The 72,089-nt window shown below is 40.4% G+C and overlaps 2 protein-coding genes across 4 annotated transcripts in view; one reads left to right on the forward strand and one right to left on the reverse strand.

The window, feature by feature from the left end:
• Positions 1-15,256: 15,256 nt before the first annotated feature.
• Positions 15,257-40,429, reverse strand: lrig3 (leucine-rich repeats and immunoglobulin-like domains 3). The gene is made up of 19 exons (XM_014995384.2): positions 39,409-40,429; positions 32,490-32,561; positions 32,306-32,380; positions 27,334-27,468; positions 26,918-27,061; positions 26,684-26,827; positions 26,445-26,588; positions 24,517-24,660; positions 22,857-22,937; positions 22,697-22,768; positions 22,110-22,181; positions 20,421-20,584; positions 19,953-20,288; positions 19,590-19,871; positions 19,026-19,502; positions 18,795-18,953; positions 18,555-18,695; positions 15,931-16,185; positions 15,257-15,855 (listed from the first exon to the last, which is right to left on the reverse strand). The coding sequence occupies exons 1-19, from the start codon at positions 39,603-39,605 to the stop codon at positions 15,629-15,631; spliced, it is 3,321 nt and encodes a 1,106-aa protein (XP_014850870.2). The 5' UTR covers positions 39,606-40,429; the 3' UTR covers positions 15,257-15,628.
• Positions 40,430-63,733: 23,304 nt separating this feature from the next.
• Positions 63,734-72,089, forward strand: part of zgc:165507 (monocarboxylate transporter 2) — a 20,316-nt gene continuing 11,960 nt past the window's right edge. The window contains exon 1 of one of the 3 annotated variants that reach the window (XM_014995382.2): positions 63,734-63,888. The gene's annotated coding sequence lies outside the window, so the exon portion shown is untranslated. Of the gene's footprint in view, positions 63,889-71,994 lie in introns of those variants that run through there. The other 2 variants (XM_088003579.1, XM_088003578.1) reach the window with 2 other exon arrangements.

Below are 72,089 nucleotides of genomic sequence, written 5' to 3' on the forward strand. Positions count from 1 at the left end.
TCTGTGAAAGAACATCTGGGACTGAAAGTCACTGCTGGGAAAAAAGGAGAGGTGGAGGGAGGGGACTCTGTGTGTGTGTGTGTGTGTGTGTGCGTGCGTGTGTGTGTGTGTGTGTGCGTGTGTGTGTGTGTGTGTGCGTTTGTTTGTAATACCTTGTGGGGACGATTTTCCTGACATATACTACGTTGTGGGGACCAATTGCTCCTTGTGGGGACCGGAGCCTGGTCCCCACAAGGGGAAACCCTGTTTTTGGGTCAGGGGTCAGAGTTAGGGCTAAGGTATGAATTGAGTTTTGGTTAGGGTTAGGGTTAGGTATGTGATGGTTAGGGTTAGGAAAAGGGTAAAGGTAAGGTTTAGGCTGTAGAAAGGAATGGAAGTCAATGGAAAGTCCCCACAAAGATAGCAAAACAAACATGTGTGTGTGTGTGTGTGTGTGTGTGTGTGTGTGTGTGTGTGTGTGTGTGTGTGTGTGTGTGTGTGTGTGTGTGTGTGTATGTGTGTGTGTGTGTGTGTGTGTGTGTGTGAAACACTAATGGCCAAAAATGGAATGAAACACTTTCTAGTTCTGTGCGTGTCCACTCTGTGTGGTCACATGCTAATGAAAAACAAAATCCACATTCAAAGCAATGCTTATTTAATAAACAGAAATTAATTTGCACAGTTAATCTTTTTTTTTTTTCCAAGTTTTTTTCTGAAGCTTCCTCTGCTGCACAGTTCAATGCATTTTCAATAAAGTCAAAATTACATTTTCATTATATGGAAACATGTAAGTTCTCATATCAAAAGGAACAACTGAAACATCCAGTACTGATCTGTTTATGAATATGAATTTATTCCTATGGTTGAGACATTTTGCCATGTAGAACATGAACACTGTACAAACATATCCAACACAATTTGAAACTATGCAACAGAATACAGCAGGATACATTACAAAGCAATACAGTGTGATAAACAGTGCTGTCAAAGCTCATCCTGAAAGTAATTTTCTATTCCTAATTTAAATAAAACTATAATTTGTAACTGATATCATTTTCAGCAAATATATATTTCACTACAATACAACATAATAATAATTTATTTAGTATTTATTCTAAAGGGAAATTAGGTGTCATAATTCATATCATCCAAGTTTCTTGAGAGAGTCAGAGTGGAAGGTGATGCTCCAGTAGCAGTCAAGTTAATCTGAACAGGCCTCTGACTAAAGACTGTTGTTGTTGTTAGCATGTCATGAACATCATGACATGCTAACAGTTCAGTTTCTGGGCACCAGTGACGATGTTCCATAGTAAGCTGTTGGTTTTTGGGAAACATTGCTAATCCACCTCATTTGTTTTTGCCTCTCCTCTTTAACTCTGTCTTTTTGAAGCCCAGTGACGGAGTGGAAGTTTTCTGGAGCAAAAGTGTGAAAGTGCACATGCTAACAGTAAAAAAGCTAAGAAAAGGCTGATATCGTTGTGCTGCGTTGAGCTACTTAACCTTTTCAGTTTAACGCATCGTCTGAAGCAGAATAAATCTGCTGCTACATGGGCGACTGGTTCGTCAGAGAGATGGAGACACACTTTGTGTTTAATGTAGATATACTGAACGGAAGCATTTCGACTACCTGCTAAAATCACAGCACCATCTAGAGGTCTGGCATGAAACCTTCAGCAGATTCTAGGTGTCTTGGCAGTGCCGTCTAAATGTAGAACTTTACCCCAGTCAACATTTGAAAATACCAGCAGTTTCCAGACTGGTTTTGTGTGATCATAACTTAGCAGAAATGATTAACTCCTGGAGGGGTCTGCCTCACGGTGGCTTCATTACTGAGCATAGACCTCAGAAATACCTAAAAAACCCAGAAATCACAATTAGCAAACACTTTGCGGAACCGCACATCAGCTGAGCTCATTATAGGAACTACTGCTCAGTGACACTCTGGTAAAAACGTTGCTAAAGGGTTAATAGAGGAGCCATGTTGTGATGACTTTCTGAAGGTGGAGTTTCAGAAAGAGCAGGAGTTTTTAAAGAGATAACAAGGCATTAAATTCCAAAGTAACATTTCTTTTAAGTCATATTTGATATATGCATTTTTATAATGACTGAGGTTAACATAGTTACTTGATTGTGCTATAAACTGGCACTATATGCCTACGTAAGTGCAGCATAGAATACGAGAAGTAATCATTTGTTGAAACACATGCAGTCCCACATCTTTAAAAACACACAGTCCGTCTCCACCAGTAATGAGTATTTGTTCTGATTTGGCTTAGGAATCCTGGATTTGCAGCAACATCTGGCTGATTTTAAGAGTCATGGTCAGTTAGCCGCAGGTGGTGGTAGGGCGTGTATGAGTTTTATGGAGCATGGAAGTTTAAAAGGGTCAGCAAAAGCAAACACAGCCTGTCAAGTCCAAGACCTCCACCGGTTCCAGCATCGTCATCTGAGATCTTCTCAAGAACAGGATGACTAGAATATTATCATGTTTTTCATTGACATGAAAACAATAAGATGATGATGAGATTGTCTTTTTGTTGGTGAAGAGGTTTGGAAACTATGGCACAAATCCTGTCGGTTTGAAGCCGGAAAACTCAGCACCGAAGCCTGGATCTTAGAAATAATTAAATCCACGTTCAAGGAAAGTCATTCGCTGCTGCAATTTGTCCACCTGCGTGTTTGAGCAGAGGGGTTGGTAACAATTACTGGTCCAGGAAAGAAAACATTACACAGTCATTACAGTAATGATAGTCATTCAGGCCGGGATAGAAGTTAGTCTCTGCAGGCTTTCTCTCCCTTTTCTCTTTCTTTCTTATCCTCCATCCCACCTGAATCTCCGGCAGTCAGCCTCTTCTTTCTCTCACTTTTCATTTCAGTTCAAGTTTAAATTTTTTCAGACTTTGCAACCGTAGCACACATCCTATAAGCCACACGTAGTAGTTTTAAGGTGAACTTTTATACATTTTGTCACATCGTAACCTCAAACTTTAGTTTGTTTCATTGTGATTTTATGGGACAGACCAAAGTTGGCCTGGTAAAAACCAGCTCCTTGTTCAGTCCTGACCGTCTGGACACTCAGTTGCTGAGAAATGATTGGTTGTTGGAGGTTTGGATTTCATGTTTGCCAAAAATAAAATGTCCTAAACATTCCTCTTGCTCAATATTTGGAAGCATGGCCAAAACAGACTGAACGACTTCGTTTACTTCCTCAGCTGCTACAATTCTAACTCAGCTCATAAAATCGAAATCGTTCTCAGCTCCTTCTGTCCTCTGATCAGCCCAGTTGAAATGTTACAGAAGAAATGGAGCTCAATGGGAGCACAAAAGCTTTGTATCAAAAATCATTAGCTTTTTCAAAATTACTGTGTTTCCATTAAGTAAATCAATTTTCGGAATTTCAATTGCCGCAATTTTATGGACAACGGAAGTGCAGCTAGTGTAAATGAGACTAAATACACGTTTTATACATTTCATAGTTATTTTTTTATTTCTCTTCATAATATGCACAACAATCCCACGACTGCCCAAATAAAAGACAGTAAAGTTTGTGGTCGTGATGTGACAAAACGTGAAGGATTTCAAGGCGAGGCACTGTAAATGTCCCTTCTCCCCCACCGTTGACAGCGGTGGCGAACAGCCGCCTTCCTCCTGGCAGGCAACATTTTTAACAGCCTTATTTATGCGTCAGAAAGCGAGCCCGCAGCGCCAAGACATTTTTCCAAGATGCTGAGTCGCCGCACGGCGTCTGTTTCCATCCAGTCTGGAAAACATTCCTGAAGTTTTGTTATGAAAATGGGTGAAGATATGCCCGTCCTCGCTCTGTGGGAAAGATGGCTCCGTTTTCCATCTGGAGCTAACTTAGCCAGCGTGGGAGGCTGTGTGAACATTTTCAGTGCAACACTGCAGATGATAAAAAAGCTTATGAAAAAAACCCAACAACAACGACTGCAGTCACTGCTCTGGGTGGGCCTGCTAGCTTATGACACATTGTGCCTGTGACGGATCCTTTTTTTTTGTATTTCTCAGCAGTTTTCTGTACAGTTGCACTGAAATATAAGTCACCTTTAATGTCTTACTTCTATTTCCGCCATTTATTTGAACAGTTTTCATGTTGGGTAAAACATTTTGACCTATAAGCTAGCAGATGTAAAACTGAGACTTTAAACTGGGGTCCTATAGAAGAACTTCCATTACTTTCTTACAGTTTTTTTGTTGCTTTTCTTAGCTTTCAAAAACCAAATGCACTTTTTGAACCTGATGTATTGCTTTCTAACAAATCTGAAAGTTTTGAAAAGTTTTTATTTGGTGGACATAAAGGAGTGGGTTTGGGTTGAGGAAACTTTTTCATTTTTAACCCTTTTAAGAGACATGGTCATTTGGACCCGCTCATAAAAGCATGCGCTTTTATGAGATTTTCCTTTTTTGTGTGGTTTCGGGAACTGACGGTCTGACAGGACAACCTGTGACATTTGCCGCACTGAATTTGACATTAGTCAAGTCAAACTCAGTCATATAGCACATCTAATAAACAACCATGGTTGACCACGGTGCTTTACATAAGAAATATTCAATAACTAAACAACAAAGAGCAACCAAACGACTGTAGGCAGAGCAGTAAATTGAGAATTTTTGCCCTGTTCGGCTGAACTGGACTCTTCCATCCTTTGGTTCTGACTTTAAGGTTATTGAAACTGAGCAGAGACAAACAGAAGTAGCTGTTTGGTCTGATAGCAGCGATAACCAGTAAGCTTCAAACTGAGCATTGTGTCGGCCCAACACGGATCCGTCCACCCGGCTTTACTGTCTGTCTGGACAGATTGGTGCTTTTCAAGTTTGAGTTTGTCTGGGGGAAATGTGGGAAATCCCCCTCCCTTCGTCTTGCTGAATCGCTCCCATGACTGATGTCATAATTTCTCTCTAAAACCTTAACCAAACAATAAATATTCAAAAGCTCAGTTGCTCTAAAAAGCAGGGCTGTTTGCACAATAGCGCTTGCCAGAACATGCATGGAGTGCTTGCTGGGTGTGATAATATTGGCGGGTTGTATTCGAAATGAAGAAGTCCACCAAACCTTCTTTATTTTTTTTTAAACCTTCTTTTTGTTGGGGGAGGGACAACAGAGGAGGTCACAATCATTTTAATTTGTGTTCTTGTTGTGTTTGTGCTAAAAACACTGGATGCACAAACCATGACACACCAAGCGAGATCCGTAAATCCAGTCAAACTTTCCATATTGTACTCATTAATGACTAGTGTTGGCATTCCAGATACAAGACCTCTAGCAAATACTCTCCAAGCTTTATTTTCACTGCAGGAACAAGACGAACCTTTTGTTTTAAGGGTTTTGGGTTATGGTTGGGGCAGTGAGGCTTGGCGTTGCGCCAAATGGTTTCTAAAGCACCATTTGGTGATACTTGGTCTCAGTAAATAGAAAGGAGGTTCACCTTAAAGAAACAATCACACCCTGTTATCAGATTAGCTTTTGGCAGAAACAAAAGAGGGAAGGGGGGGCGACTTCTTCTCTCTTGAAGAGTGACACTCAGTTAGTTAGCCTTGGGTCTCTCCTTTCTGTTTCTCTCCACCACCCCCCATCCTCATTCCTTCCTTTGCTTGCATTTGTTTGAGCTGTTGACAGCAGGCTTCTCCTGAAATTAAACTCCCATCAGTATTTGTTTTGCTGGTTGTCAGCGCAAAGCCTTTCCCATCATTTTCCATCAAGACATCGCTGCAGTCAAACGGGTCTCTTTGGAAACCGGCTTTGGGTGGCACCCAAAAGGCGTGGAGGTCTTTAACTTAAGCCATTGCTTCAAATTCGGCTAATAATATCATTTTAAAAGGCAACGTTGTCTATATGAGGTCAGTATTTAGATTAGAAAGGCAAGTTTGTGTGCACAAGTGGAGGTCATGCCCAAGATGTTAAAGGTCAGGGAGAGAGTGACCCTGACCTCACGGTAGGTAGTAAAGCCAACCGTAACAAAGATTTACTGGCTTTGTTGTGGGAAAACAGAAACATTTTTAACAAACCCAATGCTATCATATAATCATTGTCACAGCCTTTAATCTTTTTTTTTTTTCTGTTTGTGATTAATGTTCGCTTTGTAAGAATCAATGTATTTCAAGTCATGGCTGAACTCCGGCGTCAGCTGGCTGCGCAGAAGATGTAGGAACCTTTTCCACATCCCTCTCCTTCACTGCATTAAAATAATTGTATCTTTCACCATCGCCCTGCAGTCATTTGTGCTGCAACTTGGCAATCAAACAGACATTCATCTCTTAAGACAGCGGGGAAAATGCAAACCAGTCAGAGTTGGAGTAAGAGCCCACATGAAGAGATTTAGCAAGATTTCTATTAACAGGCTGACGTGTTACAACATGACACCGTGTTATGTGGAAACAGCTTTGCTGCTGAATTGGGTTTTCATGGCCGCTGCCCCCCATCCCCAATGTTCCTACTGTGGCTGGAGTGTAAAGTTTTACATATCAAAACATGACCAGGCACAATAAAGGCACTATGACAAGTCACCTTAAAACATCGTCCACCTCTGGACTTCAGGTGATATGAGTTAACAATGAAAAGTGATGGAAAACCCTTTGGGTTGAGGAATAAATTAGGACACTCCCACACTGATTTCCATCAGGTGCACGTGAGAACATTGTTACCTCCTACATTGTTTGATTAGTTTGAACCTCATTTATTCAGACTGATGCACTCCTGACTGTGGATGTGGCGAGATGAGATCAAAAGTAGATCTAAATGAAACGAGTGCCAGCATGCCCAGAACTGGCCACTGGAACTCTGAAGTTCACCCTTGCAGCAGACCGCAAGATGCTAAAGAAGCCTCCAAAAATCCTAAAAAATACTGCCGCTGATGATTAATTCAACACAACAAGGTAAAGGCCACAATATACTCAGATGTACTTTATTCCGCAGAGGTCCGTCTGGTGGCCGACACAGGACACCAAGACCACCATCACACCCCCCACTGTAGGCTGGATCCAGAGTCATGTTAGCCTAGCAGCTAAGCTCCTGCTTCTGGGAACTTCTGGATGAGTTGTTGACCCGTTCTTAGATTAATCTTGGTTGGTCATCCATTCCTAGGAAGTTAACTACTGTTCCCTCTTTTCACAATTACTAACTTATTTTTCTCAAAGGCTGTACAAATGGCTTTGCAAAACTTTCCAAGTGAATAAGTGTGAAAGACTTTGTTAAATTTGCAAATGTGTGTGTCTTTCAGTAGCGCTCATCTTCCACTCATGCTGCAACAAATGCTGCAATCGAAGCCTTTTTACCCTCAGTCTGTCCATCATTCTAACATAATACCAGGTTAGTTTGGAATGAGTTTTTTCCCTTAATAAATGAAATCACCATTGAGTTATTTAAGTCATTTTCTACTAACTCAAACATATAACTCCTAGATAATTACATATGCAGACATTGATCATGTGATTCTTATTTTCATTCTGCTTTTTTATGTGTTGTTTGTATTGTGGTGAACTTTTGTGTTACTTAGTTTTTTGGAAGAAGTCTGTTGATTTGTGTTGCACTGAAATATTTTGTATTTATATAGATTATACCCTGAGAGACTACAGATGATACCTAGCTTTACGGCTAACGCTGGGATGTTATGCGATGTTCTTTTGAAATAAATGAAACAACTGTTTGAAACCCGTGTGTTGTATTGACTCAAACTATATCTGTCTGATGTTTAAGTTTGGAATATGTAAGAAATCTGTGAGGTAAAACATTTTCTACCATACTCTGCTAATTCTTGGTCATGTCTAAAATTGACCAGGACCATAAAATAAAGATAAAAATAAAAATAAAGGTTTCTTGGCAGGAGCATTCTAAACAGAGCAGGGATGACTCAAGGCGTTTTGACAGAGCTGGAGTTTAATGTTGCCTACAGATATGATCTCTCCTCATCGCTCCAGGCAGAGCGTGATTCACGGCTCAGTCTCCCTCTCAGCTATTATCGCTGTGCCTTTTTCATGCACCAGGGTGTAGACTGTGCCGCCTATGCACACAGACAGACGGACTAATTTAACTCTTTAGATTTGTTTGGAATTAGTCACAGTGGGACAACAGAGAGTTTAAGACATTGTTGTGCAGAAAAACCCCAGACTGGGCGGGATTTTTCCTTCTTTCTTTCTTTCTTCCTTTCTTTCCTTCTTTGCCATTTTATGAGCCGTCAGGTTTCCACCTGTGCTGACACGGCTGAGATTTTACAATAGTCCTGAAAGAGTTACAGGCAGAAATTCCAAGGCTTTTTTTTCTTCCCCCTTTCTCTTTTACCCATTTTTCCCCTTTTTTTCCTCCCTCTTTTACTGGAAGGGTGGAGTGGGGGGCCTGCCGTTATTGTGGAACATTTGTCAGGCAGCCAGTTGCAGAGGCAGAGCCAACGCTTGATTTATGGCAACATCTGCAAGATGCAAAGCTCTTGTGTATGCTTTTAATCATACAAAGAGTCGTGCCTGGATGGGAGACTGAAAAGAGCCGGTCTGATGGGGGTTTCATGGAATCCATGCTGGGAATCACAAAGATGGCTGCTCATGTGAGCGTGTTATACGGCCGTGGGATCTCTCCAGGCTCGGCGTTTACACATGATTCCTTTCATCTACGATCCGATACGGTCCAAAATCTGAAGGTAATTTCTTGAATCTGGTATCGGCGGATCTTAGGGTTCCAGAATCCAGTCCGCCCGCAGATTTCCTCTGTTTCAGCACAGAGAAAATGGTTCCTATGAGCTGTTTCTAACTGTGGTGACAACAAACATCTGCCTGCATGTCAGCACATCTGGCAACAATGAAAGCAAATTAGCTACAAAATTCGGAGTGTCTGGTGGTGAGATAAGACCGGGGCATGGTAAATGTGTTCGACTCGTTCCCTCAAAGCAGACGTGACCCGAGGAGCTGACCCCAAGATCTGGGGGTTTGACCGCAAAACGTGAACAGAGCGGAGATCAGGGGAAGGGAGATCAGACTCCTGATCTGAGACCAGGGCTCCGGTGGTCTCTCGCCAGTCACCGGTGGTCTGCGAGAATAGTTGACTTCCTGTCTCATTTCGCTGGACACGAAATCAAAGCGGGGGAAATGATCCCGCCTCCGAGCCCAGCAGTGCAAAAGCTTGTCACAGGGCACAGACTCGACGAGAAAACATCTTTTAGAAGTGGAAACCCTGGGTGCCACAGTCACTTGTCAGGCCACAAATTGTTTTATAGTTGCAGCAATTTCAGAGACTTTCCTAAACGGAGTAAATAAACCATTGTACAGGGGAATTACAGCCGCCCGCCTAATTGTAACATGCAGAGTTCAGTGAAGTGTAAAACCTCGCCTTTGTGTAGGGGATGACACACTTATTGTGAATCGGTTTGTCTGTCCAAGAAGAAAACTTACCATTCAGATGAGTTTTTCTTTTAATTTTTGATTGAGGATCAGGTAAAAAATAATAAAACTCATCAGTAACTGTAGGTTACTATAAGGAGAACAAACAGCTGTAAGCCAGATTTTCTGCTTAGGACCAGTTGACAACTTAAAAATCCAATTCAGCACTCTTCAGTGTGAATGTTGTAACTGAGTGAAAAACAGTCAAAGTAAGCTATTTACAGTGTCTACAGCTGCATTTCCATTACAAATGTCTGCAATTCTTTGTCTACATTCTGTTAATGTCGTAATTGTGGTGTTTCCATTCAATAAAAAAATTTAATGAAAATTGCATGTGAATAAGCTTGTTTACGCAAAAAATAATAAAAAAATCATGGCAGCGGTGGATGTAAACAGATACATGAGCTATATTCAGAATTTAGTCATGGTGCTAGCACTCATCATATATCAGCCAATCAGAGGAGACATTGGTGTTTTATTCAGGTGGTGGAGCCACAAGCTCCGCCTACCTGGGAATGGCTACATATGCTGCGTTTTTCGGAAATTGTAGTTGCCGATGTTACAGAAGAGCTTTGGATTCAACACGTTAAAATGATACGCAACTTTTAATGTAACCCTCCTACCACTGCCTGCCATCTTTTTCATTGTTTCCACCTGTTGTAACACCTGGCTGTTGATCACGGGACTTGTGCGATGCGAAAAAAGTGTTTCCTTGGCAGTTTCGCAAAATATGGAAACTTTGATACAGCTGGAAAAATAAACGTAAATTTGTTGACCATAAACTTAAGCAAGTTTATGGTCATCATTTCAATTTGCACACATGGAAATGCACTGAGCTCTTCAGAAGCACTGAAGTGGAAGCAATACCTTAAAAATGATCTGAATTTTATACAACACATTCAGACACACCTGCAGTTCATGCATGATGTACTGAGGTTTCAACAAAATGCCTGAGCAGGAGTTTAAACCCTGGACATTCTTGCTGAGATGCAACAGTGTTACCCACTGCGTCTGTGCCTTCCATGTCTGGAGATAGACTGGGTTCCTGTAATTACTTTTTGTACTGGGTTTCTCCAGTTGAGCTCTATTTATCCAGTTGAATTGCCGCCGGGCCAATCAGCGAACAGAAAGAGGAGTTGTGAACGTTAACATCAGTTCTCTGCGCTGTTTTAGGATTGCGGTCTGGTTGTAGTTTGGCAATAGCTGCAGAGGATGTGAGCGAAGCCGTTCAGTCCGTGTTGGCCAAATATTGAATGTTAAAGACATTTGATTGCTATCAAAGATGTCGTTTGGCTCAGTTCTTCTCGCTTTGCAGTGGGAGATGGTTGTTTACAACGGACACAATGTCCAGTAAACTTCATTCATGGTCAACAGAGCATTACATACGTCATGGCCAAACATTAGCGATGGGGTAAAATCAGATCCACTCATTTCAAGCTTCAACAGACTCCACACCCTCAACAGGGGTCCAGACCCTCTGGACGAAGTAACGCGTCAAACATGGGGTTGGCTTTTACCTAAACAATCACTTTATAAATGAAAGAAACCCTTTCTACAAATGCCATCTTGCTGTGAAATTCATCAGTTCATTAACATGCTACTGCTCAAGAAAATTATGTCTCATTGGATATTTTTTCAAACTTGTCCCTTTCCACATGACTAAAACTAGATCTCACAGGATTCTATCAACCTTCAAACATTTTCGTGTCCATTTCTGTGATTTTTCTCATTGTTTGAGTAATCTAAAATGTGATTTTATTTAGATTCCCTTTCGTTTTCATCGGGGGGAAGGATTTGGGGGGTAGGGGGGATTCTTGGTGAAAGCAATGAGGAAAATATTTCATCCACAAAAAACCCACAACTCTTTAGAACCTGAAGTCGCCCACCAGAGCAGCCCTTTGTACCGTTTCAACTTCACGTTATGTTCTCAGTGTTTAGACTATTTAACTGCTTGAAAACAAATCCAAAGAACATGATCAAAAGGAATTGTTCTGCACTGGTAATGTATGCAGAATAGCTTTCTTCAACTCCCAAACCTTACTCTCCTGCTCTGACATCTGTTTACGCACATCTCCTTCTTCATCATCCCTTCTTGACCTCACACAAAGGTTTTGAAAATTCATCTCAAAACAACGTGTCACTCATGTAAATACCACCACATTGTCTGGAACTGGGGGTATAATTAGAATCCCCTGCGTTTATCATTTATCACTCCAGAATCCCTCCTGGTTGTTGGGAGTTTGCGTTCTTCTGGCGCTGAGATAAGACGAAAACGGACCGGACCTTTGGTTGTTGCCTCAGCCACTGCACGGCAGCTGTTCCCCAGGTGTTTGGATGTGTGTGGCTGAACCATCTTGTCTTAATCGTGGCCTCCTCGAAGAACTGGCAGGACTTCCAACAACCCACACTCTCCCCCCGCCCCCCTTCCCACCCCGAATTCATTCCTTTTAAACAGACCAAAGGCATACAAAGCACTCAGCCAACTCCACACTGAGAAGGTGTACTTAAGCATTACTCAGCCAAAGGGATGGGTGAAAAATAATACATCATATAAAAGCAAATCTTGGGAGCATATCCATATACAAACTCGATGAGAACATGCATGGAAAGTTTTCTCTGCTGTTTGCGATTTCCACTCTAGGAATCGGTTAGTTTCTCTTAAAACCGAAGCGACTCGAGCTGGAGCAGAGGATCTGATTAAAACCCCACTCCTCTCAGGAGCTGCTGGCACCACCATCGTGAATCTGCCGTTTCATAAACAGCTCCACTGTGGCGGCCGCCGAGCCGCAAGACAAGTTCCAAGTGCAAGTTTCAACAGCTTGCCCCATGCACAAGCACACCTTTTTTCCCCTCATGTTTAAGAGGAGAGGCCTGAAACAACAATCCATCAGGCGAGAAGGGCTGGGGGGAGGGGGAGTGAGTCACCCAGCAAACACACACAGCCCAGCTTGGGCTAAGGTACATTGTGCCACACTGTTTCAACAGCAATTTGTGGCATTAATGTAAATTATATATAATCATTTTAAGCTGGGTTTAATCACAGCCGGCTTTATTAATAAATTTATAAATAACGCTGGTCTAACAGCTAATATTTGTAATTGCCGGTTGGTGTCTTCCAAATAAATTAGATTCAATTACTGTTTTGCTTCTGGGATGACGGCCATGCTGAGCTGCATATTGCTGTATTGGACTCAAAAAACAATATTCTTTTTTTTGCTCACTGAAAGTAGCAGGCATCAGAAAATACAAAATGAACACAACCAATACTTACAAAATGCTGAACATCTTTTACTGACTCCACCCCCCCCCCATAATTTAAATTTATTTGTTTCAAGACTTTTTCGATTTCTACTGTTAGCATTACATTCAAGACAGTTTCACATAACTGTGTTTTTCCCTTACAGATTTCCTAGGTTTTCTTAATTTCACAGAATTAAGAATTCTGTGAATTAATTGTAAAAATCAGCCGATTAGAATCAAAAGTCAGTTTTTTAAAGGGTTTAAAAGAAACTTTCCAAACTAGGAAAAGTGATTAACCCCGTTATTTTTTTAAATATATAATTTTATATATTTAAATTTGCTTTTTCAGGGACAAGACGTAAAACAGCAGCTGTGTTTCCATTCAATTATCGTGTAAATTTTGAGTAAAATAATAAAAAAGAAAGTAAAAAAATTGTGTTTCCATCTACTGATTTGGCCACATAAAACGTAATTTCGTAAGATGATGACGCTGTATGGCTTATAATAAACCGGAAGTGGAGGTTGCTAACTAGCATGGACCACATGCTAAGGAAATGGAGGGAGTCGTCCCCTCCAAACCAGAGGTCTGGACTTTTACATTTTTTCAAGTTTCGTGCAGCTGGTAAGGCACAGATTGAGCAGTGGATTGTTCAGTTTACTACGTCGGAACTTTTCGGCAAATCTGTTTCAATCTGCTTTTAAGCGCATTTATTCTTTTTGGGAAATGCCACAAACCACCTCAAGAGGGCGTAAAACTTTTTAAAACTTTCGGAGCCTTCACTACGTCAGGTACGTCGGCATGTAAAAATACACAGAAACATCTAGAATTAGAATAACACCTCAAGATAAGCAAGACGTTGACCTGTACAAAGACTATAATGAAAAAAGTTATTTAAAATGGAAAAAAGGAAAAATTAAATAAAACAAAGTAACAGTAAATAAGTAATAAGTGTTAGCTGCTGTACCAGTTTTAGTGTTAACATGTTTGTCTCTGTTTGAGCCATTTCTTCTTTACATGAGATGTAAAAGTTTTAAGGCTAGTCAATTGTTTGATTACTGGTGGCAAAATGTTCCACATATGTTCTCCTTTAAATGAGAAACATGGTGATCTAAATTATGTTCCACATCCTACTGAGTTGTAGTCTTTGTTTCCAGCTCTCCTTGTTCTGACTCCTGCTGTGGGGTGTTAAAACCATCTAATAATCTCTAGGGCAAGGTTATTGATACATTTAAAAGTCAATTTTATAAGACAAATTAAGAAAACTATCGCAACCTAAGAGATTTTCTGGATCCTCCTCCACTGGCTTTTGATCTAAAACAACCTCTAAGGAAATGCCCTTTTACAGCATTTAGCTTTACCATGATCCAATGTTTCATCAAAACTTGTACTTATTTGCACAAAATGTTCTTTGAGTTATTTTTGTCTTTTGTTGTTTTAAATTCAAATCTGAATGCTGCTTTTGTTTTTGTTTCCCATAAGAAGTGCTGTTGGCTCAGTAATAAGGGACATAAACACTGATGAAGGTATTGCTGACAATAACTTTAAATACTCATTTTTTTCTTTCTCATAGAAAGTATAGTTTGCAGAATACTCCTGTTATTATATGTGTCTATTATATGTGTCTCTTTAACTTTTCATGGTATTGTTTTTTTTTTGTTTTTTTAAAAGACACCTTCTCTTATCTGCCTATGGGCAGTGGGCTAGAGCTATGTCCCTTTCAGCTATGTCCTTTTCCGGAAGGAAGTCACTTAAGAAGCTGCTCCACTATTCCTTTGTTTTTCTTCTTTTGAGCAAAAGTTTGTTTTTGGTGCAGAATGGACCTACCTTCATATGGGTTAGCAACAGAAGCTACTCAGTGGCAAAAACAATCGTTGTTCAGCTAACTGGTGATAAATTTGTACTTACCAATGATATCTACACTAAAGAGCTAGCAAGCTAGCAGGAGAATATTAGCATCCAGTTAGCCTCAGCCGCCTCAAGTCGTAGGACACAATGTCTGAGTGTAACTCAACCTTTTACCTGACAGAAAAGCTTTGCGAGAAAAAAACATATGAGATTAAATAGTTCTTCCCTCAACACAATTTAAGGCCGGTCATGCATGTAAACTCCATTTAGTTTTTTATGAATTTAAGACTTAAAAAAAAAAATAAAAATAGGTCTTCTTTGGCTCAGACAGCCTTTATTTGAGAGGAGTTACACAGGAAAATGGGTAATGAAAGAGGAGGAAGACATGTGGCAAAGGTCATCAGACTGGGAATCAAACCTACAACTTTGAATTTAAGACTTTTTAAGGATGTGCAGATGTTTGAATGGTGAATGCTGCGAGTTTTTGGGGACGTCCCCGTTGCCTGTATTAGATCACTTGTCAGCAGCTTGCATCAAATAATCAACTGAATTTCCACTGTATTGCAATATAATTAGGAATACAGTGAACTGGAACCATATATATTCAAACCTATATCTGAATATATGACTGGATTATATTGGATAAATCTGAACCGAATTTAGATGAAAATGGATGCCATATACAGTATTTGAATATGAATGTCACTCTGGTGGTGTGTTGTGCTCTGAGAGAACAGTGATGAATCTGTTTCATATTCAGATCTATAACAGATCATCTTTTTGGAGGATTTGAAAAACCATAAGTGAGCATAGCAGCACACGTTTTATTGTTTACACATGTGCAAAACACTGCTTTATTCAAAGCGGACATAAATGGAAAGCCACAGCTGCAAAGTATTTGTACAAAAAAAGTAGGCAAAAATAATCAAATCTGTTTATAAACAATTTACAAAATATAATAAACTTTATATAAAAATGTATATATTCATCTATGTTATTTAACAGAATCTTTTTTTTCCAGCAAAATAACCGGTGCTATTTTGCGTGAAGCTGTCCTTTACATTCACTTGTTGCACATTACAGACATCCTTTATTGCCAAAGTGTCCATTCAGTGAGGTAGAAATGTTCATGTTTTTCTGTTCCTTTTGGTTGTTCTCATGAAAAACCGGAAGTTGGATCAGCTAGGAGCTCATCCTACGTTGTGAGATGGCATCAGTTCTACGGCCGTCAAACGGCTGCTCATACACACGGCCGCTCTGCTCCAATGAGTCCTTGATGCTCTGCTCGAGGTCCGAGTCAATATCCAAAGCAGTGTAAGGATTCTCGTGAAGAGTTATCCCATGATATGTGACTGACGGTGGGATGTATAGATCCTTGTGGGGAGTCCAAGGAGCTTTCCCAAATGTACCTGCGGGAAAACATGTTTAAAACTGCCTAAGCAAAATCAAGTCTGGATAAAAAGATTGGTTAATCGACAACTTACCCATGAAAGTGTTGTAGGGAGGGGCACATTTATGAGGTTTTCCACAATCGAAAGCATCTTCCTCATCCGCCGTGGTCTGCCGGTCCCTCTGCTGAGGCGCAGGGTCTTGATTTAGGCTGGTGTTTGGAAGCTGCATCACCAGAGAGGGCGGGCACACGTCATAATGCTCCGATGGCAAGATGTCCATCATTTTGGGTTTGGTCAGGCTGCCGCTATAGGACTCCATGCCAACCGGCTTTTGGTCAATTGAAAAACCTGAGGGTGAAAAGGCAGAGACTATATTAATTAGTTTTCTGGAACTTAAAGTGGCAATACTATGCAGGGTTTCCCCCAGAAAACTTGCTAAACCAGTGGCGTCGAGGCGGTCCATCGTGTTTTTGTATTAAAAGATGTTAAGTTGACAGGAAATGTAAAAGTATTACTGTGTAATTATATGTTATGGGAAAACATCTCCAGTGAAATGCTATTTAAACCCACAACTAGTCTAAAAACAACAAATTTGCATTTCTTTTTAATCCAAATTAAGTCCGCGGCTCCATCAGACCCCAAGAGCTTCAGGGGCCCCATAAACGCTAATATTTTAAAACAGACCACAGATACATAAATGTAACACTTGTTTATTGAGATTATCAATGTTGTTAAATTTGATTCAATTGTTCAGGCATACATGAATTAAAAGATTTTAAATTGTTTAACATTTAAATGCAAAATTTTAAGGTGCTGGCAAGTTTACTTTGTACAACTTCAAAGAACAATATTCATAGTTGGATTGTTTTGTTACCATAGCAACAATCTGATGCTGTGAGTTTAATCTTTGAATTTACAAATACAAATTAGTAAACTGTAATTATAACATTGCTTTTTAGGCTGGCCAATTAAACTACTCCCTTCTCCCATATTTCACTAAATCTAACACAGAAGCTGTTAGAGGTGCTGATATTTTTAGGAACAAAAGGGGCCTCTAAGTCAAAGTCTGCTACAGGCCTCATACAGCCTTGGACTGGCCCTGCATGATGAGTTAAATCTGCTGCAGAGATGCGCAACAAACTGGAGATTTAATTCACTGCTGCTAATGTGGCTTGAGTAGCTCTTCCATTTCGTGTCTGTTGAGTTTTTAAGCGTCACAGAAACAATTCTGATTGGTCGAGTTTATGGGATAGTTTCTCTAGATTTCCGTGCAGCCGCGCGCTTTAACTACAGGTAGACAACGCATTTGATATGGTTTGATGCATTGTGTAACCGAAAAATAAGACAAAATAATATAAAATCAGCGTGATGCGTGACTCCGAGGAGAGCGCGAAAGCTCCTCACGGGCTGAACCTGCATGATGAGGTTAGCGCTGCTTGTTATCCACAAACGCTCCGGCCAACCGTAACCACAGACAGAAACTTTACAGGGACTACAGGCACAGAGCCACACGCTGGGCTCTGCGTCTGTAGTTCCTGTAAAGTTTGTCAGACAGACACAGAGATGTATATAATTGTTCATTCACAAAGATAAATCATTCTCACCACTCCATAACGCGCACCTCTGAATTCGCTACAAGTTATTCCTACAGTTCACATTAAGCTGCACAACCAGAGCTAACGCAGCTGGTTTTAAACTCTTACCTAGAGTTCTCCAAAGGATCATAATTCCTCACAGTACAGTAAGTTGATGTAAATATCCATACAGGTCAGCCTGTGTCCCGTTTGAGTGAAAGGAGGTGCACGCGATCCTGCTGAGGTAAAGCAGTGGCAGTGCGCGAGGCAAAGCGCAGAGGCGCCAGCTGTGTGGTTGATCCGCACGCTTTCGGGTTTAAATGCATAAACTATAAACCTATCTATTATAAACCTATCATTTAGGAATAAATCTGCTCTGCTAGTGAAATGCTAAGAGCAACAGGGACGCTTCTTTGCAGCCTGGCTTTAAAAAAAAGCAATTTTTAAATTAAAAAAATTTTTTTTTTCCTAGAAACGTAAACAAGCAACGCTTAGCCTGGTGGCGGGGCTAGTAAAGCATGGCGGGCCGCCAGGCTTATAATACACTGGGGAAACCCTGCTATGTACCTTGCGAATGCACATAATTCTGGTGCCAGTTTATAGCTCAATTAAGTAACTACAGTTGTTAAAAAAAGCTATATATCAAATATGTAATTTATGTAATTTTACACCATGAAATTGGGTCTCTTTCTCTTTAAAAGCTCCTGCTCTTTCTGAAACTCCGCCTTCAGGAAGTCATCATAACATGGCTCCTCTATTAACCCTTTACCAATGTTTTTACTAGCATTACTCTGAGAAGTAGTTCCTATATTGAGCTTTGCAGATGCACACTTCCATCAGGTGTTTGCTAATTACTGCTGGCTAGTCTGAAGTAGCAGAGTGGGGGAGCCTCAGTAGACTGGAAACAAGGTGCAGCTCCAACAAAGAGCTGCACCTTGAAGGAGGCGATGGTTCACACAGATGTCCGCATGGGAGATCGAAGTATTTCTCAAATGAGTGAAAGAATTAAGGCAACACTCCAAGTATGTTCTTGATGAAGGAATAGCGTTGTCAAATGATGTAAAGTAAAAGAAAAGTCAATACAAAGTCATAACACGACCCTTTTAAAAATCCTTCTGGAACCGGATCAAGACTTGTACCAACCTGCGAAGACTTCGGATGGGTCACTGGGATATATGGTATCGCGACAAAGCAGCGAGCCAATTGGACCTTGGTAGTGGCAAAGCAAAGGATCGATGGCTGCTTCCATATCAGCTTCACTTCCTGTATCCAGCTGACAAAGACCTACCAAGGGTAGCAAGGTGAATAATGTTACTTAAACCTTACAATTTATTTCAATACGTTTAGCTTTAAAGTCAAAGAAGAAAAGGCCAGAGTTGGTACCGTTCATGTCTTTGGTCTGCAGGTAGAAACCACTGTAGGATGATGCTATGTACTGATGGCTGCTACCACTTTCAGACGGGATGTAGGCATCCTGTCGGTCTGCTAGTGTTCCCTGGGAGGAGAGGTAGCTGGGAATATCCGCAGGTAGGTTGGTCTCATCTGGAGAACAAGGTTACGTTTTAATACAAGATTAGATGCTTGGACAATCTGAAAAACCAAGTGACCTCTGACCTGTATTGGTGACGCTACAGTCCTCGTTCCGCCGGCGGGTGTGGTAGATGATGACCACCCAGACCAAAGAAGTTCCAACTACGCAGCAAACCACCGCGATGATGACAATCCCAACTGTTGTCCAGCCATCATCATCTGCCCCTGATCCGCTCCCCATGACGTTCCCTGTGCCACTCTGCACTCCGGAGTCACAATTGGGGTTCGGTAGGACTGCCAGGCGAACATGCCCCCTCTCCGTGCCCAGGGCGTTCGACATCTCGCAAGTGTACTTTCCTGCATCCACCTCAGCAGCATCAACCACAATGAGGAGCTGGTTGGCAGCGGCAAAGAAGTGGCGTTCTGTCACCACTAGGGGACTGTCGTCTTTGGTCCAGTTCAGTCTAGGAGGAGGGCTTCCACCGGCGATGCACTGGAGGACGGCTGTCTCGCCCTTGGCCACTGTCCGATCCGTGAGAGGGCGCAGGAAATAGGGCGTTTCTGTAAGAAATACAGGAAAAGCTTTGGCAATACTGTGAAAAACGACGGAATAGTAAAGGTCTAGTAGGTGTAAGGTAACTTTCTCACCAAGAACAGTTAGAGTTGCATTTGCTGAAATAACTCCGGCTGTGTTCTGAGCCGTGCAGCTGTATACACCAATGTCTTCTGTCTTGACACCCGTAATGAAGAAAACGTCATCCTCGGGCATGACGTGCATGCGACGTTCACGAGCGGCAGGAAAGTCAGTGCCTCCATCTTTCTGCCAGGCAATCTGAGGGGATGGGCGACCCTCAGCTGCGCATTCCAGCCTAGCCATCGCTCCTGCCCGGATCGTCAAGTCCATTGGCATTTTGGTGAAAGAGGGAAGTACTGAAAAAGCAAAACAGTTTAAGATTTGGAGTTGAGGGTCTGGTGAGATGTGCCTAACAATTTAGCACACCCCGAACTTACTGTTCACTGTGAGCCGGGCCTTAGAGGAATATGACGACCCAAAGTGGTTAGAGATGACGCACTGGTACTTCCCCTCGTTGGAGAAGTCCACATTCCGCAGCTGCAGAGTGGTGGTGTACTCTGTGACTTCTGTCTCACTTCCCGCATCACCCTGCACTCTTAGGTGGGCCTGGTTGTGGATCTCGGCATCGTTCAGGACTTCGTTGTCTTTCTTCCAGGCAAAGGTCATGGGGGAGTCGCTGGAGCTCGCGGCAGAGCAGACAAACGTCACGGTGGCTCCTTTGAGGGCCGACTGGGTCTCTGGCTGCACCGTTATCTTGGGCTTTGGGAAGTCATCTGGACGAACAAGAACAAACCTCAACATGTATGCAGATGACACACAAACTAGTACATTTTAACATTTAGTGGCCTTGGAAGAGAAATACCCAATTTAAACGGCTTTTGTGTATCAGGAATGAATGCACTTACCACACACAAACTCCTCCTGGCGTACCAAGAACACACTCCTGCCCTTCAGCATCTGTGGGTGGGCGCAGCTGGCATTGACGCAGGGCAGGAAGCTTTGCTTTTCTACCCAGATGGGAAGCCACTTCAGCTGGCAGTCACACAGGAGACTGGAGGTATTCAGACGCCTACCAGGAGGAGAAGGTATCAGAAATGCTTTTGGTTTAGCACATGCTTCATGAATCCATAAGTTAATGTTCTAGCAGAAGACAAGATGTTTAAGAAGTGGAGTTGAGGAGGACTTTTTTTTTTCTGTTAAGTATTTGAATTAAGATATTTATTTTAAAAAATAGGGAAAAAAAAGACTAACTTATTGTTACTGCCTCACTTTAAATGACACTAAATCTTTACTGCTCTAAGTAGGTTTGGCTTCGTTAATTACTTCAAGGAGGTCTTGAATCAGTTAGCCCATTGTCAGAATAATGAGACAGAGAGGTTATTTTCACTTTCTTCCAATGGAAGTTCTAGTTCCTGACAGAAGTGGTGGCCTAGTTCGCACATAGCAGAATACCTGGGAAAACAAAGGGTGTGTTTTTGTCGCTCCAAAACTCCGTTTAATATCACTAAAACAATCGTTTACAACAAAGTCCGACCAAGGTGGAGATTTGAGAAAACTATTTGTGTTTGTGTTTACATGGGAAAATGAGGATTTAAGGTTCCTGCATTTCAGTATGTAATAAATAATGTGCCGATATATTCAGACATTGCTTTCACGTAATTCCTAATCAATATGAATTACGTTCACACAAGTGAACCTCTTGGCAAGTCATCGTTGTTTTGAAGCAATCTGATTGGCTGACTTTGCGCTACAGTGCCCCCTATGGGTTTGGTTTGGCATGTTTAAAACAGTGCACAGGGGCGGATTTGTGCAGGTTCATGCAATTGAAAACTTTTCTGAAACCAAATGTGTGTGTACGAAATAAATTTTTAAACAATAAGGGGGAAATATTTGTTTTAATACAGGCCAGGCTGCATGTGTACACAGACAAAAGCTTTGTGATGGCCACTATGAAACGTTGAGTTTGTAACTAATTTAGCGCAATGCTTACGGTCATTGTTCATTAGGGTTAGGATTCTTGGCTGATATGTTCAGATGTCACTTCAGTATTTTCACAGATTTTCACAGATATTCTGTAACATGGCATGTATTTTACAGATATGAAGGTGTTTTCAGGTTGATCAATTTTGTTTAAAATAATAATTATGGTCAAACACCTCCACTTTAGTTTCATCAGACCACAGGACATGTCTCCAGAAATAAAAGTCGTCATATTTGGAATTATTTGTAAACCATATTCAGATTTTTTTTTCATGCTTTTGAAGCTATGACTTCTTCCTTGCAGAGCGGCCTTTCAGTCCGTCACAGTGCAGGCCATGTTTAACTAGATAATGAAGAAAATAGAACCAGAATAATTTTGGTAATCCTAACTGACCTTAAAAAGGGAAAAGTTTTGTCGGATTTAATGTCAGAGACTAAAAAAAATACCTTTTTACATGTATAATTATTGTGTTTCAGCTGTACTGATGAACATAGTTAGGAAACTGCAATGTTGTAGAATTACAAAGAACATTTGAAGATATCATCAAACTATTCAATGATGTTTGGAGTCGATATTAATAAGAAAGTCAGCGGTGTGTGGTGCCGACACTTACAGCTCCTGAAGGTTTTTCATCTGGGAGAAGGCGTTAGCTTGGATGGACATGATGCCGTTATTGCTCAGATCTCTATGCAGAGAGGAAAAAATAAGAAAAAACAAAGACAAGGCATCAGCACTGATAAGGTCCTCAGAGAGATTTTTTGCAGACATCAGATGTTAGGAGAGCAGAGATTTTTACAATCTTCAATCACGAGAAAGAGTGAGAGAGAAAAAAACAATAAAACTCTGGGCAACAGATCGCATTGTTAATCAAACGAGATCTGACTCTGAACTGCTTTGAGCTCTGGCATTGGTTCTAATTAGAATCAAATGCAGTTGTTGAAAAGTCATACACACACACACACACACACACACACACACACGTTGTCTCCACTTTGTCTCTCTTTGTGATCAATATAGTTTTGGCTCACATGTAAGGGTACTAATGGCAGCTTTTTTTTTTCTTGACTCCACATCAAAGCAGAGGAAAAGGAGAAGACGGTCTGGATGCATGGCTCAAACAAACACCCTTTTATCATTCGGCCCGCTTTGTTTACGGCTCGGACTTTTGAAAACAATCAGTGAAACACGAGGCCGACTCACAGGTGCTGCAGCTCATCCAGGCCTGAGAAGGATTTTTTGGTCACCGAGCGAATCTGGTTCCCCTGCAGGAACCTGGAAGAATGGAAACAAAGGCTGCATCAGACGACAAGATCTTAGGTTTTATTAAGGCAATTTGGTCCATCAGACACAACTGACTTACAGCGTTTTCATCTTTTCAAGAGCAGAAAACGGCCCATTCATGTCTTCAATAGTCCAGGAGATTTCATTATTCTGGAGATCCCTTTAAGAGAGATTACAATGCAAGAAAAAATCCACAATCAAACATGGAATTTATGCTCCAAATGATCTTTAAACCAGAAACCCCTTTCTGGTCTTTTTGGCACCTATTAATTTACTTGCCCCCTTTATTTTGGGGGTTGGGTGGCGCGGGGGGGAGATGGGTGAAGTTTTAAAATATCTTTCCATACCACCAACACCATCAGTAAGAACTATTAAAGTGATTCTGTTGTTTTATCATATGTAAAATAAGCTTTTGAACCCACTGACTACATTTCCCTGGAAGACCTTTTTAATTATAAACTGGAGCTGCTAAATAAAGCGTCTCAACAGGAAGTAAAACCCAGTCTATGCATGAAGGTCATTTCCCAGCTACTTTTACAGATACTGTTCTAACAATTGGTGGAAAAGATAAACCTACTATAAAAATCACTGTTTGGTGGGATTTTGATATTAACTTAGCAATAAGTCCAAAATGAGTGACCAAATAATGTGATGCTAGCAGGGAAACAAAACACTCAACACTCGTTTATCCGCGTCATTTTTTTCCTTTCTCTTACTACGACTTTCTACATAAAAATAAGACTTTTTACCCAATGTTAAACAGTCAGACGTTGGATTTTGTAATTACAACCACCGTGGCCACATAATCTAACCAGCTGATGTTTCTGTGAAATCTTTTCAGCAAGGAAAACTCAAACGCTTTCTCTCTCTGCTATCCACAGAAAGAAAATGACATCTAGATCACCAAAAGCCTAGAATTTTCCAGAGAAAAAAAAAAAGCTTCCTTTGATCCTTTAGCAGCTTTATTGCCTTCAAACAGTTATTTTCCTCCTCGGCATGCTTGGCTGTGGCTGGTTGAAATTGAGGAAGGGTGTGAGTGTGTGCTTTCATGTCGGTGTGTGTAGGGGGAGGCCGGGGACTGTTGAAGCCCTGAAGCAGTCCATGTCCACCTAGATGCACACCTGCCCTGCGATGACCTCAGCAGCGCCGCTCACATTTGGTTGTAGTTAGTCTCCGCTACGGGAAATGTTACTGAGCCTTTCTGTGGGAACAGGGGAGGTGGGGGGGATGGGTGGATGCGGTGTGGGAGAGCAATTTGGACAGAGGAAAGGATGGTGTGGGGAGGAGTGTGTGTGTGTTTGTGTGCATGCGTGTGTGTGTCTGTGTGTGTGTGTGTGCGCGCGCGTGTGTGTGTGTGTGTGTGTGTGAGGGGGGTTACCGAGGTTGCGGTTGTGCCTGTCTGAGTTCTTTTTTTTGTATGTGTGCACAAACACATCAAGACAATAATCTACTTCACATCCCCAAAGCAATTCAGACACAATATTTTCACTCCAGTACCAGAGTTGGCTAAAAGCTAAGGATAGCATGGATTGTCCTTTTTTGTTTTTTTCTTTTAACCATTCAGACTACCAACAGGAAAAATGTCACCAACTGACCAAGGAAATAATGTACCTCGCAATACTTTTGAGAGGTGACGCAAAAGAAAAAAAAAAAAAATCCTCCGTGTTTCCCAGAGGCCTCCGTACACACTCAGTGGTGACATTTACAATTCGTTCTTTTGTAACTCGAACTCAACTCACAGCATCTGCAGGTTGGAGAGGCCGCGGAACGCTCCGCCGGCGATGAAGCTCACGTGATTGTTTCCCACATGGAGCTCGTCCAGCAGGCTGAGGCCGTCGAAGCTGGACTCCTCCAGCCTGGACAGGTGATTCGAGGACAAGTTGCTGCAGGGCAGGAAAAAAAAAACATCAAGGAAGGTTAGCACAGCAACACACCCCTAATATCCATGCAGCAATATAAACAAAAGTGTGGCATTTGTATATATTAATGTCCCCAGAGTCGATACTTTTAGATCCAATTACGGCAAAGAGTCTTTTTTTCTGGTGTTATTTTGTTCTGGGAAAAAGTTTCCTTCCAGTTCACAGTTACAGACACTTTCATGTTGGTCAATTGCACAAAATTCCATTAATATATATTGAATGTTTATGGTTCTGACGTAATCAAAACCAATATGTGCACTTCTTTGGCTAAGTTGTGGGAGAATGTAGTTAAACAATAGAGGACAACCTTTTTTTGTTCCAAAGTAGAACAAATCAGATGGCTGGACATATTCCCGGCTCACCAGCAACTTGTTTATGAGATAAGAGCAAAACCCGAAGCTAATGAGTCCAAAAGCATCCTGGACTTTGCGAACATTAAGACGGCCACTGACGGAAAAAGCCACAACAAAGAATCTGCTCCCAGGGAAAAGCAGGAGATACCGGTGGTAAAATAACAATGAATAAAACCGACAAACTTTAAATGTATCACTATATTTACCTCAAAAATGTAAATTATGACACAATCACTTTTTTTCTAACGTGTTATTGTTACAAAAAAAAATCAACACACACTCCCACATCGGACCATTTCCCATGGAAGAGAAATGGCTTAAGACGCTGTTTTTTTTGTCCTCCAGACCTGTAAGTGGTGCTAAATTTGGAGAACAGGACATGGGCACAAAGCCTCGACACGAAACCGTTTGATGAGGAAAAAAGACGCTGATGGATAGCAGCCATCAGTCTTAAGGACCTGCATCCTGAGTTTTTGTGGATTAGCAGTGAACAACTTTTACCAGATAAGAAGATTAATGTTCATACACTTCATAAGCAAGTAAGATTAGTAAGACAGTCAAATATTACAGTATGGAGAAGGTACATCTCTAATCATTAGTAACCACGAACAGAATGTCTCAACATCAAGTAGCCTAGCATGTATGAAAAAAACTGGTTAGCATGTAGACATTCGTAAGGGGAAATACAGTTTATAACCCAGTGATATAAATCACATTATGTGAATTCAGACAAAGTCAGCGGTACGGTTCACTTTCTAAGCTAGCTATTCCCAACTTTTGTAAACAATCTATAGCCATCTGTCTGTCATTAGAAGGACTTTTAACCGTAGGAACGGTTCATTGGTATGAAAACCAAACGTATGGAAGGTTTTGTACACCTTGACACTGGTAACCGCAGCCCATTGTCTTCAAGGTGCTGTTTGGTTCTGAGTCCAAACTACACAATAAACAACTATTTCTACACAGGGTCCCCAGCTGGTCAGCAGTGCTAAAGAAAACTCCAGTCGATTTCTATTTCATCTCATTAAAGGCTAAATTTTCAAAACCTTATTAATCCTCAAAACTGTTAGCCAGTCCTTGCCTACCAGGAGCTAACGTGTATGGTTTGAGAAATGATTGAAGTCTGTGTAAAACTAAAAATCCCAAAGTCTCATGAGACATAAAAGCAGAACAGAAAAGGTGGGGTGTGTAGTAACTTGGCAGAGCTTTAACACTGGCACTGATCCGCAGAGCAACAGAGACTCTGCTTTGTCTGGTTGGTGGCGGGAGGAACTGAAGTGTAAGCAAAGCAGAGGAGGGGAGGCGGAGCGGCACGTAGGAGTGTCGGGGGTTCAGATGGCGAATGGAATATGGGGAGGGGAAGGAGTCCAGAGAGAGGGAAAAATATGGACTCACAGCTTGCTGAGTTTCTGGCAACACTTCCAGGTTTCAGGCTGGATCCTGCTGATGGTGTTGTGTTCGAGGTGGAGCTGCTGCAGAGCCCCCAGGCCGTACAGCCAGCCTTTGCTCACCTCCGTCAAGTTGTTAAAGCCCAGCTGCCTGCAGACAATGCAAACATGGCATCACTTCACACAACAGCTGGGGAAGTTTGAAGGGAATCATCTCGGCGTGCGCTGATCATAAGGTGAACTTACAGGACTTCCATGTTGCTAAGGCCAAAGAAGGCCCCATCCATCAGCCCAGAGAGGCGGTTCCTCTGCAGCTTCAGCGAGCGGAGGGTGGGCAGGTCTTGGAAAGTCAAGCCCTCCACCCGGCGAATCTGGTTTCTGCTCAAATCCCTGGGGGAAAAAAAATGCAGTGCTTCAATCAGAAGGAGCCAACAGGTGCAACGATCAAACACGCAACTTTGGTAGGAGCGCAGAGCTTACAGATGCTGCAGGTTGGGCAGCTGGAAGAACCTGGCCGGGATGTTGGAGATCCGGTTGTGGCTGAGCTCAAGAATCTGCAGAGTGCTGGCCAGGTTGGTGGACCAGCCCGACTCCAGAGACGAGATGCGATTGTTGCAGAGGAACCTGAAGGATTTTGGAGGAACTTGCTGAAACGTGCTGTTCATTTAACATCATGTTACACCAACAAATCTCAGTGCATAGTTGTGAAGTGGAAGAGTCTTACAAAAGAACCAAACGCTGCATCAGTTCTCTTCTACTTCACTTAATGCCACAACTACTTTTGTCTTAAATCAATGGAAATCCTAATGTACTACCTTAAATATTTTTGGTTGAAATATGGCAAAATATGGAAAAAAAAGAGAAAGTTCAGGCCATGTAAGAAGAATAAAACTCACAAGTTCTTGAGAGGCAGAGCCGGGAAGGAGCTGGACTTTATTTCCACTATTTTGTTGTTGCTGAGGTCGAGCGTTTCCAGGGAGGCGAAGGGTCCGAGCCGCTCCTCCGAGATCCCACTGATCCTGTTGTTTGCTCTGAAAATACAGACACCGTTGCTCCTATAAATTGCAGGAATGCTTCGTATCTGGCCAGTGGCGCAAAACGGTGTCATGTTCCCAAATATGCAAACAGTGAAGACTGTAAATTCCTCTGCGGTCTGAAAAAAAAGTCAAACATCTCACGAAACCTACCACCCAACATGAAACTCTCTGACATGCCTTTTTTTTCCTTCTCCAAGCTGATGCTGCTTGCATATATTATAACAGGAAGCTAATTGTTGAACATGACTAATGTCGCTGTTCAGACCCTCAGGTTTAGCGACGTGTTATTTTGTTTATAAGGTAATTACGAACAAGGTATTTAAAAAAGTTACCCGCCAATTACTTGGCTGATGAATGCCATTCCCTCAGTGAAAGCATGCCTCGGCAGAGGCCAGCAATTTCCTGAGCTGCACGCCTCCTAAATTGCAGTGCAGGGACTGCTTAGTTATAAACAGAGCTGTACAGTGCCGTCTTTGTGTGTGGGGATTCAGCAGCGGAGTGGACGGGAGGGAGAGAGTCCCTCTGATGCACCAGACTGCAGTCCTTGTCCCCGCTGCTGAGTGCTTAGCACGGTTTGGGGGTATTTAATAGCCAAGGTCCACTTTTAAAAATGGTGACATTTACTGGAATTTGTACATCATCAGAAAAATCAGCTCTAAGCAACAATAATCTGGTCTTGAGGTGGATAGTGAGTTCAGACAGCAGGTGCACCTGAGGCATAGCTGTCAAGTCTCCCGTTTTGGTTGAGAAACTGCCCCTTTTTTATCCCCCTTTCCTGCCGTATCGTTATTTTCCACTTCTTTTTAAAACTGGAAAAGGCAGAAATTATTCTTATCCCCTAAACTGCTGGTACTGGTAACTGACACAAGCCTTTCTCTGAAACGTTCTGCAGCCGTAGTCCAACACAATAAAATACCTTTTTGTGTGCGTGGAGAGGGGTCTCCACGCACCACAACCCTCAGCTCTCAGACTAAAGTGTATCTCAGTTTTCATGTTCTCCTGACTGGTCACTGAGACAAGCAGGAGAAGAATTAGGTTTGCTACCTGAAGCTTAACTAGTTCTTCCAGCTTTTACCAGAGGGAAACTAGATAAGCAGAGGCTGTGAATGATTGGAACAGAGATGTTGTTCATAATCGTTCAGGGTTTACGTCCCAGATTCTCATTTGTTATACAAGCACGATTGGGTTCCCTCAAGCTGCTACCTGCCAGACTCTACCAGCACTCTGGGCCCTCAACCAGACCCCACAAACCGTCAAACTATGCAAAATCGTGAGAGCCTTTCCCAAACGCTGTTGTTGTTGACATGTGTTTTCAGTAAAGCCATGTCCACTAAGCAGCAAATAATTTTAATAGAGTACGCTTTTCAAATGGAAAGTAGCTTTTTTTTTTCTTCTTCCTTTAAACCGTCTCACTCGTGGTGTGTCTGGGTTGTGTGTGTGTGTGTGTGTGTGTGTGTGTGTGTGTGTGTGTGTGTGTGTGTGTGTGTGTGTGTGTGTGTGTGTGTGTGTGTGTGTGTGTGTGGCATTTCCTATTGGAAAAAGAACAGAGTTTTCAAGCGCAATCTGATGACTCCCTCTCACAGCCGTGGCGCCGGTAATGAAAACCAGCGCTGCATTCATTGTTGAGACGCCATATTAAACTTGTCAGATATCTTACACACACGAGACTCTGCGTTTTAGCTCATTGGCTGGCCTAGCTAAAGAAACTTTCTAAGAGTATGAGGGGCTGCTTGTTGTCTTGAATCTTCAAACTGACTGATGAAAACTCCTGGGTTTTCTTACAGACTTCTTATCACACACATATTTTATAGAAACGTCACAAAAGATTGTTATGATACTTGTTTTGGTTTCTAATTCTCCTTTTCAGCAAAGTCCTGAAAAGGCATTTCATCTTGGCTGATGAGATGCCAAGAAGTTCAGCCCCTTGTAGACCTAATCTAACCTGGTATCTCTACGGTCATTTGTTGAACCTTTCTGGAACACAGGGGATTTGGTGGGGGGCTGGAAGAGGGGGTCTACCCCCCCACCCCCCTCCATAAATTCCAAGGAAATTGTTCAATTAATTAAGATGATCACGACTCAATTACTACCAGCTGCAGGGTTATTGCCGTTTGTTTTTACTTTAAGCTGCGAGGTCAAAGAAGTCGGCGAGAGCTGCCGCTATGTCTGACTGGCTGTTTGAATAAGTGGTATTTGATACCCTGAGGTCCTTTTTTTTCCCCTTTACAACCCTCCCAACTTGGAGAAACTGAAGGAGAGAGAGAAATTCTGGAAAAATGTTCCACTGGTGGAAAAAGAAGACGACGAAAAAAGAAATCACACCGAACTGCTAAATGTTAGGGGGGAAGAGGTGATAGCTAATGAAGATAGCATGTGAAAGCAAACAAGGTGAAGTTTAGTTCTTGTCCCAGTTTGTTCAAACACAAACCAATAAAATGAATATGTATTTAAATTTTGAGTTTGGACAAAAATAAGTGGGTCAAGAGCACTTTGGTATGTAGCATATGGTTTGCCTTAATTAAGAGAAACGGATAAAAAAAAGTCTCCTCTCCCACTTACTGCTGTGGTAGAAGTAACTTACTTTATGTAAATCTGTCAGATTATTATTTAAATTTACTTTATGTAAATTTAAATAATAAATTACATAAAGTTTTGGTTTGACCATCACTGCATGAAAACCTTCATTTTTTCCAAACTGCAGAGTTTAATGATAGTTTTGTTCTGGTGTCACGTTTTAAAGTTGCACTACAGAACATTGCACTGTACACTTAGTTCCGCACAAAAACCTCCTGCATGTGTCGGTACAAACAACCATTACAGCCCTCACAGAAACTCCCACAACTACAGGATGTCTGATGGACAATTAGCCATTACAAAGCATTATGGGATACATGGTGTAATCGGTGTGGCATACTGGCACCCCATAATAACAATATATGTTTTGTTTGTAGGCCAGATGAGGCTTGCACCGCTTTAACTTGACATATCTAAGGTACTTCCATTTCTGTTATATTTCTTCTTTTTTCCAATCCCAAATTATGTCTAAATTGTGTAAAACTTTGAAAAGAGATACATAGTGCTGAGATAAGATAATATATTTTAGGCATTTAAATAATCTAATAGAGTTCACTTCAACTGAAGCCAGACAGAAGATTGTAGGCGGACCAGAGTCCGATTACGCTTTCACACATCCTCAAACGAACCGGACTAGAGTTCGGTGAAAGCGGATTAAACAGGGCTGGTGTGAACGCAGTCTCAGAGGACTCTTCCATTTCATCAGCTCCAAGAATAATTTGTAGCAAATGCTCTGTGTTTTCAGCCAACATAAAGACCATGAGCTCATTATGGCCTTCACAAATTCTTTGTCAAATCTGAAAATCAGAAACCCTTCCAGGTAAGCAGCTGTAAGGGTGTAAATGCAACATCATTTTTGATGTTCTTAGAAGTTTTTTTTGTATCATTGAAGGTGACAATTATGTTTTACTTTTGCACTTAAGTACAAATTTTTTGCTTTTACTTAACAGATTTTAGTCAGTATTCTTACTTTTAGCAGTCACTTTTAACACAAGTCTCCACACTTCTACTTAAGTAACAGGGGTACTTTTGCCACACACATTCATACATCGTAACACACCTTGGGATGTCGGCGCCTTGCCACGTCGACATGTCAGAAGAGAAAACTGGAATTGAACTCACAACTTTCTGATTACAAGACGGCTCTTTGCTCACGTCAGTGGTCCACTCTCTGAGTGACTGTGCCCAGCAATCCACTCTTTTCCATCTTCAAGAGGAAGTGGAGTCCTGCATATCGCCTATTTTTGAGTGAATGACCGGACCTCGGGCATGGGGAAAACTAAAAGATTTTTTCTAATTGGAATTTGTTGGAATTTTGCCCGATAACATAATAGTGTTGTATATTATGTTACTGTAGGGAAATCATGAAATTCAGAGGTGTAGAGGTTTAGTCACTTGGTGTGCTCATTAAAATGCTAAAACTCCTTTATGACCATTAAGGGAAAGGCATACCTTTTCACTTGAGGTACTTTAATGTATCTGAGCCACTTCGCCAAATTAGAAGCCAAGCAAGGATTCAAATGTAACCCAAACCCATATTAAAAGTTCCACGTCCCTGTTGGAAGAACACTGTTGGAGGCTTTCGAATGGCAATCCAGCTCATGTTTCTTTTCTTCTTGAAATTAATTGTCGCTGGAGGTGAGATTTCTTTCTGAAAACTACAAGCAAATTGACTGACTGACTGACTGACTGACTGACTGTGGCGGCTTGCGGCTGTTGCCGACTGTCGTGTCGGGGCTTGATGAGGAATACGCCTCATCTAGCAACATCTACATTCCTCCGCAACAACTTCACACTGGGTAGTTTTGAGAAATGCGCCACAGACCAAATGAAAATTGTTGAGGTTTCACAGACTAATATCTGGTGTGATTCTGAAAGCACGTCTTACAAAACAAGATTCCAGACGATTACGAGCTCACAGTTTGCAAGGGATAAAATATGACAAGTCAAGAGGCTTTCTTTTTGTCTGAAAGCTGATCTCTGGTACTTCTCCTCTGAAAGAGTGGAACTAAATTGATGCTGAAGTCTCTTTCCAGACAGAAGAAAAATGTTTCCATTCGTCCTGGTGACATTTGTCTGCAAACACTTGGCCGGTCTGGGAACTAGCCCAGTCAGTTGGGTTTGGCTGAGCTGGGAGAAACAACTTCCCAACTCATGAGTTTAACCAACTGCAATAGTTCTGGCAGAGAACGATCATCAAAACCAGGATGAGGCGACAATAGACAAATGTAACAGTTAACCAAAAGCCTTTACTTACAGAATGAGGGTTGTGATGTTTGAAGCAGAAGGACCCAGATCTGGTATTGCCTCCAGTTTGTTGTGATTCAGCTTTCTGTCGAAGTAAGAAAACCACTAGATTTAGTACATCGAAGGATGGAAAAGACTATTATTAACCTGGGTAAACACTGAGAGCACCAGTGTTTTAATTGTCTTACACTTACAGTTCCTTTAAATGCGGCAGTCTGGAAAACAAATTCCCGTCGAGTACTTGCAATTTGTTATGGCTCAAGTCCCTGTGAAAGGAGGAAGAAGTAAACATCAACACACTGCACTTTTCACAAGCTCCAATCTTCCATAATGACCTGCAGAAAACATTACCAGCTTGTACTAACAGGCACAAGCTGGGTACTGGAATCGAGGTACACCAAAGTTCAAAACCAACAAAATTCTCCATTCTATGGTCTAAAGTTCTGTGAAAAAGATGGCGCATCGTCCATTGTGTTTTACACATTTAGATTGTTGCTAATATCATGGTTTACCAATGTGCAAGGACTGGTTAGAGGCATCAGTTTACAGTCCTGCAGTCTAAAGTCATTTTAGTGGCTGTTTCCATTTAATTCTCACATGAATTTTGAGCGAACTTTTAAAATGTCGCAAAGAAATATGAGCCGTGTTTCTATCTACTGGTTTGGAGCAAATCAACCAGGCAACGCAAGGTGCAATCTCATCAGATGTTGACGCTACGCATGGCTGCAATAAACAGGAAACAGAGGTCAGAGGTTACTAACTAGCATAGAGCACAAATCTCAGAAAATCTCAGAGAGAGGTTTTTGGAAAAGTGTTGTAGAGCAGACTGTAATTTTTCCGTCATGTCAACTAACTATTGGTGATGTTACAAGCTTTCAAGAGACATAGAGAAAAAAATGCAATGCTAATGATTCTAACTGCAGGAACAGCTAATCAGTCATGTGAGGTAAATGTTTGCTAAGTCAGAACGTATCCGGAAAATCTGTTTCTGTCTCCCCTTTACTGCATTAGCTTTTCAAAACCCACCTCAGCCATAAGGCGATCGCAAAAAACACAAACACCGTCTGGCGAAGATGAATCAGCCTCGTAAATTCATGTTACTCTACATGGAGTCAAACGAGAAAAAGGTTGAATAATTTGGTAAATTTACTGGATGTTTGTTACACACATTTAATTTAGTCTATGTGTCGGAATGAAAAATAATTTTAAAAAATGTTTTAAGATTATTAAGAGAGATGGACCAGTCAGGTTAATCCAGGTTGTTAGTGATCTCTGGGTTTCTTTGAGGCCTGACCTCCTGACCTCTTGACCTCCTGACTGTAGATTCTTTGAGCGATTGTAATTTGGAATCAGGCAGGAAATTACAGAATTACAAGACAATTCCCATTTATGCATCAAAGCACATGCAGAATTACATTTTCTGCTGGTTGATGAGATCACCAATCAGTGCTGATTACTGTAATAATCAATACGTTGGTTGTCAGCAGCAGGAATAACTGCTGAAGTTCCTGCTTTTAGAAATGCACCAATTATATATTTCATTAAATCTTTTGGAAAATATTCTGACACCATCCTATTTTCCTCATAATTATTGCACTGTAATAAACTGAGTGACACTGACACAGGACTTGTAAGCCCACACAGACTGTGTATTGTGTGTCCGTGTATCCGACGCTGTGTTTTGCTTTGGTCTGAGTCATGTTCGTATTTGGGCTGCACTCGGCCCGGCCCGGTCTGGCCTGGTCCTGGGCTTGGCTGCAGCTCGGCTTTGGGTTGTGCTCTTGTGTCTGCTGTCTGTTTTTGAAAATGAGCCTTAAAACCAGCAGCAGAACTCTGGCAAGCGGAGCCTCATGCACCATAAAGCGGCAGCGTTACTGGCACTGCTGCACACGATCAACGCTGTGGTGCCAGACACTTCTTCTTCTTCTTCTTCTTCTTCTTCTTCTTCTTCTTTTTCTTTTCATACCTCCTTCATCTGGAATCCATCAAGAAACTCTTATAGGAGGGGAGCGTAGTGGGGGGACCTAACAACTACTAATGTGTTTGTAATGCTGGGAAAAGCGAGAGGAACACTTTTTGTACCTCTGAGACAACCTGCTGGATTTTCTGGGTCTGTTTTGAAGGTTTCATGAACACATCAGGCAGAGTTTTCCTTACTCTGCTGGAACAAACCCCCACCACCCACCCCTCAGTTCCCTCCTCTTTTTCTCTCCATGTCCCAACGATAAGTTGTTGTTGTTGTCGCCCCGCCACTGGAGGTGTCCTATCATGCTCCAAAGATAAACCTTGAGCAGACCCTACACTTCCATTTCCCTCACAAAGAAAGCTCTGAGTGAAGAAAGATAACACGAAGCCTGGCGTACAGGCTGCGACCTGCATCTGCTGCCCCGCTGGAAGCAGACTGCGCCACTTCCTTATCTGGCACCGCAAACTGCTTCTCTTTAAGCCGAAAGAGCGTGTCGTTACCGTTCACACCGAGAGACACTGGCAGTGGAGGAGGTTACGTGTTTGTTTCTCGTTTGACGGAAAAATAAATCTGAACGTAATCACGTTACGGGGAAAAAACACACAAAAAAAACCTGGCCCGTTTCTGCCAGAACAAAATGACATCAGTCTGTTCTTGCAGCCAGTTGTTGTTTGATGCTCAACGGTGTTTGTGTGATTTTGAATGGGCGGGGCTGCACCGCTAATAAAATCCTGTAGTGGGAGGAGCTTAGGACGACCTCCCAGGAGTTCTGTACTTGATCTTTTATGAAGTGTGAAACGTCCTGATGAAAGATGAGCAATAAAGTTTGCCACGATATTTTGTGGTATTTATTGTGGTTAGGGATGCACTGATATGAAAATTTGGTCCGATATCTTTAGGTGTTATGGCAGATAACTTATATTGACCAATATCTTATACGATATATATATCTCTACCCTTTCTACAGTGAAAAAACAACCACAGCACTGACATCACAACATTGAAATAATAATTGATTGTTAATATCGGTTCAATTTTACCTGTCGGAATGATAACGTAAAAAAATTACAAGATTGTAATGTAACTGTTGATGCCAACATGCTGCGCATCTCTCATTGTGCTGAGAGTGAAAACAGCTTCTTGTTTACCAGGTTGTCAGGTTAATGATGGCCGTCTCTGAGTGCCACAGTTATGAAAGATCCACAAACAAATGCAGTTCTTTAAAAAAACATACCAATTTTTAACTGGGTTTCTTTAACACACCACTGGTGTAAAAATAATAATAATACATTTTATCACTAAACCTCGCTCAGGAACTGCACTAAATCATATTTTAGAATTTTATGAAATTTTGCTGACTCTCTCTTGGAACCAACAGTGGAAAAAAAAACAACAACAATTTTGACATTGCTGTCAGAATTGGACTTTTTAGTTGTCAAGATAAATCAAAATTCTAATCCTGATGAGAATTTTTTTTTCACAATAATGAGAAACATTATAATTAATGCCCATCCTCAGTCCATGGAACTTAGATCGATAGAAGTTTGTCATTTTTTAATTTTTAGATTAATTGTAGCTTTTGAATTTGATCCATTACCTAAAACAAATGAAGTAGTAAATTTGAACTATTGTTGGCTGTAATCCTGGTAGAAATATTTGTTATTTACACTTTTTTTTAAATTTGCTGTATATTTGTTTGTTTTTTTAAATAAGTATTTGTATTGACAAATGTTTCTTTTATGTGTGCAAATTATAAATGCTCCACACTCTGGAGCAGGACTCCAGCATGCATGCAGCCAGAAACCAGTCATGGACTAAATCATTCCTTGGTTGCTCCTTGTTTTTCCTCCATGATTATATTTGTAGGGTTTTCTACTTTTGCTCATATCAATGCCAGAGAAAAAGGGCAAAGAAGTTTTGTTCTTTTGGCAGCTTGATTGGGAATGTTAATGCCTTAAATATTATGTTCTAACTTTCTCCAGTTTTTGGCTGCGGTGCGGTACACCACCTGGGGTAAGATGCCAACAGTGGAAGAACATTGGCTTGAATGAGCAACTTGGCATTTTGTGAAACTATGACTGCCAACCTTTCGCTCCGTCTTGTTAATGAGCGCTACTTTTTACTTGTAGTACTTGGTAGATTGATTGTAACAATTTTAAAATAGCTCCAGGATCTTTTGCTACGTCAACATTTTGTACAATTGCAGCTTTGTCCTGCTCAGCCAGTTCTGCTTGTTCAGCTGGATGTGGAACACTTTAAACGTTGAATATTCAATCGCAACACAAACAGGGTTTTTACAAATCAAATACACGGAGTAACAAAAAGTAGGGATGCCCGATGTACCGGCATTAACACCAGTATTGGTCAGTTTTAGTCCTTAACAACCGATGCTTATGTCCATCTTAATCCCGTTTGTGTTTCTGGTGGTCATGGGGACATTGTCCTGTGTTTAACTGGAGTAGAGAAGCAATGTCAGAGGTGTTATTTGTTTAATTGTGTCCAAAGGATCGGGAAACGTAAATATCAGTTTTCAGCTACAATAGAAATATTAATATCAGATATCTATATCACCCAATATTTTCTGAGTCCCTAACTAAAAGATAATTTTCTGCTGTTAACATATGATAGTCTAGATGATATCTAGGCTATCATCTCCCAGATGCCATTAGTATTTTAGATGGCTTTAGCTTTTTAGCTAACTCTTGCTAAAGCACTGCTGTTAAAATTTTTGAGACACTCATATTTTTGTAGTGGAGCCTCTAGCAGGAAATGTTGGACACAGCAGGGCAGTCGCACATTCCCAATGGTTAGCTAGACAATGTAGAACAATATTATAAATATCTATATAACCATAAAAACTGATGTCTTAGTCCAACTAATAACACTGTCCTATTAGTTTGCCACTTGAACTTTTTCACCTTGGTAGTTTTGGTCGTTTTGGTAAAAATCATTGCATTCTATGGCAAGATGTTTCCACCTGCGTTAATTCAAACGGGCCACAGACTGACTTTAGGATTTTTTTTATTTTATAATCATTCTACTGAAATTTGCTGTGGTTTTATAACTCTAATGATCTACCAGCAGAAGGTTGATGGTCAAAGTGGTTTGGTCTGTTCAGAGCCTACGGGTGCTAATGTGTCATATTTTGTAAGAGTCATTCAAACCAAGCGAGGATTCAATTTAAAGCAATTAGTGATGGACAATAAATCGGCACTAACATCGGTAGCGGGGAATATTAGTCATTTTTACCATGCCTGTACCAGTCTGATAAATAAAACGGGGTTGATATTAACAACTGATATTTATTTCTATTAATATCTGATATTGAGATCAGCCATATCAGTCCATCCCTAAAAGTAATATAAAAGTATTTTATATTACTTTTATAAAATAAAAGTATATATCATATAATGATTTTTCTTTTTTTTTGCATTGTATCATTGTAATAACATAAACACTTTAGCTAATTTCTTTCTGTATTGAAACGATTTTAGACATTTTTTTTCCTCCCTTTTCAAACTGTAATTTGAAAACATGTCTCTGTTTTTGTTGGCTTAATCTTCATCCTCTTTTTCCCTATCAGTGTGAGTTTTCTGCAGCCCAGCGCTACACGCTCCTCCCTAATCAGTACCACTGCTGGCCCCGGTGTTGCTAATTCAGCAGAAATAATGGGGTGCTGGAAAACAAAGAGTCGGGCGGTTTAAGGGGTTTAAGATGTGCTGGAGAGCCACTTGTAAATTAGCATGCCAGAGTGAAAAGAATTTTTCCCCCTGAGTGGAACTTTACCCCCCCCCTCCTTTTCTCTCAATTTTCTTTGGAAGGCCAGTTTTTGTTTTTTTCTTTTTTTTTGGTTGTGAGGCGCAGGCTGGGTCTGTTTTCTCTGGCAAGTCACAAGTTTCCAGAGCAGCAGAAGAGAAAAACTGAATTTCAGCAGGCGCTGAGTCAAGTGCTAAATCCTAACACAGCCCCATAAAACAAAACAAAAAAAAATCACCAAGGATAATTATCTGTAAAGTAGAAGACAGAGAGGAATATGAGTTTAGAGCTGAGGCTGTGCATGCTGCTGTGGCTCCAGGAGACCGGAGGCCGGACTCAGCCTGTGGAGCCAGTGGAAAAAAACACACAAGACGAGACGGTGGAACTTCGGGAAAAAGTTCAACTCTGCAGATTTAGGCTTGAATTGTTTTGAAGGCACGGCGTCGCACTGAGGCGACCCAATCACTGCGGACTTACTCCACTGTAAAACATCACAAACACAGCAGCAGCTTTGTTTCAATTACTTCTAAAGGGAGGGATCAGGTAGTTGATTGTTACTGTAATTACAACCGCTGCCACAACAAAGGCCTGCCAGGAGGAGAGAAAAATAACCTGACTTTAGATAAAACTAGGAATGCACCAATCACACTTCACCTGGCTGATGCCAATATTCTGCAGGTTTGTAGATTAGAGTAGTTTCAAATAAAAAAACGATCAAACAAAATGCAAGATTATTCCCATTTCTGCATTAAAGCAAAAGGTCCCTAAACTTTTTCTGCGGAAAACTGGCTGATTCTGATCCCTGATTGGTGAATCTGTAGGTCCATCCAACATTTCCAATGTCCACCTGACTAATTAGTGCATCTCTGGAAATGGAGCCAGTTTTGACCTGTAGGCGATTGATCAATGCTGCTTTTGAAAAATCTGACAACTTCGATCTCTGGGTGAGTGATCGGAGCATTTATGAAAAATCCATCCATTTATTTCTCAGGATGAATGATTGAAAAACTGAGACAACTCTGATCACTGAGTAAACGACATGCAAGATAATAATAATAATAATAATAATAATAATAATAATAATAATTTTTATTTATAGGCGCCTTTCTGGACACCCCAAGATCTGTCTGTAATGACACACAATCAAAGAGTTTTTTTTTGTGTGTGGTTATAACAGTATTCAAGTTGACTTTTTATAAATATTGGTATCTTTAAACCATAAACCATAGTAAAAAAATAAAAATAAGGGATTTTGTCGACACGACTGAATTCTGTGATTTCTTACTCTTTTCCGTTTTGTACTACACTGAGCGCACAAACCATTCATGGTCATAAATGATAGGAACAAAGTTTCCACAGAAAACAGAAAAGCTCTCTTCACGAGGACTCACAGCTGAACTGTCCACTCCGGGATCGTGTCTGGAATTCGGTCCCTTTTCACCCGACCGCAGTCCACAAGTTCCCCAAAACACACGCAGGGAGGGGGGCACGTCCCAGCGTGGGCCCCCGATCCACGCTCCAGTCCCACAAACAGCAGAAAAAACACAGCAAACCTCACCAGACTGCGAGGCTGCGGAGAGGAAGGCATTTTTCTTCCACACGGGCGATCGCACCTCAGTGTTTTTTTTTTTTTTTTTTTTTAATCTTCGGATGCAGCCGATCCAAAGTGCGAAATCTTCAGTCCAAAAATGAAATAAACCACCCTGCTCCCCCCAAAAAAACTAATCCTTTTATCCACCGGCTCGATGTTTATATCCAATCCCTTCCTCCTGTTCGGATCGTATCTGTGAGGAAGAAAAGCAAACCGTTCCTTTCTAACTTTCCCATTCCAGTGTGGAAAGTTTTTGGTGCCGTGCTCTTCGCCGCTTCTGTCGGGGCAACTCGTCCTGTGCGGGATCCCCACAGCGCCGCATGAGCACACACCAGAGGTATGCGTGGGGCGGGGACCACAGGGGCGCATGGGAAATGGAGTCCGTTCAGCTGCTGGCTTTAAATCCAACGTAATAGGTGGAATTTCTCTCCTTTTTCTTTTTTTTTTTTTTTGCATCAGTTGTGTAATATTTATGACTGAGGTTTTCATTATTAAATTTACAATTATTAGTAGTTTTGTGGTAGGTTTAGAAGATGTAATAAATAAATGTTCTGAATTTCCAAATTCGGAATAATTACTGAGCTGTACTTCCCAATCCATCCATCCATCCATCCATCCATCCATCCATCCATCCATCCATCCATCCATCCATCCATCCATCCATCCATCCATCCATCCATCCATCCATCCATCCATCCATCCATCCATCCATTTTCTTTACACCCTTGTCCCTTAGTGGGGTCAGGAGGGCTGCTGGTGCCAAAATCCAATCTGCCAGACAAAAAGAGAAAATTTACACCAAAACATGCTTGGAAATGATACGCATGTCTCACATTGATACCATCTTAATAATAATAATAATAATAAAAAAATAATAGTCATATTTATAATAATAATAATAATAATAAGAATAAGAATAGTCATATTTATTATTATTATAATTATATATAAGTATATATGTATAATAAATTCTTGTATGTTCAGTTTATTTTTGAGCAGATAATTGTTTAATTTGTGTTCTCAAAGTGTTTACAACACTTTGGTCCTAATGGCAAAATGTTTGGACACCACTGCTATCGGTTAGCTACTGTTAGCAACAAAAGCAGATGGCGCCGTATTTCTCATAGTAGAAGTTATTGAAGCAGTGAGGCAAACGGAAACTCTTCAGTCTTATTCAGTCTGGCTCTGCTTTAATGACTAAATGCTATCCTGTTAAATAAGAGATTTACTGAGTAAATGACGTTTTTTTTCTGTTTTATAAACAGGGAAGCCATGTTGGATTTAACGTCAAGAAAAGAGAGAAACCAAAAACCTTTGAAGTCAAAATTTATTCATCCGGGAAAATTAGTTTATTATTCTAACTTGAACTTTGGAAATTGTAACTTTCACAAAGAAATGGAAGAAGCTGTTTATGGAAACTAAACAGCAAGTTGAAAATTTAAAGGAGATACTACTCCTGTATCTTGCTAAATCGAGAAGCTTTGTTTATCGCTATCATGAGATTCACATCTCGTTAAAACCAAAATCTGATCTTGTCTAAAAAGGAAAGGAGAGTCAGAAGGAGCCTCAGCCCCTCAATGCCTTTTAAGAACTCGTAATCTGTTCCCGTTACCCGTGGTAACAGCGTTCCAGTTAACAAAAGTCTTCAACGTGGCGATGCCCGTATTGTTCGCAGTATTTCTTACAATCATTTTAAGCTTTACCTTCTATAGGCACTTTTATTTTGTCCAATTCATGTTGAAGGTGCTGCATGTGACATTGATTTTAGACACCCTCTTACGCCTGTTTTGTGAAATAAACATGTTTCCACCTCTGCTGCTGTTGATGCGAGGAGGAGATCTAACAGGCTTCCTTATAGCCTCTTGGTTTACCTAGTTAAATAAAACATGACAGAAAAGTTGCAGCTGGACAAATAATGACCGTATTAGTTAGCTTTAGAGTTGTGAGTCACATAAACTTGTTAACAATGTGCTGAAGTTCTGGTCCTTGAGCAAAAATTCTGCAGAGTCAGACGTCTAATTAAGCCCTTGGCTTCATCTACGGTATGTCTGTGGTTTCTGCCTTACAGGATGGCAAACTTTCAAATTTTAATTGCGCTCTTTGCCTTGGATGTGGTGTTCAGCCCAAAAGGAGTAAAGCTTTTGTCAGAAATGCCACAGAAAACCAGAAGTATTTACAGAAACGAGCGAGCGCTGCTTCACCTTCGGCAGTTTAACCCAAACTGAAGGGAGAAAGCGGCGCTCGTTGAGTGGTTTGCTGAAATAACGAACTAAATTGGACTATTTGTATGGGATAAGGATGAAGGCTGGGTTTTTGTCCACTTCCTATTTTCACAGCATGCTGCAACGTTGCACGTTATTCATAAAAAGCGTTAATTAGACAGAACCTTGTTGCAGAACACAAACCAACCTCATTCACCTCAAAGGTAAAGTTGACAATAAAGGTTTGAATTAATATTCTGCTGTTGCCGGCCAGCTGATATTTTCTCATTTGCAAGTTAAAAGACGAGCGCACTTTCCAAATTTCCACATAAAAAGGCCTCTTCATGTGATATTCATACTCGGGCAGATGTGTCGGGTCCCCTCGGGCGAAATGTAGAGCCGTTTCCTGTTGACCAAGGTTACGCTTTCACCGCCTCGACTCCACAGACCTGCTGGCCGGTCGACCAACACACAGATGAAAGCAGCACTCTTTTAAATCTTCCAGTTTGGAAGAACAATTTCAATCTGAAATTGTTTAGTTTTTCAATTAGAGATCAATTATCACACTATGCGCTCAGCATGTCTCCATTTAATACGTTGCTGATGCTGGTTGCCAAGCGACCAGCTTCTCATTTTATTGATTACAACTGAAGTGTCCAAATGTTTCACCTCCTGGGCCAAGAGGTGGAAAGTAATTGAATCAATAAAAATGCAAAATTTTTATCTGCGCAACTAACACAACACTATATTTAAATAAAATGAAGAATTATTTTTAATGTTTATTCTCAGCAACAAGAACAGGTTTGGAGTTGACAACATTCTTTCCTTATTTAGTGAAGTTCACTAATGTCTGCGCTCTAGTAAAAGTCACTGTATATCTGTGGTCCTGTTTACTATGAAATGTAATTAAAAGTGGATAACATGGTTAATAAAAGATGACCATGACTACTTTGGGTTGTACTTTCCATGTTTAGAAGACTTTCATGTGTCTGTATCATCTTTGAAAGGGAGTAAAAAGTTAATTTTTTTAACTCCATCAGCCTCCAACATTAAGCTCCTGGAAAAAACCAAGTTTGTGCTGTTTTTGTATTGTGATCGAAGGCCACACAAAATCACTTTGTGGGCCACAAATGGCCCCCAGGCCACATTTCAGACACCTCTGGTTTAAAGTGCCGGGGGTGTCACTTTAAACTTGGGCACTTTAAACCAGCATTTAAAGTGCAATCTAAGCTGTTGCCGGAGGCTTTATAAAGCAGGCTTGATCAAAAAAGAAATAAAACCGTTTACTTATGGTAGATTAAAAAATTGTTCCATTTGTCAGAATTCCATGGTAACGGCTTAGTACACCAATGAAAATACCAGGGACTGGTGGACACAATCACACAGCAGTCTGATGTTATGGTCCTGAAATGTTGAGTTGTACAAAAAAATAAAATGTCAGATTTTAAAATCCTGGAAAAAGTCATAATGTAGTGCGTCTGAGACGTGATTTACCAAATGACATGACTTCTGATTGATGAAGCCATGAACTCTGCCCTCTAACCATGACTCAGAAGGCTAAAGTTAAGGTAGTGGCCTAGTCAAAGTCTGGAGTTAAAGAGGTTGTTCATTCTCCTGTGTCTTTCATAAACATCCTGACTATAAGAACCTCCCTCAAACCATCAAAAAGAAAAAAAAAATACACCAACTAACATGATTCAGTACATTAAACAGATTTTATGGGATCATAAATAAACAGCCTCGTTGTTTTCTACCCAAACTGCCTGGAGGTGTGAAACTTATCCTTTGGCCAGCTGACCACTCATTTGTATTTAATTGAGGACAAATGGTGGGAAAGCAAATTGTGGACAGACACACACACACACACACACACACACACACACACTTCGTGGTGAAAATGTCGGAGCCATTTATTTGTGTGAATAAATGATCCACAAATTCGAAAATGGTACCAGATGTTCTCATTTGAAGAATCTCCATTTAATAAAAAATTTCCCTGTGATATTTTGACAAAATGCTCTTCAGGCATCTGACAATATTGATCAAAGATTTTCTAGTGGCCAAACTCAGCAGGAAGCATTTCCCCCCCGACTCTATTTCCTGCTGCCTTTACTCTTTTTTAATTAAACTGTGTCAATAAATTTGATTGAGCTCAAAGGAAAGTGGGCTGCTGAGCCCCATCGATCGGCTGTTTATGGGGGAAAGTAAAAGGGGTCAGTGTTGCTTTTCTATGAACTATGGAAATTGTCTCTGCATATTACAGTTGTAGTATTAAAATAATGATGTAGTCTGACACCAGAGCCCTTTGTCATTAGAATAATTAATTTAATAATATGGAGATTTTATGCGAGCGAAACACCATGACCACACATCAACCCAATTACAACCAACTTAAAATAATGGACCCATGAACTTCAACTATAACATCATTTTTTGTATTGTAGTTTATTATAATTACATATTATGGAGCATAGTATGACTATAATTACTTCATCTGACCAGAAAGTTTCATTTTAAAGGGTGAAAGGGACAAAAACTGAACTTGCAGACTGAACAGCAGCTGTTCAGTCCCCTTTAATCAAACTCCGGTTCGTTTTTCAAGTCTGATTGGTTTGGTGAGGTGGGACTCTGAGCGAACTCTGATCCACCTAAAAACCTCAACCTCGGTCCGGATAAAGGTCCATTTTAAAAATTTCATTTGAAAATAGTTGAAACATTTTCAAATTTCACATGTAATTTAGCTGAACTGTATATTTTTATCTTTTTATTGCAACATTCATTTTGGTTCTGATCTCTGTTTGGGCCAGTTGATTTTTATCAACAATGACAGAACACAAACCCGCATCAAACCAAAATAACTTAGTTACTTCCAGCTGGTAAATATTATTTACTGGAGTCATAAACATATTTCTTTGAGGTAGAGTTTGAGTTTACAGAAAAGTTAATGATTGTCTACAAACTGGTTCATGGTTACCCTGACGCTGCCTTCGGTCGATTGGACCATTCATAACCCAGAGAGTCCAGTACAAAACGACCAAAATAAATCTGCAGTGGCTGTTCCCAACAAGCACTGCTGGCATTGTCAGCCTCTCTGTTTAAACGTTAACATTTCAGGGTTGTGTTTATTTATGCGTCCCAAAGTGCAGCCCACACTGTGAACATTACAATACCTAAATAGGTGTGACATTTTCATCACAGTCCTGCTGAGCTGGAGGCAGTAAATACCCATGATTACAGGGGGAGTCTGTTAACCTGGAGCTGATTACAAGGATAAGAACCAGTGGAAAGTAGATGTAAGGCGTTTGCTTTCGAATATTAGGACTGTGGGTTTTACCTCTTCATAATGTTTTGTGCGGACCGTTTATCAATTCATAGTTAGCACGAGGAAGTTTCACACCCACATTAACTACTGATTTTGTAAAGTGCTAGTTCATTTTATAACGTCGGTTATACTTTGTAACAGTAGACAATGAAACTAGGATGTTACTACAGCTAATGGGAATCATTAGCCTGATCATTGTCTTCCTGTGCTATTCCACTTCATTCAAATTTTGCTCCACAGCTCAGTCTGGACCTTCTCCCTTTCACTAGGATTCCCTCCCATAGAATTTCGACAATCAGTGGTCAGAAGGAGAATTTGTGAACGATGACATGGATTTACAAATGTAGTCTGTCTGTAGTTTTAGCAATGGCAGCGGAGGAAGTGAGCAGATTCGTTCCAAATACTACTCAGCACGTCTCTCTTCGCAGTAAAGGATGTTTTGTTTACAGCTCACACAACTTCTGGTAAGCTGTATAGAGTCGAAGTGGGCAATTACATACGTCACAGCCAAACGTTAGTGATTGGGTAAAATCTAAAGCCTCAACAGACTCCATGCCTTCACTAAGCAATTGTTTCTCAGCAGCCCAGACCCTTTTTACGAAGAGAAGCATAGAACAACGGGCTGGTTTTAACCAGGCTAGAAATTTGCATGTAATACAATTTTTTCCAAATGTAAAATACACAGAAATAAAATATGTACGATTTTAGTATTTGTTAAATGTTTTCATGCCACTAGTGACCTTCATTCAACAGTAGCTGGATAAAAGGACAAGTAAAGAGAAAAGGGGCAAATAGCAAATAGCCCGGGGCCGGGTTTCCAACCAGGGACGGCTGTGGAGGACTGTAGCCTCTGCTCTACCACCATGAGAGCCATGTGGTGCTCCGAGTTTTGAGAGTTTTTCCAGTTAGAACCAGATGTTTTCATACACCAAATAAAAAGGCACATACATATTTTTTTCTCTCACTGTCTTAAGTTAAATATGTTCTTTTCTAATTTTAGCTTAGTTAGAATTACCAAAATTATTTCTATTTGCTGAATTCCAGAAAACGCTTAGAAATTTTTTGTAACTTTCCTCGAATTCAAAAGTTTACACACGTTTGCTCAGCATTAGGGATAACTGTCTTTTGAAGTCCATGACCTTTTGGATTTCCTTCCACAAGCTTCAAGAAAAGTTTGGCTTGATTGAAACTCAAGCTAATAATAAAAAAAGAGTATGTGTCTTCTTATTTAGTGTATTTAAATATCTGGCTTCAACTGTAACTCTGTAACGCACAAAAAAAATGTAAGTAGGAAACAATGAACAGCAATGGGTAAGTACAAATAAGGAAGCGAGCTGGAGAAGTCAAAGGGAACTGTGTGACGTTATATAAAAGCTGTGTGTCAGTTCATAACTGAACTGGAGTCATTTCCTCCCAATTTGACAACCAACGATTTAAAGTCATTTTCTATAATCTGCTTTGAAGCGATTTTCCATCTTTCTGTCACTCATTGGTATTTTGGTTTATTTTATCAACCTAAGAAAGAGAGTACATTTCTACACGACTAGGTGGTTAAGTTACGGTCAAGTACAAGAACATTTACCCAAAGAAAAAACTCAACAGGTTCAGTACATTCTGACTTCTGGTTCAAAAAGGACTGAAAGCTGAGATGTTTGGGCGAATATTCTCATTTATTTGAGTGGAGTTCTTGGAAAATGCCTGAGCACACATAGCTGTACCTCTCCTACCCCCTCACCCTCCCCTTTGAGTGTTTGTACTGGCAAAGCTGTACACCTGGAGCGAAGCATGCTGGGTAGTCATTTTTCAACACTGCTGCTATTTCGAGCATAATGTCTGGCGGCGGGCCACGCGCAGCATTAGCGTCTCCGCTACATTTCTACCTTCGTCTCTGGCTGTTCTCCACGAGAGGCTCCGGCGAAGTCAGCGGACCGACTGACGAACTTCGCAGGCTCGCTGTAAACTCGCTGGAGGTGATGTCGGCTAATGTGACGAAGGGTACAGGAGGTGTTTCACAGCCAGAAACACATCTATCAAGCAGGCGCCGCCGTGACCAAACAAATCTGCGGCGGATAGAAAAAAAATGATTTCACCAGGGGAGGAATGTGAGGGCCGAGGCACGCTTCACGGCTGCTGTGTGCTGTGTAGATGTGCAAGGCATGACAGGATCATTGGAGACGACTCTCCAGCAGACTACAGCGGAAAAAACACTGCAGTGAAGGCTTTTTCAAGTTTTTTTTTAAAGAAGGAAATTAGTCACTTGAATTGAGAATGGCTCTAATTTTCCCAGCCACAAGGAAGCAATCAGCCCATCAATGAGGAGAGTTTGGTCAGATTCTCCCGTCTGCTCTCCAAAAAATCCTCCAGGAATTCAAACAAACTCAACAAATCGGTCCAAACAAAATACCTCAAGGTCATAATCACTTGTACTTCATAAGACTTGATTGGCCCAAATCTATAGATGTACTGTAGATGGAAAACAAGGAAGACTGAAGTTCCACCGAAAAACACAGAAATCTGGAGATTTATCTCAGACATTTTCAAGAAAAAAACATGGAAAAATTTGTTATTCAAAAGTTGAAAGTTTTCAACTTTTGCTACTCATAAATTTCCATATTTTTGGATAGAAAATTTCTGATATTGTTAAAATTTCTAATTTTTTCTAGCAAATTTTCAACTTTTCAAACTCAGAAAATGTCCTTATTTTTTCTACAAAATTTCCAAGATTTTCTGGACTGAGATTTTCTCTTCCTTTCATTTTCCTACCTACAATGGCTGTAATACACCGTAGCATAAATCAGTAAAAAAAATAGAGTACCAGCAGGAAATTGCTGTGTTTCCATTAAGCAAATTTATTTTTGGAATTTATGTAAATGCAGCTTATAGCTAAGTTTCCGTTTGATTGTTAAGCAAACTATTAAAATGTCTCACAGAATGGAAGCATTCGCTACATCAGAACTTACTCAACAAATGTGTTTCCATCTCATTAACGCCTTTTCAGAAAAGGCTAAAACCACCTCAAGCTAGCCTAAAAACTTTTTTTTTTTCAAAACTGAAGAAAATTATCTCAAATTTTGTAGTTTCCATCAACCTTTTCCAGTATGATGCTTCCAAATGCACTTTGGTAAAAAACGTTGATGAAAACATGGCTAATGTTACTCCTCCGTTAACAGCTCTTCAGTCTCAGCTTTCTGCTGAAGGTGCTCGTCTGTGTTCTAGGTAAGGTGTTTGGGAAGAATACGGTTTTGCACCTGGAATGAACCTCGACACTGTACAGTCCAATCTCCTCACAACACAGGAGCATTGAAGCACCAGAACAGAGCGACTGTTGTGAAGGCCGAGCCTGTGTGAGGCTGATGTGGACGAGCGGTTGAGAGCCTCCAGAGTGGCCCCGTGTGAAGGTCTGCGTTGTGCGGCTGCAGCCAATTACAAGGCTCAGGGCCCGGCACAAAATGGTCGCTGTGCGAACAGGTCAGCGGGGATAAATGGGGGCAGTGTGCACTGCTCAGTCAGGACGCCTGCCTCTTGTAATTAATGGGACGACTGACTTTGGCATGGAGTGTGGCAGCCATATCACTGGTCAACATGTACCACTTCGCCCTGTAACTCCACGCTCTCTAAGAAATCATGCATGCTTGAAAACCGAACAACAGCTTTGACTTCAGGCAGGCTACTAATCCTAGACTTCATTTGCTCCTGACATCGGTGTGAAGGGAACTTTTGTTTCCTAATATGGGAATCATTACAGACATCAATACAAGTTAGCTAAATATGAAAAACAGCTGCAAGAAGAAAAAACTCAGCAGAACCATCCAGCAATTGTTCAAGGACGTAGAGACTCCAGCCTGGGGATCGTATTGATTGTAATTATTTTTCACCCTGAGTTGATATTGTTGCTAATTTGATACTCAATTGTCCCAAATTTGTTAGTGGTTGATACCCTGACATGCCTTTCCTCTGATAATCCAGCAGCACGCAAACACACTGACCGAGATCCAGGCAGGTCACTTCAGTTCAATATCCAATTTCACTTTCAAATCAACCTTCTGCTGTTTCCTTCCACCAACCTTTACCACACATACCAACACTGCTCACTTTAATTAGTAATAACGAGCCAACGAGTGAACACACTACCCTCAGATTGATCTATAACAGTCATTTCTGTCAAACTTTCTGTTTTAAAAATAGAAATTTATACCAAAAATGAATGATTGGACCAGTAATATTGTGGCTCCATAAGTTATGTGATTACATTCAAATGTTTGTGCTTCAGAACACATTTATTACCAGTTTTAATCTTATCATTTCAAAAAGTTCTGTCTTTTAATATGATGGCATACAAGAGATTTTGAAATTAATCTCTAGAAAATAAAACAAGATTTCTGAGCTTCAAAAGTTGAAAAATCTCTATCAGCAACTATCACCCAGAGATTCTTCAGTATTTTGTTTTTGCATTATGAGAAGCTCTTTGATTCTGGTCTGGCTTCTGCACCAGGAGTTGGTATTAAATGACAGTCCATCCAAATACTCTGCCAGGCCAAGAATACACCAGTAAGTACAACGGTTAAGAACTGCCATCATCACTGAATATTTGAAATACACAAGAACTTTATACCTCCTCTTAGAACACTCATAACTTCCTGTTCTAATAGTTCAAACTAGCTACCCTAACCCTGGCCTGACCCAGTTTTCTGGCCGATTGCTGATTACCAATCTTTAAAAAGCCAGACCTACCAATTCCGAACTTGGCCATTACAGATTTTTTTGTCTGAAATGTTGCTAAATATAGCAAGAAAGTCAATGAGTTAGCAACATAACGGCCATCATACACAGCTTTGATTTCTTTAGGAATTTAAACTGCTGTTTGTAGAAAACCTATTCATGTTGAACACCTGAAAATGCTTTCATTTCAGCTTTCATGTCACTAGAATTTAATCTGCAGTTTCAATCTTTTTGTTTTTACCTCTCATCAGTGCTATTTTTTGTTAACATCTGGTTTTAAAATTCAAAAGGAGCGGCTTATGCTCACATTCTCACCTTCACTACGCCTCCCACCGAGAAGAATTGGTGGCTTTAGAGGACATCTGTTAAAACAGTGAGGAGGAAGAAACGGGTAGGTAAGACTACTTTTAGATATTTACATTGGTTAGAAGTATTTTGGGCTACATCCTGGATGGGGTCACTTGTAAAAAGTTAGGGAAGATAAGAGTGAAGATGAAAAAATGAAATTCAAAGGATAACCGAAACCAACATCACACACATTTGAGCTCCAGTGGCTTGTTAACTAACAGCCTCAGGCCCAAACTGATCATTATGACCTGTTAGGAAAAGTCAACAAACAATCAAAAATGTGTGATCCACCTCACCCGCTGGTCCGAGCTGAAAACCCAACAACCTCTGGCATGGTAACAATGTCAGGACTGTGTGTGACGAGTCATTGCATTTGCATTTCAAAGCGCGGCGGGTAGATGAAACCTCTCGGCTGCCGGGTCACTGACGGGTCACCATGAGGTCACAATTGAAATCCAGGCACGGTTAATAAGTCACTCATTTTTGCATAGAACAGAGGAAGTAAGGCGGTCTGATGGAAGATAACTGAGGGAGAGTCGGCGGGGGAGACGGCTTGTTTTCAGTTTCATTGGGATTTTTTAGAGTTAAAAACTGGGACACATGACACACATTTGACTCGACTTTTGCAACCTTTGAACTTCCTGTTTTATCACTTTACAGCTACAAACATAAATGAACGTACTTATTGTGATAAACCAACACATGGCAGTTCATAGGCATAAAAGTGAGAGGAAAGGCATACATGTTTCTCAAAATGGTTTACAAGGTAAACATTTCGAAGCGTATCCAGTGAAGTGGATCTTCACAGAAAGTCCTGTGGAAACTGACAGGTTTTCACTCAGGACATTTGCAGATGTGATCATACTGAGTGTCCGATACAAAATGGTGACGCCAGAAACTTTATGCCAACCATGGGTCAGTTTGTACCTAGTAGGCATTTGGTTCTTGCCAGTAGGACAGTTAAAGTAAAGTTAGTTAGGTAAAGTCATGGGACGTGAGGTCACTTTGTACCCACTAAGTAGACATTATGAGCATACACGATGGACATTTTGCAGCTGTCTAACAGGTGTGTTCAGGGATCTCCTGATCTTCACATTTAGCCTGCTATCTATAATAACTAGAGTTTCTATTGGTAACACAAAGTACCATCCCCCATGGAACGTTCTGTAGCAACATCATACATATTTTTTTCTTCCACCTGATGGAAGCCATTGGCTCCATCTGGTCCAGTTTTCTGTCAGCAAATATTTCTCTCTATAAGTCATTTAACATCCATCCCAATGAAACAGATACATGCTGTGGTTTGTACCAGTAAGACTTGATAAGTTAAAATGAACTTAGTGCTGTATGTAGGTCAAAAAGTCAGTTTTGGTCTCATTGATGACATTTTCTCATTTTTGTTTTGGGGAGGAAATTTATAAAAAGACTGTTTCGTTTCCTTCCACCTCACAATCATTTACTACTTTGTGTAAATCTGATCCAGAAAATCCCAATGTGCTTATAATGTAAAAAATATAAATAAATCAAAATGACCGCCATCAAAAATACAAATGATCAATTTCAGTTTAGTTTACTTCTTCAAAAAACGTCATTAGGAAAAGAAACAGCTTGAAAGTAATCTACAAGTAAATCGTCATCAGTGTTAGCAGTTTCAGCTCTGCCTGGTGATGAACAGGACAGAAGGGGGACGGAGAATCTTCAGAACTCCACAGGAACTCTGAAATCCCACCCAGGCCCCTCCACCAAACTTTTGTCCTCCACAAACTCCCCGTTGCTCATCTCATCAATGTTTACCCTCCACCTCTCACCTCCTCTGGTTCTCCATCCTGACCTTTTGTTTGCTAACCAACAACGAGTGTTACTCTCACCCAGCTTGAGCTTATTGTTTCTGGATAAGGTGTTTCCATCTCCATCAAGGGCTCCATCTCTTTTCTATGCATGGATAAACTAATGTATTAACATGAAGCAACCATAAAATCTTAAAGAAGTTTTCCTTAACTTTCATCAGTCTCTGTGTTGCCATGGAAACGTTGGATCGTTCACCCACCTTAAATGGGAACTATTTTAGGGGTCTTACAAAGATTAATTTTCCAACATGGCGTCACCATCGCCTGGTGGTGGAATTAATACATTGTAAAATGTTACGAGATATTTAATCTTAAGGCAACAAGGTGAAGATAGTGGACAGAAGGGGAATAAAATGGAGTTGTCTGCCACCAGACATTTCTTTAAATTAATTAATGGTTCAAATTCAAATGTTTTTTTATTTTATTTTCTAGTGTGCTATTAAAATAATGTGGTTACTATGATGTGGAAAATTACTTTTCTATTACAGAATCACAGACTAATTTTTTTTTAAAAGTATTTCACACTCATTTTAGTTTCAGACGATGATATTAAACAGTTGTTGTCACATGATCATTTCATTCATCTAAACCAACGAGGCCCAATGTGAACAACCATTTCCTCTAATGACTCCTTGAGCCGCCTTCGGCTGTAGCAGTCGCCATCAAGCGTTTGCAATAACAGCTGATGAGTATTTTATACGACTCTGGAGGAATTACTTCCTACATTCAGCCACAGGTGACGGGTTATAAGCATGAAATATCTGTTTATGGTTATAATACCGTTATGAGCCGTTGGTGTGTTGACTTTTACTCTCATTTATGTTTCTGTTTTGGTAGTTTCTTATCTTCTTATATCTTACTGTTTTGGTTCATCTCCACCATTTGCCTCTCCCTACTCCTTTCCCCAGCTGCATCCACTCGCTTGTAATTAGCTCCTCTGTTTCCTTATGTCATTTGTTAGTTTCCTTCTTGTTTTTGAGTCCTGAACTCAGAACCTATAGTAAATACTGCTTTTCCACAATTCCACAGAGGGTCATGTGACAGGTTCTTGCTATAACTGACCAAAAAAAACACATCCATAGAACACAAGTGTAAATACTAAGGCACAACATGAAAACATCTCTCAGGAGAAGGCCTGCTGCAGGTGTTGAAGGTGTTATAAAGGCTACAGCTGTTGAGTGTCTCCATTCTTTAGATGATGGAGGTAAGGAGGGGGGACTGGGGTGAAAAGGCGACCCTCCCTCCAGCTGCAGCACTTCTGACCCAAACAGTCTCAGTTGCCTTTGTGAAAACAAAGCTGACTGGAAAGGTAAACATGGAGGTGTGGAGAGATCCTCTCTCTCTCTCTCTCTCTCTCTCTCTCTCTCTCTCTCTCTCTCTCTCTCTCTCTCTCTCTCTCTCTCTCTCTCTTCTCTCCAAAGCACAGCAGGACAGACTCAAACATGGCCCTGCACGAATGTGAAGTCAGAGGGCCAACTTTAAAATGGCTGAACTAAGGCACATAGTGCCCTCTAGAGGTAGAGGTGATAATGGTGAAACGGTTTGCTGTGCAGTCCTGGAAAAACAAGAGATGAGCCCTTAAATAATAACATGGAGTCTTGTGTTTTATTCCTGTCTGGTCAATTAAAGACAAAAAAACAAAAATTAACTTTGTTTTTCTCATTGAACAAAGAATATCAGCAAAAAAAAAAAAATGGAACTCCCTAAAACCCTACCTGCTAGTCTTACCCAGTTTAGTGGAAATAACTTCTCTTATCCATCTTAGAGTCTGTGAAACTACCCGTTAGCAAACTGTCAGAATACCAATAATTAGCTGATTCTGTATTCGATGAGTACTTCCTAAAATCAAATTATATTAAAATGTCTTTCACATTGACATAATTTGGCATTATACACGTAAAAACTGCTTTGACTTAATGATAAAACACTTAACACAAATGTTATTGAAAGCTCTATAAAAGTGACCCTCTGGAGTCTAGAGGGCCACAAATAACTGTGGTGAGCTGTGTTCGGCCCACGGGCCATGAGTTTGACGTCGTTTACATCTTACTCTTCATCTCTAGGCCTCTTTTTGAGAAATATGGTTGAAAATACATGCCCAAAATGAATTGAATGTATCTCAAGAACTACAGAGTTTATTTTAATTGTTTTGGTATCAAAATAAAGGCAAGACTCTAGAGAATATGTTACAGCTCTAAAACCCACCCTGCCTGTTACTGAGGAAAGTGAATTAATATGATACACAGCAGAAATTAAGCAAAATATCTATTTCCGCCAAAAAAAAACCCAGTTCAATATATGAAGATTCCTTTCAAAGCATGTTTACTACATGTTTTGGATGTAGTAAACAACAGTACACAATCTGACCTTTTACTGTGCCAAGTTTCATGGAAAGAAAGTGAATCACATGAGTTTTAGAGAGGTACTACTTGATAAAAATCTAGGCGGACCTTCCAAATTAGCCATTTTGGCACAATTTGTGCCATTTGAACTTTCTCAGTTTTTTTTCTGTAGGTTCTGTTTCAATTATTTATTCTTATAGAATAAATGATTACTTGTCATAGATAAGTAATTACATCTAATAACAATTGTTTTTGGGGGTTCCTTTGAAAAAAAATTTCCTCCTGGAGTCTCTAGTCTGCGCTCTGCGCTCTGCAAGTAAAACCATGCAGTTCTCAATACAGATATGCAAACCTACGCGGGGCGGTTTCTCGGGATCCCATTGGCCAATTTTGATGATTGACACGTCTTTCGAACCGTCAGAGCCAATAGAATCCGAGGGCGTTGACATTAATACGGAAACTAAAGCCATTCACCAATTAGAGGACGGGAAACGCATGTGACGTGCATTGACGGAGTTCGCCTCTACATTTTTATATGGAAGCCCAGGAGGCGGAAGAGGCTCTGGGCAGAGCCGAAAACAGTATGAGATGGACTTAGGGAAAATGGATTATCGAACCAAGTGGAAATATTTAGTCTAATAAGGATTATGACCACGAAACAGCAAAGGTAGGACTGAATTTATGTTTTTCGCTTCGTGAAATTAGCTATTTCTTTTTTTCTTCTTCAGCTGCTGGTTCAGTGAGTTTTGCACGTAGCGTGGTGATTCTGGTATTGTTGGAAACGGCAGAGCTTCGGCTTTACTCTGATTGATAGTTTGTGGGCTTTGGGAATAGTTGCTCTTTCACTGTTGCATTTTTTTACCGCGTATGCCTCGTTAGCCTCGTTAGCATCTAATTACGTTTCGTTTTACCAAGCTACTTCGTGTTCAGGCTGGGTGTTGTTGATGTAGAAAATATTGTTTGTATCATTTAGAAGAGCTTTTTCCCGATCTGTGGATATGCAATATGCCTATATTGATAAATGTATAGCATGTTTTTTCAATCGATCTTGTTGCGGCAAGCGCAGAGGACCCAAATTTGGGTCCTCTCGCGACAAACAGGTTAAAAAAATCTTGTCAAATATAAAACAGATTTTTTTTATTTTTACCTAGTGAATTTTTTTTTTTCACCATACCTGACTTTATGATGGTCGGATGCAGGAGACGGGTTGTTTTTAGCAGATGTGACGGGTTGACGTCCAGGGTGACGGAGTGAACTGCACAGTTCAACACTGAACACAACCATTCAGACAACTAGAATTACATTTCTACAATTTCTTTTAGGTTGTTTGACTTTGTTTTAAAAAATTTAAAAATATATATTTTAAAGATGTAAACATTTTGCAACCAAAGACTATTGAACTAAGCCTTAAACCCCACCGCCATACTGTCAAGGACGGCAAAAAAAAACAAAAAAACATTCGTTTGACCTTCATAGGAAGTCTACTCCAGCGCCCTCTACTGGTTGAAAATATTAGTCTAAGTTGTGTGAAGTTTACTCGTTTTCCTCACTTTGCTTCATTGAAAGGAAAAACAAATACATCTGAAACATCCATTCATATATTTATGCTCAGACTTTAACCAATTAAAGTGAATAAATTAATGATATTTTTCTTTTATTTACATGAAATTTCTTAGGGATGATATCTTATATTTGAACATGATTTGTGAAATAGTTGCCTTGAATCCAGAATTCCAGCTCATGAGGAATTTATAAAAATTGAACTGAACTCAAAAGTAGACATTCAGATATCAGCATTTGTTATTTCCTTCAATAGTTACATCCAGAGATGTTTTAGATACGATTTCAATATGGATTTTAAAATTTGGTTTACAAACCAAGGCAGAAGAAATTATTTTGTACATCATTTATTTTGTAGAAACTTACGAAACTAATATTTACAGAAGGTAAAATATACAATCTAAGTAAATGTAACTATAGTTACTGTCCACCTCTGCTGCCAAGTCCCATGATGCACCACTGCTCTGCCCTGCCCACCTCTGCTGATTGGAGACTTGTTGGACAGTTCCTTCAGCATCTTGCTGTCTTCTTTCAGGGTGAACGCGACTATTTTCCAGACTGCGTTATAACTGAATTCAAATTTCTTTGAGGTCTCTTTAAATTTCTTACCAGACTCATAAATTGCTAAATACTTCACTTTGGTTTATTTTGTCCTTTAAAACATATATTAAATATCTAGACATGTTAGAACATATCTGGATATTATGAACATTGTGTGTCCTAATTCTTACATGTCTGAACCTTTTTTAAACATCTAGGACTCTTTTCTCACTTTCTGGCTCTTGATTATGATTTTATAAAAGATTTTATAAAAACCTGTAGTATTATAATCCTACATATACATATATATTAAACCTGAAGTGAATCATTGTTGCCCTCTCAGACCGGTGAGTCCATTCTAACCCTGACCCTGCTGTGGAGGATTCAGCCTCTGTTCTGTATAGAAACTGAATTTTGGTGTCAACAGTGAACTTGATGTTTTTATCACATCCAGGTCTGTTGACAGGTTAGTGTGATGGCCATGAGAGACCTTTTTAAAACAGTTTGTTATATATAATATTTGCTCTGTGCGTCCTCCTCTGAGCCTCAGCAGCGTGAGCCTGTCTAAAGTTTCTGTTTTTAAGCCTCTAGAATCGGAGCGGCCATGTTTGTGTGTTTCCAGTCTCCATCAGCAGAGCTCAGTATTACAGGTTCCAACAGCGACGGTCACATGAAACCACGCAAAACACAACACGTGCCTATCCTGAGGTGGAAACAAACACCTGGCCCGGCACTGGGAACGTGTTTAAAGACAAAGCAAAAGCAGGTGGGAGATTCTTCTATGAACCGGGTAGGGAACGTTTCCTCATTTATCTCACTACAACCACAAACTTTACTGAATTTTATCAAGATTTTATACCTTTGCTCCAGTCTTATGCATCCTCAAAACAAGTTCTCTACAAGGATTTCCCATTATTTAGCTCCGTCTTATCATGTTTCAACTCAGTGACGGGCTTTTTTGATGATAAACAGAATTTTCCTTGATAGTCAGGCTTTTGCATCTAGGCCAAAGGTTCCATTTTTTAATGACTTGTGGCAATTTTTTTCTTTTTGCTGTTCTTTGATAAAAAGCCAGAGTTTGGAAGTCCACCACTGGCAGCTTCCCTCTACCTGCACCTGAGCTGAGTTGCCATGGGTCTCTCTGCTGCTTCTCTTGGGGTGTTTTCCCCTTATAGTCCGTTAGACTCAGTTCTGCTGGGGAACAAAATTGCAACATTTGTTCCATTTCCAGCTGCTGTGGTTCACTTTCACATTGTGCTGTGTCAAACAAACTAAACCCGTTTCCCTCCACGCCTGTGGTGGCGCTGCACCAAGAACCACTCAAGGAAACGACACGAAAAACTCTGAAGAAGACACTGAACACGGCTTACTTCTTTATGAAATGTAAACCAAAATGGAGTGACATCAGATTTTAGCAGTTGTAGGATTTCTCTTTTGTCTTTAGTAAAAGTCCACAATCTATTTAGCTAGCATTAGACTTGCGTGTTTGTTTTGGTTGTTTTTACCCATAATGCCTTGTGCTGTAGTCTGTTTCCTGGTTTTGGTGTAGTCTTCAGGTCCCCTTGGTGTTCACATGCATTTGAACAGTACTACAGTTCATTTCAACCGGACCCAGACTGAGGTTTCTAGGCGGACCAGAGTTTGCTTTTTTGGTCTGCATCAGAGTTTGATTGGACGTTCACACCTGCTCATATGAACCGAACTTCATAGGCAAACAAACTGGAGTTGGATTAAAGCAGACTGAACAGAGCTGGTGTGAATGCACCCTTATTACTGCTCTCCTTGCTTTGCCCAGATTAGATGATGGCTGTCTCTAAGTAGGTTGGTGCCTTACCCTTTCAGATGCTAGCAGATGCTCTGCGAGTTGTTCCATAGCAGCGCTTTCAGGTCAGTTTGTGGTGTAACTGACCCCAGTTGCTCTGTATGTACTTGTGTTTTTTCTATATCTTGTGTTGTAGCGTGGGTGACAGTGTGAAGAACTGGACACAGGTAAATGAGGTCAATCCCTCTCTATTCATTTCCTATGGGACTTGCGCGGTCGCCTGTCGCTTGTCTTCCTCCAGTCAACCAGCCGGCGAAATTTGTGCCTTTGAAATTTTGATCTCATACACATAGACGTGCTAGCAATCAGGCACAAGAATGTTGAAATATGTTTGACATTTGTGCTGGGTTGTGCTGAACGACCCAAATCCAAGTTTTGGTGATGAAGGACAGAAAGACTTTCACATTTTGCTGTAGATCGTCGAGCCCAGGAGGCGCTTAGCGGCAAATGAGCTGTTTTATGTTCTTTCTTAAAACCACAAATCAATTTCTCTATGGGGACAAATACAATATTTATCTTATCTGAATTCAAACAAGCAAACTCTAATCTGCCTGAAAATCTTGGAAAACATTGCAGGCAGACAAACCAACAAATGAGCAAGAAACCCAAACAGAGGAAGTGAAAAGTAATTGACACATATTTGATCTGAAACAGGATGTAGTCTCTAGCTCTCTGGTGCTGCTTCCTGTGCTGCTGCCTTCATCATTGCTGGGACTGAGAGTTAATAACACCAACACCAGTTAGACTCTGTTTACTAGGTCCGCTGGATTTCATTTAGGGGTAGCAGAGTGAAGGGGACTGAATACAAACACACACAACTCTTCTCTGAGTAAAATAAACGTCTATATTTTTCAGTTGTTATATGTGTTGGTCTTTTGTTTGTTTTTTGGGGGGATTTTTGTTTGAGTCAGAATTGAGTAGATAAAGTTGATTTGGAGCTCATGAGAGGGTAAAGTTTGAAGTTCTGTAAGACGTGAGGTGAGGACTTCCACAGGTCAAATTTATCTTCTTGTCACGTTCCACAGATTTGTCGTCAGTTTAGGTATTTGTAGAATTTGGTCCATGGCTTTATTCTGCTCCTCAACATAGCTTCAAGAATGTTTCCCTCTGCAACAATGTGTCAGTCTGCTGCAGTCAGATAGGCAACCGCTACGACGCATGGATACATGCAGGACATCAGTTATCAGCCTGCAGGCTGACAGATATTCATCAGACAAGGCCAAGACCAGCAGCTTGTGTCAGCTGCTAGAAACAATCACACAGTGACAAAATGCTGGAATTTCTGACTGATCACAATGATGCCACTGTTGAAGATGTTTGATTTCCTTTTAGAGGTTTTTCACCAGAGCCACTGAAAACTGAAAGTCTTCACACCCATTTTGTCACATCACAACTACAAACTTTATTGTACTTTATTATGGTTCCGGATGACAGGCCGGCACAAACCAGTGCAGATAATAAAGTGGAAAGGAAATTATGCATGGTTTAAAAGAAAAGAAAACTAAAACCTTCAAAGTGAAATCTGAAAATGTGTCATGAATTTGAATTTTATTTAGAATCTGATACTTCTAGAAAGAACAAGAAAAACACTGACTGGGGGAGAGGTCCACCTTCCAACAGGACAACAGCCCTACACATGCAGGCAGAACTACAATAGATGGTTTAGAATAGATCAACGCATATCCATGTGTTAGAATGGCCCAGTCAAAGTATAGACCCAAATCCAATTGTAACACTATTTCCCTTCAACTTTGTTTGCATTGTGTTTCATATAAAATCAACATCGTCTGGCTTGAAGTTTGTGTTTGTTTAGAAGAAAAGGTGAAAATGTTCAGAAAATAAAAACGTTTGTGTTTACGGTGAGAATAAAAAGTTTTCCAGACTTCTCAGTAGCATTTCCACGTTCCTCCTGAATGAAAAACAGACTGAACAGATTCCTGAGAGGAAGCTCCGACAGGAAGAACGACGACATCAGTTCCTGTCAAATTACTGCTGCATCTGCAATCTGTCAGGATGTTTGAACCCTGCACTTCTCTCCCTACTCATTCAAATTCAACTTTTTTTCCTTTGAAATATTTTTCAAATGGACACGATTTCTTTTAATACTGTTGCAACACAACAACATTTGACATATGTTTGTTTCATAAAATGTTTTTTTTTTAAATAAAAGTTTTATTGTGTAGACTTCCAGCTTCACTTTTCAAGTTTTTGCAATAAAATTTAATGAAGACTTTCAGTTTTTACAGGTTTTTAATTACATCATTGCCTACAAACTGCCTTATGGCGACTTTTCTAACACGGCGAACATCCAGAAGTATTCACAGATTCAACTATTTACAGATTTCCTGTGGAATACAAGTCAAAATTATTCTTGAAAAATCTGCTTATTTTGTGGATTTTTTTGTAGCACATTTCTAATGTATTAGGAAAAAAAACAGTATAGGATGTTGAAATATCTAGACGCTATGCTTCCTGACATGCTATTGGCTGGTGTTTGGAAAGCAGCTAACCCAGGTTTAATGGGTTAGTTTTCCATTGTTTTTACTTGGTCTTGAAAGAATCCGTCTCCTCCCATGAGAAAGTCTTTTGATATGATGTAAGTGCAGCAAGTTCTCACTAGAATAGCCCCATAAAGCTCTTTCGTAAGATTAAAGTTATATGTTTGGGTTTGCCATAGCGTACCGACCCACACTGACCCATATCATACCGCTCAACGGAAACAAGGCATTGGTCAACAGTTCAGTGTGTTTATGAAAAAAATGGTAGAAAAGGCCAAACATACAGTACAGTGATGGACTGCTATAGGATTCTCTAAAAGGTCACCTTCTGTCACGTCACCTTCCAACATCCAACCAGCTGAGGAAAACTCATAGTAATTAAATTGTGGTATGAATGTGTCAGAGTCAGAAGAACTACAAACTGTTCACCAGAGGTGAAAATATTAGGCACGTTTCCATTCAACTGTCATCTGAATTTTGAGCAAACTTTTAAAAATGTTGCCAAAAGAAGAAAAACGAAAAAAAGAAACTGAAAATTACTTTGTCAGGCCTTGACTCTGAATGACTGTAAGAAACAGGAAGTAGAGGATGCTAACTAGCATGAACCACCTCGTCCATGCTAGTCCTCCTCTGTTTGGACTCAGTGTTTGACATGAAAGAACTTATCCAGGAAACATGTTTCCATCTCCCCTTTAGCTCATTAACTCTTTTTCAGTGAAGTGTAAAAAACACCCAAAGCAAGCGTAAAAACTTGTTTGCAAAATTTAGGACGTAATTTTGAATTTTGTTTTCACCAACCTTTCCTAATGGGAGACTTATATAAAACAAACGTTGATTTCAAATTCCCTGTACAAACTCGGTGCTGATGAAATAATCTTGAGTAGGTCTGATTTGTTGGTAATTTGGTACATGTGCAACAAAAACAATGATCCCCTCTAATTTAAGACATGAGTTTGACTTTCAAGGCTAAGCTATTTCCAAAGGTTTAGCTATGCTGTTCCAGTTAGATGAATACCACGAGACCTGTCCAGCTAAAATGTCTCCTGCCTTCATCTGGGAACAAATGCTGAGTCAGGCTTTTGGAAAAAACAGCATGACTCAGCATGAATGGCTCTTTTGCTCGGCTTCAGAGGACTTTTATTGCACCTTTTTATTGGTGCATTGTAAAGACAAAAATAATTCATGAACAACAATCTGGCAGCACCTGCAGAGCGCTGAGAACAGCTCACATTAGTTATATAGAACTACACAGCTCAGAAAATATTTTTGTAGTGATAGAACAAAGCAGAATTTTAGTGTTTCTGTCTTGTTTTTATTTTTTTAAATGAACAGGCCAAGTGCCCATCTTCTCCAGCAGCAGTTTAAATTCAGAGGTGTACATTTTTCTGGCTTTTCATTATATAGGCGTGTTTCTTCCAGCACCATATGCGGAGGCTTCTCAGTGATCAAACTAATCCCGTGGATTGAGATCAGATGACCCAGATTGCATCTGATGTTGGCGGTTGAGGCACTCCTTTTACACACAAACGACACCTCTCTGAGAAATGCAGCCGGTGTTTAAAAGTGAACCTCCATCGGCTGCAGGAAGCAGTTTCATCTCTTACAGGAAATACAAATAAGGATTTAGAACATCTGGGCGTAATCAGATGAGGAATCTGGGACAGAATGTCATCAAATGCTCCTGACATGAGGTCCAATTATTTTGCAGGAAAAAAAAAACGCAAATTGATAAGATCCAAAAGGAATTCAACACTTGATACGCAGGAAATTTCTAAAGAGTGCAAAGGTGTTTCTGTTGCTTGAAAATTCTTAAAAATTAAAATCCAAAAGTCTAACAGGTGTGGCATGACCTCTCTACTGTGAAACCTGGCAGCGGCAGCATCATACTCTGTTCCATGTGGAGGAAAATGAGAGATATACAGCTATCTGTCGACAGGATATTTATTTACTTATTGTGCAGAGTTAGAAGCAACCTAATTAGTCCACATGTTAATATGAGTAGCGCAACTCTGGGGTAGCTGCACAGCTCAGGTGAAAAAACTACTTCTATGAACATGTGGGAAAAAGAATACTGACACTTTCAAAGAAGGTCAGATGAGACAAAAAGAGACATTTCTGACCTTCCTACAAAACTGTAGAGAAAACTATGCAAAGTCCCTTGAACATACATTCCTTATAGTGAAACATGGTAGTGACGGCATCATGCTGTGGGCCATTTCTGTCTTGACTGAAGAAGATGACTGTATTTAACATGTCTCTCTCTCTAACGTTCCACAGCGTGGCATTTTTTCTGTTATTATTATCATTATTATTATTATTATTATTATTTACTTATTTAATATTTACATCATATTTAAATTACTTATATCACACTTGTAAATACACACTTTAAATGTGTTTGCTAATATTTAACACTTTGGATGGAGTAGCTTGTCGACAAATAAGCAACATCCTCTTGGGGATCAATAAAGTATATTCTATTTGATTCTGCTTTTAAGTTTTTCACAGTTTGGCTAAAGGAAGCTTAACTTAGACAGATGGACTCTTCAGTTGTACACTGTACATTTGTAGGTGCAAGAAAATAAAGGGTAGTAAATTCAAATGCACCCTACACTTCAGATTTTACTGTTTAAACAACAAAAAATTACCATATATTATTTCCTAAAACTTCCACATTATGTTTGTGTTTGTCATCATTAAATGCATTAAAGTTTGGGCTTATGATGTGAAGAAAATGCTGCTCTGCGGCTGTCTGGTCTGCATTCTGCGATGCTCAGCAGCATGATGGAGGAATATTTAATAAGATGAGGATATGATGGTGGAGCCGGTCTGAGCCGCCCTGATCTGCTCCAGAGCCCGCGGAGCGCCGCGCCGCTCAGCGCAGCGCCGCCCTCCGCAACGCGGTAGCACCTGCAGCTGCTTCGCCGCCGCCTCTGCGCCTGAGCGGGCTCAGACACTCTCAGGAAACTCAAAGTCGCATCTACCCCGTTCCCACGGACACACGCATCTTTTCGCGGCAAGGTCACGGAGCCCGGCAGGCAGCGCGTGAACACACACGGACGTCTACATTTCATCTGAAAGGTAACCGTGGAAGACGTCCGCGTGTCTCTGGCGGTGGTCCTGGACATTATCAGTCGGTTTGTTTGAGGACGCTGGCACAGTTAACAGATAGCGACCGGTTGCTGCGTTTCCTTGTTAGATGCCTGAAGACATTTTTTTAATGACGCGTTCACGTGCCCGTGGAGAAAGGCGGTCATCTGAGTGTCAAATGTTAGAATTTTAAAGTCTCCTCCTGTTTAGCTCTATACAGGCCATGGGAATTAAAGCTGGCTTCATCCGGTCTCTGTCCTTACATCAGCAGCGCCGTATGATTAAGCTGCTGCGCTCACAGAGGAATCACTGCTCCACACCGTCAGTAGCAGAATTTTATGCTACTGAGCTGCCTGTAGATAACCTCATGGTGAATTTTTGTTCCACAACAGGATGTGATGAAGAGTGGCTTCCAAGCAGCAGGTTGTCTCGGGTTCAGGATGTGGTATTTCCGCTTAGATGTAGTTATATTCTGGTTTAGCCGTCTTACTGACCTGTAGGTGAAAGGTTACAGGAATAAAGCGGTTATAAAGCGGAATGTGGACTTAGCTTCTTGTTTTAAATTTACCTCTTTCAAAATGAGCGTGACAGAGCATCATGACATCACTCTTGTGAAGTTACTCAACAGCGGCCTCTGTGGCCATAAGTTGTAAAATGAAGATATTTAATCAATGAAGTCCAACATTTCTCTCCCATCTTTCTGAGTGTAGCATTTTATGTTTTATTTAGGCGTAGCATAATGACAAGGAGGTGAAGTGAATAATACTAATTATTTATTCTATACGACAGAATTTTGAGGGTTACATGTTTACCAGCATGTGGACATTTTGTCCTTTTTGATATGTTGAGGCATTTTTTCCTCTTATGGAATATTTTCCACAATCAGTGCGGTTTTCTATAATTCCCCCTTCTGTTTCCATTTACCAAGGTAAAAACGGTTGTCCATGTTAGAAATTTACCCCAGAAAAAGGCACTGGAAAGAAGGTAGTTTATTTATTTATTCAGTAAGGGAGTTTGAAGCATGCCCAATTGGCTGGTTGGATTTCTTTTTTCATTACAGTGGAATGAATGCAGTGAATATCCATTAACTGGCATAAGTGACCTACAGGCCCTCCCTTGGAGTTGACTTATGACTTATGTAAACTCCAAGTAAATCCTTAAAGCAGTGGTTCTTAACCTTTTTTGAGGTACCGAACCCCACAGTTTCATATGCACATTCACCGAACTCCTTCCCGCAGCTCTGATTGGCTAAGTAATGTAACGTGATCCTCTGCAGCAAGTGATGGCAAAGCGGGGCGTCATCACGACTTTACACAGTGTGTCTTTACCTCCGCGGCAGAGGCTCCGCCGAACCCCTGAGACCGACTCATTGAACCCCTGGGGTTCGATCGAACCCAGGTTAAGAACCACTGCTTTAAAGTAAAATTTAGAGATTTAAACTATTATTGTTCTGAGATATATAAAAAACTATTACCATAGTTGATTAGTAACAGACTTTTGAGAAACCACTACTGTGTGTGTGTCTTTCAAGTCTGTTCAAGTATTAAATATCTCTAAAGGCTGCAAATGTTCTCTGATTTACAAGTGATTAGGATTCATTCTCCCAGAGTAAACGCTGTGATGTTAGCTGAGGTCTATGACTAGAACAGTGGGTTGAAACACCCAGTGCAGCTGTGGTTTCTGCCGCCTCAAAAGCAATAATGAAATCTGCATCAATGAAATACAGCTTGTTCAGATGTATAGCTTGTTACAGTTACAGTATAACCCGGTATGTTCAACCAATCTCAAACAGCTAAAAATAAACCAATACCTCATGTTCCCACTGCGCACCTTCTCATAGACCTCGTGGTGGTTCTGTATCTAGAGAATTCAGGTGCTGTGACATAATCATCGGTTGTAGCTTTGTTGCTGAAAGCTACACACTTTAAAGCTACACACTGAGTGAGATCTCGGTCAACACTCTGAAGAGGGTAAAGTTACTGCTCACCTCCTGCTGACATGATGGTCTTATGCTTTGGACTGTACCATGGAAATGCTTGCCAAAAACGGAGCTTTGGCGACTGAAAGTTCCATTAAGAAAAACTTACAAAAAAAATTCCTTGGGTTGTATTTTCAAAATTTCTTTTAGTAGCATGGAATGGGGTAAAAAAAAAATTTGAGTGAGTTTGACCAGGACCAAACTCAGTCAGATGGCTGGACATCTGAGTCACAGTCTGTTACTTATATTAGGTAGAAGGTGAACCAGTAGAGGGAGTGTGGTGCTCTATGTCCTTCTAGGGAAACCTTTGGTCCTATCATCCATATGGATGTTACTTTGACATCTACCCCCTAGCTAAGTGATGTTTCAGACCATTTTGTGGCCTTTCCCCAAAGCAAAACTGCTTCTGAGATTCTAACAAGAACTTTGTCATACTATCTTCACCTGCTTATTTCACAGACCTCTACCCAGTCAAGCATCCGTGGGATGTGTTGGACAAATAAGACAGCTCTACCTCCCATATCTCACTGTTAACATCATTATCTTCTCTGTTGAATCTGCACACAAAGTCAAGTGTAAAAACAACACTGAGCGGGTTTATAATGGGATGTGCTGAATACCATGCTGGCCAGATGCAGCCACTTCCTGTAGCCAAGCTGGAACCTTCACAGCTCATATTCATGTGTCTGTTTTGAAGTTTCTCCTGTGTAAGGGTCCTAAACAGTTCCGTTGATAATGTCTACATGTTGCGGTTTTCTGAAAAGCAGTGACCTATTTCAACATCTGTGCAGGCTCATTATACTTTATTTACAAAACCAAGTTTGATGATGGTGGTTAGGGGTAAGATGCTGCTGTCTAAGCTCTAGAGAATAGTGACATTTAATGACATTTAGCTGCAATACCACCTGAATGCATCTCAGGACAACAGTACCTGAAGAACAAAAATGGCACTTGTAGCAGAAGCCATTTTACTTCTTCAGAAACTCTATCAATGTTTTATGCTCTTATTGTGTAGTTAAAAGGAAGCAGTTCTTGTTGTATTTGATTATATTAATTCTATAGTTTTTAGTTGTTTCCCGGGCGTATTGTTATTTGACTTATAGCAGCTCTGTTGGGCTGGTAACAACACTCAGTTACATTAGCAAACAGAACTTTGTGTCCTTGTCCAGGCCCGCTTGGTGTACCTACGGTTCTATTTTGGAGTCCTTGCTTTTTTTGTTATATCTGCTCACTCTTGGGTAAATTCTTTGGACCTGGTATCACTGCTATACAGATGATGTTTAGTTGTAAATATTATTTCTTAACTACATTTTACTGAAGTGTTTAGTCTTAGTCAAACAGAGAACATTCGGTGGTTGTCTTCAGCTAAACAAAGAAAAATGGAAATGCTTATCTTTCCGAAATAAAGAAAAAATAAATTATTTGGAACATGTGGCACTTTTCACTCCTGCTCTTGTCATTTGATAATTATTACCAAAGTAAACAGTCATCCTTTTTATTTGTCACTGCGTATTGCAAACCGTTTTTCACAAAACGTTAGCATAACCTCCATAAAACAGTAGCAGGTTATTCAATATGCTGCTGCCAAACTTCTGGCTAAATCAGAATCATTTGAGTCCCACTGCCTACAGGTCTGCAAAGGTCCGTGGTTTATTTCAGAGTGCATTTTAAGACTCTTTTATTGACTTGGAGAGCTCTTAACCCTTAGGAGTCTTGGGTTTAAATTAGGGCTGAAACGATTCCTCGAATGATTCGAGTACCTCGATTACTAAAATTCCTCGAGGAAAATTTACCTGCCTCGAAGCTTCGTTAATTTATGTTTTATTAGTTAGCGCACCGTGTTCCGGCCGGGACTTCATTTACGTTGCGCGGAGCTCTCACTTCCGCCTCTGAGTTGTTGACAAAAGCTAAGTCTCAGCGGCATAAAGTCCAATCTTCAAGATTGGCCCGTGGGGATTTTATTGATTGATGATAATGCCCGACTTTTTATCGTTTTTGGGGAACCAATAAGCATCCTTAAAATGACTGGGGGAATGCCTGGAGTACGGCAGCATTTCTCCTCCGGGGCTGCTGGTTGAAAGCGAACGGCGGGAAGAGCGCTGAGGTGAGCGGATAGCCTGAACAGGGCGGGCGGCTGAGTAGCTGATGCTTACCGTGTAAATGTAGCTTTACCGACGAACCACACAATAAATTTCATATCCCGGTCTGAAGAAACGGGTGGCGGAGCGCATCGTACATGGCTGGTAGATGAGTTTCTGAGTGTGACCAGTGAAGGTGTCGTAAATATCCCGTATTGCTTCCCCCGTGTTCGTCCCCCGGTCTAACGGTTCGTCAGTCCGCTGGTCTATTTCCTCCCCTCCACCCCATCTTACGTTCGTTCATTCGCCCTCTCTTCCCACTCCAGGCGGCATTTCCCGTATTTTCAAACCCAAAGCGTGACAGGTTAGGTGGCAAGGTGAGTTTAATTAATCTATTAAACTCACTGAAGATGAATACATAAACTAAAAGCTGGATTGTAGACATTTTTTATAAGCATATTTGTGAGCCTGCCTCTTTGTTATTACATTCAATATAATTTCAGATTTTTCTATAACTTTTCTTCTGGTTAACTTAGAAAGTGAGCTATTATTGTTACAGGTTAGTTTTCTAAACTACAAAAAAGCAACTGTTAGGGATGCTCAAATATGGAAAATTGGACTGATATTGATATCTGATAGTAACACCGGTATTATGCCAGATTTACCAATATTTCATTTTATAATTTTTTTTATCCGATTACTCGATTAATCGTAAGAATAATCGATAGATTACTCGATTACTAAAATATTCGTTTACAACAGCCCTAGTTTAAATGGCCGTTTCGTCTAATTTTGAATTTACCCTTATATTTTCACCATAAAAACTATTTTCATTTCCTTGTTTAATGGGCAGGACGCAAAACTTCGACATGCATATTTTTAATCAATAAGTCTTGATTTAATAGGTACTTAGTGGTGTTTATATTATGAAAGGTTCTCTATAAATAAGGTTTTAGTTACTAACTTACAGCAGTAGAAACACCTCAATCCTCTGACCTTGTCCATGTGGTCAGAGAGGTGTGGCAGTAAGAAAGCCCTGGATTGGCTGCTGAACACAGCTGAACAGCCGAAGGGGAACTTTCCATTCCAGGCTCTTGTTCAGGAATTAGCTCATGATCTTCAAAGTGCAGAGGCTGACCATTCAGCAGAATGGGTGTTATCACCTGAACGTATTTAACAGACAGACAGAAGCTTTCAGAAGGGGCTGCTGTCTCTCTGCCCGTTCTCCTGCGCTCTCCAACTCAAGGTCAAGTGTGTTTGCCTGAACCATCGTGACGAACAGACCGTTGTGTTTACTGTAAATGGTCTGTGCTTCAGTCCAACCTTCAGAGTCCATAATTATGTTAATCATGAATTCTTTGTCAAACAAAATGAGTGCTATTACACTGAGGTAACCTTAGAGCTAAGCTTACATTGCCATAACTTTAAGTCCCAGCATGAGACTCAGTTGAAGGGGGGGTGGGGGGGTGGTCACGTTGGAACCCGCTGACTGTAGGGGTCGGGTTACCGCTTTGTCAAGCCTGTTCATCAGATCGCTGTTCAACTGAAATGCTAAAAGTCTGATTTTCTGTAACGTTCTGGTTAGAAGACGGCCCTTAGTCAGGCTTTTTGTTGGAAAAAGATGGCTCCAGGTTGTTCAGAGTTTACAAACCTGTGGCACCATGGTACTCATGTCCTCCCTCTATGACTCAAAACTGCTTTCTATTTCTGTTCAGTCTTTCTGATGCTGTTGTAATGATATTAGATATAACTGAATTTGTTTGATTGGATGAATCGCTCAACTTCTGTCCTTGTGACGTGCTTCACTTGGGTCAATTTTAGCGCGTGAGATTTCAGGATATATTAATGATGATGCACAGTGTCTAACAAATGCATTTGTATTATGATTGCAAACAACTACTGCAACAACTACTTCCTGTCATCTTCCTGGTTTGCGTCAGTAGAACATCAGGTTGTTGACCATGTGTCTCGTAGGATGTGAAAAAATTGTCTCCATTGTAGTGTTGGGAAATAAACCAGTTCTGATTCAGTCAAAAATTAAAAAAATAAAATAAAAAAACACCTCATTCTAGCGGCAAAACATTTACTGAAAAACAAGTTGTTTTTTTTTAATTGACATATATCCATTAAGCAGTTTTATTTTTGAAATGTCAAATTGCACAATCATATTCTCACAGGTCATATGGTCAAGGACCTATGAGAATAAATTCAACCGCTCACTGCTTTTCAGGACCTGCATCACCATATGAAAATGGGCAAATTAATTTGATTCTGAAAGGAGGTGTGCTCTTAGAAATAGCCAAATAGATTTTTTAAAAATTGTTGTAATCATATGTACATGTCATTAAAACCAAAATATCATCTTTTTAAGAAAAAAAGGTCATATTTTTAGATGTTATCTAGAAGAAACGGGGTGAAGAGAGTCATAGTGAGCCCCTTTATGCCTGACAAGACATAAAACTGGTTAGAACAAGAAAACTTTCTAGTTTTAACCAGACACCACTTCTGAATTGAATTCCAAGCTCCTACAGTAAAACACTTCCATAGTTTTGAACTTTTACAGACTGGATCACATTTTTAGGTCAGTTTGTGTCAGTTTAAATCAGCTGATTTAATCCAATGCCTTGACGGAACCATCCAGTGAAGGACACAGCAGAGATGGCCTTATTGACTGTGGCCGTTGGAAGCAGCATTAGGATATGTTGACATTGTAATGACAGAGTGACTTTGCTTGACTTCCTCTGCACTCAAATGGCTCATTTATGAACACGTTCTGCAAAGCCACACTGTTCCCTTTTTAAACTCTACCCGCTGCTCTTTTTATGGTCATTCTATTTGGAGCTTCATATTCAAACCTATCAACTTAAGCTGCTTATCGATTACAAGAAACCGGCATGCATTGTCGTTGTGTTCAGTCCAAACCAGCATCTCTGCTGAGAGCTGCTGTCTGTAATCTGATTAGCATGGATTAGATCCTCTGTGTGGAGCTGTAGGGAAAAAAAAGCTTAATCTCTAACTTTGATTAAAACAGAAATACAAGGGACTGATACTCCAAATTACACTCGGCTGAGGCACAATCTTTTCCCCAGCTATGAAGTCATGCTCCCAGTAAAGCCATTTGAAGCTGTAAAATTCTCACTCTACAGTTCAAGAACACTCGTAGTATGGTTAATAACAGTTCTAAATTGCTCTTGGTCTCATATCAATTAATCCTGTGATGGATCCAGATCCAGACCCCTTTAACTGCTGGATTAACCTGCCACGACTTCAAACATTATCATAGAAAATGGATATAAAGTCAAATTATTGATGCATTAGTTTTATGGTACAAAGTAGAAGCTGCCAGAAACTAAAAGACTTAAAGGGAGAGTAACTCTGCCTTTAGGTATCTGCCTTGTATTTCAATGGCTTTAGGAAAATAAACGTTGTAGTGTCATCTTTCTCTGAATCTGTTTCTGTATCAATTTTTTGAAATTGTAAAAAAATGTAGTTTGGTAGTTAAATCTTTATGCCACCAGACAAAACATTCAGAACAATTTCTTGTTTACAATGTTAGATTAAAAGTGCTTAATACTGTGATAGCTTGAACTGATATGGATATCATTACTAAATCTCATTCTACCCTATGCAGACATTCAGTCAGCACTGATGAATATTCACTTACTTTTTGTAAGCTAAATGCTTGGATTGGCCCGTCAAGCAGGGTTATCTGCTTTCGAAAGGGTAGCTATGTAGCTATTTTTTTTTACATTATTTAATCAATCACTCAATCAAATTTTATTTGTACAGCACATTTCAGCAACAAGTCATTTCAAAGTGCTTTACATCATAAAAACACATAGAAGCATCATCTTTACATATCGGCTTGTACTAATGATCACCCAGTCATCTAAATATAATACCTTGATTCATTTATTTCAGTCAAAATCTCCCTTCATTAAGACAAAGCAAATCGTATTTGTCAAATTCATTCCAGTGTGTGTTCAGGTAACTGCTGCTTTATATAGACTGACCTGGTTTTATTACAACCTGAACAGATTAGAGCAGGAAGTAAAGCAGCCTGCTCTCTCTAACATCGTTGTCACGAGTCATTCCGTCAGTCTGACAAGTGAAGAGTCATCCTGCCGGTTCTGCTT

The sequence above is a fragment of the Poecilia mexicana genome, unplaced genomic scaffold (genome assembly GCF_051168715.1).
Source record: "Poecilia mexicana isolate PSO_F unplaced genomic scaffold, ASM5116871v1 scaffold_23, whole genome shotgun sequence".
NCBI lineage: Eukaryota > Metazoa > Chordata > Actinopteri > Cyprinodontiformes > Poeciliidae > Poecilia > Poecilia mexicana.

Bases quoted from the DNA above. Each gene is read 5' to 3' on its own strand.
- lrig3 (XM_014995384.2), bottom strand. From the start codon at position 39,605: ATGCCTTCCTCTCCGCAGCCTCGCAGTCTGGTGAGGTTTGCTGTGTTT. The intron at 27,469-32,305 runs GTAAGTAAAGGC...CTGTATTTTCAG, and splicing joins AACATCACAACCCTCATTCT to AGCAAACAACAGGATCAGTG. The intron at 27,062-27,333 runs GTGAGTTTTATT...AAAATCCTTCAG, and splicing joins GCTCTGCCTCTCAAGAACTT to GTTCCTCTGCAACAATCGCA.